Source organism: Hypanus sabinus, chromosome 19 (genome assembly GCF_030144855.1).
Source record: "Hypanus sabinus isolate sHypSab1 chromosome 19, sHypSab1.hap1, whole genome shotgun sequence".
In the NCBI taxonomy this organism is placed as follows: Eukaryota; Metazoa; Chordata; class Chondrichthyes; order Myliobatiformes; family Dasyatidae; genus Hypanus; species Hypanus sabinus.
In genome coordinates this window covers 80,225,155-80,286,102 of record NC_082724.1, presented here as the reverse complement: position 1 = coordinate 80,286,102, position 60,948 = coordinate 80,225,155, and the positions used below count along the sequence as shown (strand labels likewise).

At 38.8% G+C, this 60,948-nt stretch overlaps 1 protein-coding gene across 3 annotated transcripts; it reads left to right on the top strand.

Annotated features, from left to right (window-relative positions):
• The first annotated feature begins 1,190 nt into the window (after positions 1–1,190).
• LOC132378092 (RNA-binding protein 5-like) lies at positions 1,191–47,827 on the top strand. 3 transcript variants are annotated; one of them, XM_059944840.1, is made up of 25 exons: positions 1,191–1,318; positions 5,957–6,032; positions 6,538–6,727; positions 14,828–14,980; positions 15,995–16,067; positions 16,818–16,891; positions 20,706–20,792; positions 21,120–21,180; positions 22,177–22,242; positions 22,544–22,704; positions 27,149–27,246; positions 29,105–29,192; positions 30,803–30,889; positions 37,964–38,054; positions 40,125–40,213; positions 40,758–40,833; positions 40,982–41,073; positions 42,213–42,377; positions 43,152–43,301; positions 43,402–43,485; positions 45,421–45,615; positions 45,720–45,794; positions 45,884–45,981; positions 46,420–46,549; positions 47,328–47,827. In XM_059944840.1, exons 2-25 carry the CDS (start codon positions 6,016–6,018, stop codon positions 47,451–47,453), a joined length of 2,526 nt encoding a protein of 841 aa, XP_059800823.1. In that variant the 5' UTR covers positions 1,191–1,318; positions 5,957–6,015; the 3' UTR covers positions 47,454–47,827. The 3 variants fall into 3 exon arrangements, with proteins under 3 accessions (XP_059800823.1, XP_059800824.1, XP_059800825.1); XM_059944841.1 differs by having other exon boundaries at positions 1,245–1,313; XM_059944842.1 differs by having other exon boundaries at positions 1,245–1,318; positions 6,538–6,721.
• The last annotated feature ends 13,121 nt before the right edge of the window (positions 47,828–60,948 follow it).

Here is a 60,948-nt window from a genome sequence, read left to right as displayed (position 1 = left end):
AAACAACAGGCTGACTGAAAAGCCTCTAAGACAGACTGAGCTTTCCAAATATATTGATAACACTGTTCTGGCTCAGAAGCCATTTAATACCTCCTCTCTCAGTTATTCTGTTTTTGGCAGTTCAGCATTTCTTTTTCCCTGGATGTTTAATAGCACTGCTTCAGTATGTACAACAATTTTTAACTGTTTTGTACTCTTTGCATTGTTATCATGTATGGTCTTTTCTCTCTGAGCTTACTGTGAGCAAGGAATTTCATTGCTTAAGACACAAGAATACAGGTAGGTCATCGGCCCATGGAATTTGCTCCACCAGTTATTTTCCCTCTCAACCCTATTCTCCTGCCTTCTCCCCATTACCTTCATCATGGTGTATGTATATGGCAACAAACCAAACTAAACACAGCAATCAATCCCGACAGTCCTATAAATTATTCTCACTTATGACTATTCAATTTCTTTGTAAAAAGCCCTTCTATCACCCTGAAGACACTGAGTTACAGATAACTACTATTAGCTGTGGAAGTACTTCCTCACATTCCCATATTTCCATTAGCTAAAATCTTATATTTGTCTCCCCTGCTCTCCATTTATTCAAACCTGTTGTAATCTTACTAACTATCTCTCAAACTTTGTTTTTGCTTTAAGGAATTCTTTAAGCAATAAAGCAATACTGTACAGGGGGGAAAGTCTTCCCACCCGGTGAATTTCTCCCAGATTCTTGCATGGTTGCAGCCCGTTAAGATTCTTCTTTTTCCCTGAATTGGTTAGTAATCATAAAATTATTTTAGAAAAGAGAAAACATGTTTGTATATGAAATTTAGAAATGTTTTTTTTACTTAAAACTCTCCGATGACTCATTCTATTGTTTATTACAATAACTGAAAAGCAAGAATATGGATAGTAAGTCCGAAATGTGAAGTCTGTACACGTACATATAAACAACACCTTTTGTATTGTAAAATATCCTCACCTAATTATCAATCTAAATTTTGGAATACCCCAGCTTGGATTTTTGAGCTCCTGTGTGATATTTACCATAATATTCAAAGGCAAAGGTTGAAATGTAGTACTGTGAAGACATCTTTTAGGTGAGATTTACTGCGCACCGCTGACCTGGGAGAAACGGGGAAAGCCAGCACGCTGACGGCTAGAATGTACTTTGAGCCAATCGGAAACGACGGCGCGCGGGCCCCTGGGTACAGTTGAGGTCGGCGCCATCTTGTGTATGTGTGTATGCGCTATCTGTAATGGCGGCAGGCTGCTGACAGTCGAAGAGACGCGGGCCGGACAGCAGGGTATCTGCCCACCTAACGGTAAAGTAAGTGTGCCATTGCGACTGATCTGGTATCCGACTGACGGAGAAAGGGGAGGGGGTAAGGGTTTGATGTTATTTCCAACGGGTCGGGAGTTGGACGATAAGGGAGCGGCGATGGATTAGGGCAGCAGCCGGAGGAGGGTGGGCATCGGCTATTGCTGTCGTCCTTTACGAAGACATAGTCATACATGGAACGGGGAGCATTCGTCGCCTCATTGCGGCATTTTCTCCTCCTAGTTCCCTTCTGATCGACTTTTTGTGGTTAGCCACAAAGTATAGGCTCTTCATTCCCCATGTTCTCGGTATTTATTGCTTGCTTGCTTGTTTGTTTATCTATCTATCTATCTATCTATCTATCTATCTATCTATCTATCTATCTATCTATTTATTTATTTGGGGGCAGTTCAAAGCTTTCCGCATTCCGATAAAGTACTTTTTGAGGTATAGTCACTGGTGTGATAAGACATTATTTATGCGTAGTAAGATACCTCAAACAACCATGCCCGGGGAACATTTACGAAGTAAATTTATGATCAAAGTAAATATGTGTCACCATATAGAAGCCTGAGATTCATTTTCTTGCGGGCATACTCAGTAAATCCAATTACCGTAATATATAATCAATCATAGACTGCACCCAACAGGGTGGACAACCAGTTTGCAAAAGACAACAAACTGAGAAAATACAAATGGGGAATAAATAAGTGGTAAATATCGAGAGCTTGAGATGAAGAGCCCTTCAAAGTGAGTCCATAGGTTGTGGGAACAACTCAGTGATGGGATGAGTGAAATTGAGTGAATTTATCACCGCTGGTTCAAGAGTCTTGATGGTTGAGGGAATAACTGTTCCTGAACCTGATGGTGTGGAACCCGAGGCTCCTGTACCTTCCTGATGGCAGCAACAAGAAGAGAGCATGGCCTGGGTGGTGGGGTCCCTGACAGTGCTCTGTGTAGTTGTGCTTAGAAGTGGGATGGGCCTTGCCCATGATGGTCTGGGTAGTAATCACTACTTTTTTTGTTGAATTTTCTTGGAGGAAATGTTGGTTGATGGATATCCAATATATGATAACTGAAATATTTCTAATAATTTCTTTTAAACTTTCCCTGATGAGAGACCGATGTTGGAATCTGGAGCACCAAACAATTTCTTAGAAACAGGTTTAATATCACTGGCATGTGTTATGAATTTTGTTGCAGCAGTATATTACAATGCATAATAAAACTATAAATTACAATAAGTATATAAAATTAAGTAATACAAAAGCAGGGAAAAAATAGTGAGGTTGTGTTCATGGGTTCATTGCACATTCAGATGATGGAGGTGAGAAAGTTGTTCTTGAAACTTTTTGAGTTTGTGTGTTCAGGCTCCTGTGCCACCTCCTTGGTGGTAACAATGAGAAGAGAGCATGTTCTGATGGGAGATCCTTAATGATGCATGGTGCCTTTTTGAGGCATCACCTTTTGAAGATGTCCTGGATGCCGGGAAGGTTGGTGCCCATGATGGAGCTGGCAGTGTACAACAATTTAGTTTTTTTTCTTATAGGAACTGAGAGGATCGAGCTGATTCTATGGTGGTAGGGGGTTGGGTGGTGGGAAACCTGCATTAGACTTCTTTTCCTTCCACAGATGCAGCTCAGTTTGTGTTCCTCCAGTTCATTTGTTGTATCTCCATACCAGAGTTGGCTGTTCTTTGTAGAACTTCTCTAGTGCTGTCCTTAGTTTTTTTTTTGGAGCATGAGCCTTGATTTTTGTTCTTTTGTGGACTTGACCAAAGTTTTCTTATTGGTAACTGTCAGTTTAGGTACAGGGTAGCGGCATTTGCTTGATCTTTGTGTGCTTGATATAGCAATGCTGTATCAGTTTCATATTTGTATTCACATTTAAACATTACTTGGGCAGTTAAAATGTGTATTCAGAATGTTTCTTAGCTCTCTGAAGTGAGCAACATCAACTGTTTATTCCTCTCCGTAGATGCTGCCAGATTGTCGGGTTCCTCCAGCATTTTGTGTGTGTTGCTTTAAATTTCCATCTATCTCTTGTGTTCGTGTAGAGCTGGTCTGACAAGAGGCCAAGAGACAGCACAGAGACCTGGGTTCACTCCTGCCCTCTGCTGTTGTCTGCAAGTTGTATCCATTCTCTTTAGAGGATTAGATTAAATGAATTTTACACCAAATAATGTGCTTTTAGCTGGGCCTTAAATTTTCTGAAGTGATAGAGGATGGTAGATTTGCAGTGATTTGGCAGTTGCAGGAAGGGATATATGGGGGAAGACACTTGGATGAGTGCAATTATTTAACCTTAAGATATTTAAGCTGTTACATGAATGAGTCCTTTTTCAGATTCAGTTTATTGTTGTTTAGAAACCAGAAATGCAATGCAGTTAAAAAAATGAGACAATGTTCCTCCAGAATGTTATCACAAAAACACATGACAAAACAGACTACACCAGAAAATCTACATAATGTTTGGCAATCCCCAATCCAGAGTCCAGAGAGGCTGCTGCATATTTTAATGTAGAATCACTTGTAGAAGAAGGTAATGTTACAATAAGACTGTGAAATGATTTGAATTTACATGCAAAGTTTGCAAAATATAAATACAGAAATTCTTAATATAGATTCTTATCTGAGGAATGCAACATCTCTTTTGAGTTCATTGTTTTAAATTGGGCCCTTTCCTGGTGGAAACCTATCATAGGTATTGTAGTTTAGGGCCTACCTGATTCTTGTCCAACTTGTGTGGTCTAAGGATTTGTAACAGATTGCACAGCTGAATATTTTTGTTATGTTCACAAACCAGTCTGTCATTTACAGCTATATTAGCAAGATTTGAGAGTTTTTTTTACAGTTCTGTCTTTTAACAGTTCTTTTAGTATTAATGTTAATTAATAAGAAGCACTACAGTGGTCTCTGACCATTCTTTAACCAGAGTGGATAACTTCGCTTGCCCCATCACTGTACTGTTCCTCCAACCTATGGACTCACTTTCTGGGACTTTTTGTCTCATGTTCTTAATATTTATTACGTATTTTAATTTTTTCTTGTTATATTTGCATCTTTTATTGTTTTTTGCACACTAGTTGTCTGCACTGTTGGTGTAGTCATTTATTGAATATGCCTGCAAGCAAATGAATCTCAGGGGTTTTGTACTTGGTGATATACTTACTTTGATAATAAATTTATTTTGAACTTTAATAGTTCAATGGAGCTGAATTTTCCTGCATTATGTAATGTTTTGAGGAATATTACTTCTTGATATCTATTTTAGAATTCCTGCTTCTCAGTCAGAAGGTGGTTTATCAGTGTTTCTCTCTTACAAATTAAGTGCTAAGTTGGGTGCTTTTTGTCTACTTTTTGGTGAGTTTGAAATACTACAAAAGACTTATGACAAAATGTAAGAATTCATCAGTTGCCCTGATCAGTGTTTATCCCTATACTGATTAAAGTAATCATCTTGTTTCTAGGACTGAATTTATCACATGCATTTTTAAAAATTATTACTGAAATGAAGCTTTTTCGATTATCCTGAGATCAAGCTCTTTATAAATGCAAGTTCTTTAATGCTGGTTCTTTGTCTTACAGAAACAAGTTTCTTGAGTGTAGGATGATGGGTGTCAGCTGATTATACTTTTCCTGAAATAAAACCTCGCTAGCAGTTTGATTTTTTTTTTCAGTATTCCTTGTGCATTTATCTCCTTTATTTTCTGAACTCTGGCTTTCAACTCTCCAAACTCTGGTTTATTCTGTAATACTTTTATCCTGAGGGGTGGGGGAGAAACACCTGTGGTCATCAGCAGTTGTGGTGGCAAGGTCCTATATTTTAATTACTTTTTTATGTGGGTGTATCCCTAAATGAATTGTCTATGCAGACAAAATAATATACAACCTATTTTAAAGTTAGAGGAATGCATTCCTCTTGACTTGTATATTACCACATAAGAATCTGGCATAATCAATCGTTTTTTGTGCGACTGAGTATATCATACTTAGAAGGAGAATAAATTTAAGTTGTACAGAAAATTGTTTCAGGAATGTCTAGTGTGTAGTTGTGTGTAGTCATATTTGGCTTCCAAGTTATGTAGCACTACAAGCTTTGAGCTAGTTGTTTTCAATTTATAAGACTGTTTTTTGAACATGGAGGCTTGGAATAGATTTTAATATTCTAATACTTAGTGTCGTGCTACATGAATGAGATTCCCCCCTCTAATTCTAGGCCAAGTTTAATTGGATGTTGGAATTATGGGATATCCAAGGTAATTTAAAATGAAAGGATATTTGGGTAAACTCAAGAAAATGAGAATTAAAAAATTATATTCCCAATAGATTAGGAGTTCTAATTGCCAAAAAAAATGAATAAAATTAAAAGTTGAAGTTTGCACACTGGCATGAATTAGAATAGATTTTTCCAAATGGATAGAATTTAAAAATAGATCAGTAAAAGAACTTTATGAATAGTTTTACCTATGAAATCAGAATAGAAATAAACTTTCTAGGGATATTAAAAAAGCACAACTTCTTTTCAAGTTATTAGAGAAAGGAAGGTGGTTATCGAAGTATGGTTTGTATTGTAAAACAATTTTTTTTCTGTAACTAAACAAAGTTTACCAGGATATAATATTAGAACTGGTCTTGTTTTTACCAGGTGTCATAAATAAAGGTCAGCATTTTGAAATTTTGTTCACAAGTGATTCCTTTTGAAGCATGGGTTCTAATAGAAGGTGAGTCAGATTTTGTACTTTTTGTGACAAATAGGACATTGCGGTAGTGTATTGAATGTTCTAATGTTTGTTAAGAGTATTCAAAGAATATCTCTGTGGATTTCCAGTATTTTAGCCATGTGACTTTTATGTAACTACGTGGAATTGTTATTTTCCCAAAAAAGCATAAGCATGATGAACTACAGTGATTTCCAGGTTTGTTTTCTGTTTCACAAATGTCATCTCAACCGCTTTGCTGTCTTAAACTGAGGCCTCTAAACATCCATTCTGTCAGTTTGGGATTAAACTGTTGAGAGGTCGAAAATAAGCCTTGAATGTCTTGCGTTTGTTTAGCTCAGATGAGTTATACTTTGTCTTCAGTTAATTTAGTTGGCCTATGTGTGTAATTGACTCGTTCTTTTTATGAAAGACATTGTACCATTGCTTCATTGTTACTATTCTGTTATCAGAGCATAGTTAGCAGTGGTTCATCATGCACAAATGTGTTTTTATTCTATTTTTGCAGAGTAAGCAGAACAGAGCGGAATGGCAGATATGGTTCCGATCAGATTAAAGATAGAGTTGATCTGAGAGATCGGAGAGAACGGAGCTCACGAGGCACCGATCAGGACTATGATCACCGAAGTTCCAGGGATGATCGCAGGCGGCGACATCAAGACTACTGGGCTTCAGAAAATTCTGAAATTGGTGTAAGTGTAAGTTTAATGGATTTTGATTTTCAAGCTATATTGAAGATGGTGTTAGCACAATACATGGTCACAATGAGATTTGGTGGTGCTTTTGAAGTTCATCAAATGTACTTTTGATTTTTTAAGCCATGCTTTATTAATGAATCATATAATGCACTGGTGAACTCAAGCTTAAATGTTGCTAGTCCCAAAAATCAGAAATATAAATAAATCTGTTCTGATACAAGGTTGTTGATTTTGAAATATAATGATTTGAGTGCTGTCTAGCCAATTAAACATCTAGTTTTTTTCTGGATGTTTTGTGAAAGTACTCTCAATAAAAGAGTATAATTGGGTAGCAAACTAATTTGTATTGAAAGTGTTCTGATTTAGCTGATGATACACCATGTATTTTCCTTTGATTTTCATGTATGTAATGTTTTTAAAGCATTACCGATTCCTGCCAATATTCAGATTCAGATTCAGTTTTATTGTCATTTAGAAACCACAAATGCAATGCAGTTAAAAAATGAGACAACGTTTCCCCAGAATGATATCACAAAAGCATATGACAAAACAGGCTACACCAGAAAATCCACGTAATGTTTGGCAATCCCCAATCCAGAGTCCGGAGAGGCTGCTGCGTATTAATATCACACTACCATCTAGCACGTTCCCCGGAAAGGAGCTCCAAATCCACCAGACAAAAACAAGACCAAAAGCTAAAGCTACAAGACCGGCACAAAACAACATATAGTTACAACAGTGCAAACAATAGCATAATTGATAAAAAATAGACTATGGGCACAGTAAAAATAGTCCAAAGATGTTAAAGGACTGTAAGTTCAAAAGAACTCACCACAGTTTCCACAAGTCCCCAGGGTCCCGACAGACTCACCATCCCACGTGCCGCCGCCGCAGAAGGGAGTACCCCCGCTATGGACTTCCAAGGCGCCGCCCGACTCAGCCTTGCAGACGCAGCATACGATGGAAGCTCAGTCGAAACTAGCCTCGCAGACGCAGAACACCGAAAGCGACCTGAGTCCGTTGAACCTCTGAGCCGACGACCATCCCCTCTGGCACAGCTTCTCCGAGCACCATCCTCTGCTGAGCGTATAAAGATGGCCCCGCCAACGGCCTTCAGCAATGTGACCCCGAGGACTGGGGGCCTGTTCTTCCCAGCAGAGTCCCGGACCTTACCGCAGCAGCAGCAGCAACGAAGAATTTCCCGATGTTTCTCCGTGCTTCCATGTCCGTTTTCAATCGATTATGATTGCGCACGGCACCTCACTTCACAAATAACAGATAATCAGTTCCGGAGTGGCCGCTGCAAGCTGCGTCGTGTCGCCATATTGGATCTTTTCCAATATTGGCTTCTTTCCCTCAAATGAGCAGAGCATCTAGCTGATCAGAGGTAATGTTAGGTCCTGAAGGTGTACCTGGTAGGATATAGAAAATCAGAATCAGGTTTATTATCACTGGCTGCAGTTCAATGCAATACATAATACAGAAGACGAAAAATAAATGAATGTGATCAATATCAGTATCAGTATATTGAATAGATTAAAAATTGTGCAGAAAACAGAAATAATTATTATATATTCTCTATAATATACTCTCATCACCATCTGAGAGTCTACCAACAATGGATGTATCATCACCAAATCTATGCTGACCAACTGATAAGAATGTTTGTGGAAATCTTCAACCTCTGATTGTCAATCCCAGTCCTTTAGTCTTAAATGTGGCACCCGGCAAGGGTACCCCTTAACTCCCTTACTTTTTGATCTGACCATAGAGCCATGGGCGATTGCATTTTGTACCTGTGCTGAATTGACAGTGATTTGGGGGGGGGGTGTTGAGCATAAAGTTTCTCTTTATGCCGGTGATCTTTTACTTTTTATATCAAATCCGACGACTTACTTAACCCCAATGTTTTTACTCCTCAATAAATTTAGCCAGCTTTCCGGATAGAAACTTATTTTACATAAGAGCAAACTCTTCCCAATTACCAGAGAAGCACAGACTTTAGAATTTCATGACCTCCCTTTTAAAGTTATAAATAATAAATTTACTTACCTTGGCATTACAGTAAGAGTCTTTTTCGAAAAATTTTTACTGATCTTTTAAACTCTACAAAACAGAGTTTGGCACAGTGGTCACCCCTGTCCATGTCTCTGGTAGGTCGAATTAATGTTAAAATATATATCCTTCCTAAATTTTTATATTTAATTCAATCCTTACCTATTTTTATTTCTAAAGCTTTTTTTGATTTGTTAGATTCTATTATTTCGTCCTACGTATGGAAGGGTAAACGTTCCAGACTTAATAAAGTTCACCTTCAAAAAGCTAAAAGGGTAGGTGACATGGCCTTGCCCAATTTTCATTTGTATGACTGGGCAGCCAATATACGTTGTCTTACTTATTGGTCTTTCTCTCTTTAAATCTTTATATTGAATTTCATATATATATATATAAAAAAAACATAATATAATAATGAATAGGTTATAAATGCATAAGACTTGAAATTGAATTAATAGTAGGATAACAATATCCTATTAAAATATCAACAGAAAAACATAGTACATTATCAATCAAGTCTATAATAATTATATGAAGAAAATAAAAATAATCGTCAAAAGAAAAAGAAAAAATTATAAAAATACAAGCAAAAAATATATATTAAGAAAAGAAAAATACTAAACTAAACTAACATGGGCAATAATAACAGTTTATTTGTATATGATAGTGCCAAAAACTCCGGAACTCCATACCAGAACAAGAATAGACAGAGAGAAGGTCTGGGAGAGGTCAGATTAATTCATATGAAAATGTCGAATGAACGGTCCCCAAGTTTCTTCAAATTTAACTGATGAGTCAAAAATAGTGCTTCTAATTTTTTCCAAGCTCGGATAAGAAATAGTTTGAGAGAGCCACTGAAATGTGGTAGGAGGATTTACTTCTTTCCAATTTTGCAATATAGACCTTCTGGCCATTAATGTTGCAAAAGCAATCATTCGTCTAATTGAAGGGGAAAACTGATTACCATCCTCATTTGGTATACCAAAAATTGCAGTAATAAAATGAGGTTGTAAATCGATATTCCAAATTGAGGAAATGGTAGCAAATATGTCCTTCCAATAATTATATAAGGTGGGACATGACCAAAACATATGGGTCAATGAAGCCACATCTGAATGACATCCGTCACATTGAGGGTTAATATGAGAGTAGAATCGAGCAAGTTTATCTTTAGACATATGAGCTCTATGTACAATTTTAAATTGTATTAAAGCATGTTTAGCACATATAGAAGAAGAATTAACCATTTGTAAAATTTTTTCCCATTTTTCTATTGATGTATTATATTGAAGTTCTTTTTCCCATTCTTGTTTAATTCTACCTGATATTTCTGGTTGTATCTTCATAATCATAAATGAAAGCCACTAATCCCTTCTGATAGGGATTTAAGGTAAAAATCATACCTAAAAAGTCCATTGAAGTTGAATTGGGGAAGGATGGTAGAATTTTATGTAAAAAATTTCTAATTTGTAGATATCTAAACAAGTTAGATTTAGGTAACTCAAATTTGTTGGAAAGTTGGTCGAAAGACATCAAACTACCTTCAAAGAAGAGATCACGAAAGCATTTTATACCTTTCCTTTTCCATATGCTAAAAGCTTGATCTGTCAAAGAAGGTTTGAAAAAAAAATTAAGTAAAATAGGGCTGTCAAGAACAAAGTTTTTCAGAGTAAAAAATTTACGAAATTGAAACCAAATTCGTAATGTATGTTTGACAACAGGGTTGGATATCTGTTTATTGAATTTAACTAAATCGGCAGAAAGAGAAGAACCCAGAACGGAGATAGAGAATATCCCTGTCCCTCATTGCATTCTAAATTTACCCACTGTGGGCACAATGGTAAATCCAAATCTGATTTCCAATAAATTAAGTTACGAATATTATTCGCCAATAGTAAAATCTAAAGTTAGGTAGAGCTAAACCACCATCTTTTTTAGATTTTTGTAATTGCCTTTTACTTAACCTAGGATTTTTATTTTGCCACACAAATGAAATTTTTGAGTCAATGTTATCAAAAAAAGATTTAGGAATAAAAATTGGTAAAGCTTGAAATAAATATAAAAATTTCAGTAGAATCATCATTTTAATAGCATTAATCCGACCAACTAATGATAAGGATAAGGGAGACTTATTGGTCTTTCATAATCAGCATGACTGCCCAAATTGGGTGGCAATGGAGTTGAACTCAAGGATTTTTCCATTTCTGCACTTCTTGGATCCACACTTCCTTGTTGTTTGCCTCAACTAATTGTTAATCCTCTTATTAGACATACTTTGAGAAAATGGGCTCAGTTCAGAAGATGATATGGCCTTCACGGTTTCTCTCTTCCTAGTCCTATTTTACATAACCATCTTTTTCGACCTTCTATGCAAGACTTAACATTTTATGACTGGTCCAGAAAAGGCATTAGGCGCTTTGAATATCTTTTCATTGCTAATCGTTTTGGAACTTTTGAACAACTCTCTGCAAAGTTTAACCTGCGTAATACTCAATTCTTCAGATATCTTCAAATTAGACAGTTTATTAACCCTTTAATATCAGACTTTCCTGAGATGCCCAAGAAAAACATTGTGGACTTGTTTCTTTGTATAAACCCATTGGGCAAAGGTTTAATATTTACTATTCATGATAAGTTAAAGACCTTGAGGCGTGCCCCCTTTGATAAAATCAGAACTGCATGGGATTTAAATATTTCTCTGTCCGATGAGGATTGGGATTCAATCCTTAAATCAGTTAGTTCAACCTCTTTATGTGTTTGTCACTGCCTTTTGCAGTTCAAGGTTGTACATAGGGCTCATATGTCTAAAACTAAATTATTGTGGTTCTATCCTGATATTAGTCCTTTTTGTGATAAGTGTAAAGGGGCGAGGCTTCTCTTATTCATATGTATTGAGCCTGTCCTAGTTTGGAGAAATTTTGGAGAGGTGTTTTTTTAACTTTATCCCTTATTCTTAATTGCCATTTAGAACCTAATCCTCTGATTGCTGTTTTTGGCCCCTTGGGTGTTGACATGCATTTGGGTCTGACTAAACGTTGAACATTATCTTTTGCATCTCTTTTGGCTAGACGGTTAGTTCTTCTTGGGTGGAGAGATGTTGTCCCACCCACTCATGCTCAATGGCTTAAAGATACTATGTCCTGTTCAGACCTGGAAAAGATTCATTATTCAGTTCTTAATTCGCACGAAAAGTTTCATAAGATGTGGGAACCTTTTGAATATTTTCATGATTCTTCTAGATTAACAGTTTATCCGTTTTTTTGTACTACAATCCCTTACTTTCAGCTTTTTTATTCTGGTTAAGTTTTACGGTTTTTTTTGTTGTGAAATACGTTATAGTTTAGGTAGTAGGCATTACAGTTGGCCCTCCTTATCCACGGGCGATTGGTTCCAGGACCGCCCGTGGATGCCAAAATTCGTGGATGCTCAAGTCCCTTATTTAACATGTATCAATATGGTGGTCTTTAGGACCCAGCGAAACCCCAGACTTTAATTAATGTGGACATTAGGACCTGGCGACACAGCTCTGAATCCGCAGTGTTTCTGTTCATGAAAATAATCATGATCGCGATTGAAAATAGGGTGGAAGTAATAAAGCGATCGGAAAGAGGTGAAACGCCATCGGTCATTGGAAGAGCGTTAGGCTACAGTTGGTCAACGATCAGAGCAATTTTAATGGAGAATGTGAAAGGCCCTGCCCCAATGAAAGCTACAATTATTACTGAGCAATGCAGTGGTTAAATTATTGAAATATGTACGTTTCTTAAGTGTTTTATATGCATAGAAAGGTAAAATATGTACTATATACTAAGAAAAACATTTGACTAACTGACGCTAAATAATACCAGATGTACCTGTTCCAACTTTAAATCCGACTTAAAGACAGACTCAGGAATGGAACTCATTCATAACCTAGGGACTGACTGTACTCTTAAGTCATTTCTAGATTACTTGTAATACCTGATACAATATAAATGCTATGTAAATAGTTTGTTATACTGTATTGCTGAGGGAATAATGACAAGAAAAAATAGTCTGTATATGCTCAAGCAACGAGTGCTGGAGAGAGAACTTTCGGGTTTTCCCGATCCGCAGTTAGTTGAATCCGCGCATACGGAATCTGCGGATAAGGAGGGCCGACTGTACCCTTTTAAAAATATTTACAGCTCTGTGGTGACAAAAGCTCCGAATAACTTTTCTTTACATTGTAATGGTTGGCTTGGAGTTTTGTAGGGACAGCTAGGGACAGCTCAAATGCCATTTATAAATTTGTCGGTGACATTGCTGTTGTTGGCACAATTGCATATAAAATGAGGTGATGTACAGGAGTGAGTTTGGCTGATTGTTGTCGCAACAGCAACCTCATACTCAGTGTCAGGAAAATCGGGATTTGATTGTGAAATTCAGGAAGTGGAAGTTCAGGAGAATACACACCATTCCTCATTGATGGGTCACCTATGGAAAGGGTGAGCAGCTTCAAATTCCGTCTTAGGATTTATATTGGGACCACACATTGATGTAATCACAAAGAAAGGTGCTCTACTGCATTAGGAGTTTGAGGCAATTTGGCATATCACCAAAGAATCTCAAAGTTCTATACAATGGAGAGTATTCTGACAGGTTGCATCACCATCTGGTGTGAAGGCTGCAGTGCACGGACTGTAGAGGATTATAGACTACACCAGATCTATCATGGGCACAGTCCTTCTTACCAGTGAGGGCATTCTTCAAAAGGTTGTGCCTCGGGAAGGCAGAAGCCATCATTTAAGAACTTTTTTTTGTTACTACCCTCAGAGGGGGAAGATGCAGATTTTAAAGATTAGCTTTTAGTTTCCCTGAATCATTGGGAAAATAATGGAAAGTATTGTTGACAGTAGAACCAAATTCCATTGAACTTGCCAGTAGCCAGTTATCAGTGCCTGTTTCAATTTCTTCAGGAGCATTCTGTTCTAATCTTCTTGTAGCCTTAATAGAATAAACATGGAACAAAGTGCTGAGCTCCAGAGCTGAGTGAGCTTGTTTTCCTTTGGTCTAGAATAGCATTGGGAAAGTATGATAAATTTTTAAAAAAATGAGCAGCATGATCTCGGGCTACAGCTTTAGTGATCAGCACCTGCATATAGCATGCCCCAGATATTATTATGCCAGGGGCTAATATGTGGCAAGTAACGCTGTAGTTACTTGCCATTACTATTATCCATTCCAGATTCTATTCTTGGCAGCTATCCTTTTCCTGTCCATATGGCAACATATCCAAGTCAGTTCCGCTTCCTCTGCATTGTAAAATTGTTGATCTGGCAGCCAGTATGGGATAGGGCAGATAATCTTAAATACATTTGAGGAATGGTGTTGCTGTCGGAAAAAATACTGAAAGCATTCAGCAAATCAGGTAAAGCTATCCCATGAAAATTTCATGTTATTTGTGATACAATTGCCTATGTTTTCTAAATTTATTTGTTCCTTTATCTTCTAGTGATTTGTCATAATTGTTTAGCTCTATACTTATTATATCTAGTTCCTCGTAATAATACTGTGTAGCAACTTGCCACTCTTGAAGTTTAATGATCAGAGCCTTCGTTGTTTCTACATTTGCTGCTTTTAACAGCCTGGGGCGCACCATCTAGGCTTGACAATTTACTTACTTTGTGGTGCTTATACATATTTATCCATTGTTTTAGTGTGGGTCATCATATTTTGTGTTTGCCTAGATTATTAATTTGCCAACAAAGTGAGCAAGTGGCTTGTGTCTGCTTTTTCCTATTGAATTTAAATCTTGTCTTCAGTGATCATGCATTATTATAGCCTTTAGTGTCAAAGGGATGTGAAATTTCTCTCCCATTAAGTGCTTAACTAGGTTGAGGGGTAATAATCTATTTTTTTCTTTATTTGGAAGTTATGATTTGCTTAGCAGGATCAACTGTTCAAACCTGAAAACTGATTCTCCTCCATGGAACATTTTCGTCAGTTTTGTAGCCCATGTTTCATACTTTTAAGATTTCTTTGGTTTTTGAACTATCAAGTAACTAGTATGAATTTTTCCCTTAGAGATATCAGGAAAGGAGAAGTAGTGACAGATCTGATGGTGGTTACCATTCTGATGGCGACTACAGGGATACTGATCGGAATGACCTAAATAATGAGAGAGAAAGTAAAACTATTATGTTACGAGGACTTCCGCTATCTATAACAGAGGATGATGTAAGTCTTTTTATTCTCTTAATGCTTGTGTTGTGGCTGTGATTGATTCTTGCCTAAAAAAATAGAAGCAGAATTTTTTTTAAAAAGGAGTTTGGTAAGTAGATAAAAGCACGGGATTTGCAAAGTTTTAAGTTGTGAATGCTTTGAGCTTTTACAACTAATTTGCTCAAATCAAAAGTATATTAATTCTTTAAACAAACCGCATTGTCTATATTGCACATAGAAACAGAAAACAGCTTCGTAATTAGTGTCAGATACTGAATTTTGAGTGTAGGCCAATCTGAATGTCCTGAAATCCACACAGCAAGTCTTTTCAACAATCAGTGTCGATAAAGTGATCTCTATTTTCCCTTATTGTACTTCTGTTCATTAAAAAAATTCTTATCCAGATTACCTACCAATCATGTGCAGCTTTGTTAGCTAGTTAAGATTAATTCTGTATTGTTCACTTTCTTCATGAAGCTCTTCAGATAATATTTCTTGAGTATTAAACATTGTAAATTTATATTTAGAATTTTGTTGTCTAAAGGGTTCATGACATACTTAGTTTGTATTTGTTACTGTATACTGAAAGATATTTAGTGAAGTGATGATATACGTTAGATGGTTGTAGTTCTATCAATACTGGAAAGTATTTTGCATCTGATTATAAATGGGGAGTGGTGTATGAAAGAGAATTGGGATGATATTTAGCGTTATTGCAGTCTGGTATTTTATTTTCCTGACATTTGCTGAGCATTATGGGGCGAAGTAAGACTAATTGAGGTTTCAAGCTGCTTTACACAACCATTTTTGTCACAGATTTGGTTAATTATTTGTCTTGAGCTACATAATGCATTTTTTATTGACCCCCTAGACCCCATTGCTTTTTCTGCATTTGGTACAGTGTGTTTGGGTGCCTTCGCTTCCCATGTCTTCTATTCCCTGTACAGTCACAGTTCCACACTTAAAAGTGCAATTTGAATTGGTAGCTAGGATTCAGCTTAGAATTGTAATCATCTTTTTCTTGTCTAGATCCGGGCTGCTTTAGAACCTTATGATGGAGTTCAGCCAAGAGATGTGCGACTAATGAGGAGCAAAATGTCAGGTGAGATTTGTGTTTCCTGCTCCAGGTGTCCACCCTGCTTCCCTCGAAACAAAGAACATGCACTTGGCTTACCCAGTAGCTGAACAGTCAGAATTAGAACCCAGGAATTTGCCATGGCTGAGGAATGTGAAAAGCAGGATTGTTAATATAATTGAAAGCAAAATGTAACCCTGGACTCTGCAGTGATAGTAGCAGACACTGCATTTTTTTCCATAGTCAGTGTCATGGATTAAACATAAAAGCCCAGAATTAAAATACAGTCTCATCATTTCATAGCTGATGGAAGCAAAGTTGTATTTGCCAAAACATAATTTCAAAATTTATTTGTTGATTTTTTTTTACTTTACCTTTTAACATTTTAACAAACTTCCACTGCATTTTCTTCATGTGTTACGCACAAGAGTGGTGGTGTTATGTAATTTATAAAAATAAAATATTGTAAACAGGGTTGCAGGTGGGTACTGAAAATTAAATCTGTTTCCAATTTGTCACAGTCTGTATGGAAAATCCCTTTTGTTACAACTTTTGTTATTTTTATAGAGGTACTGTTACTCCTAGGCATTTTGCACTGTTCAGTTCCTTGTCATGGCAAAGAAAAGGACAAAGTAAGGTCGCACAGTCACTGCTTCACAAAATTGTAAATGGAGACGCTTTGAAGCAGGAGGGTGACATGAGAGATTCATCTGAGAATGGCTGCTTTAAAACCCATTGACTAACACAATCCCGTCTATATCTGAATGCTGTCTCTAGGTCAAAGCCGTGGTTTCGCCTTCGTGGAGTTTAATCACTTGCAGGACGCAACAAGATGGATGGAAGCCAATCAGGTTGCTTCATCACAAGTCTAGATTTCTTGGAGAGAGAAAAAAATAAGAAGGATCAAATTGTCTGTATTGAAAACTGATGTAAAGAGACACAACTGCTTTCCCCAAAACATGATTTTTTTTTTGGAGACTTCTGCATAAAATACTAAATGCTAAGGATTGATTACAAGTATAATCCATTTATAAGTAGAAACAACAGCTAGTGCAATGTTTCAAATGGCAGAGCATCAAAGACAGTGATGAAGTTAAGGGAATAGAGCAGTAATTAAATTTAAATGTATTTCCCTTCAGTTGATAGAAAACTTAGTTATTCACAGAGGATTTTAAAATTCAGTTTAATAAGACATTTACTTAATAAGCATAATGTCTTAATGTGTAATATTCTTGGGTGAACGGAGAACAGATTAATTTTTTTCATGACAAAGATTTTTGGATTTTATGGGGGTTACTTTTGGAAAATGTCTCGGATAATATGCTAAGCCATAATTCTGTTTCATCTTAGAAGTTGCTTGTGGGGCCCAAAGGCTTATTCATTTTATGATGTCTTAAATGCAGCAATGTAATTAAACAGTTGCTTTTTGCTCTATAGTGAGGCTTGAGCATTGTAAAAGAAATATGATTCTTGTGAGAGTAGCAATAATTTTTAAATACATAAATTCCCTACCAAGGAACCAGGAAATCAGATGACTTGATCCAAGATGCCTAGTGTCATTTGCTGGATGGTGAGGCCCAAGTGTACTTTTGCCCATGGAGTTTTAAGGACCAAACAGGGAAAATCAAGTTCTTATCCCAATGTTAGTATCACTATCCATACCATTATATTTTCTAACAAAATTGGTACAGTTTCCTGGTAATGGGCAATAGAAGCTTAAACCTTTAGTAATTATTTTAAAACCTAAAGTGATTGTTCATTTCTAAGTTACTACATTTTGTGCTTGTTATCAATTCTATGTATTTGTGCTTTATGCAGATTAAGTGTGTCAAAGGTTTTTTTAAATTAAAATACAAGTTGCTTTTCGGATGCACATGAGCAGCCTAAACAAGTATAATTACCAAGAAAATTACAGTGAGCATCAGAGTGTCAGGAACAAGCTTTGTTGGTAATCCTGAAATTATCTGAGGACTTTCTCAGTTTTGTTTTATTCAACATGCACTTTGTACCACTGCTGGGGGCAACTGAGTGATTCACTCTCTGGCCTCACTTACCTACTTTAAAATTAGTCCTCATTGTGCGTGTGAGAAATTAATACATCTTATTTATTGCCTGAGGTTGTCCTTTGTCTTGGTTGGATGTGTAGTTTTTATTTTAGAACATCTTTTCACATTTATGTATTGGCTTTAAGTTTTTATCTTTTTGAATAGTGTCTCCAAATAGCATTAATAATCAAGTACATTTTGCGTCTTCGAATCCGGCACTAAATGGATATGGATTTGCAGTAGTAAATTTCTCATAATTTTGAGTTGTTTGAAATGATACAAAGAGGGATATTGTTAGAAATTTAAAATTAGCACTTTAATTTTTGGATTTAAGTATATTACAGTGTTTAGGTGTACTCTTTCAGTGTCAAGTGAAGGAGGGCAGAAATGTTGCATTTTAAACAACAATGCACTGAAAGCAGTTTTGGCTCTCAACTCATCACCGTCTTATATCTTCCAGGTGTACTTGCGTGGAGCAATGTAAAGGTGATGAGCTGTGCATTGTAAAAGTTGGCTTATAGGTAGCCTGTTGTCTGTTTCAGTGACACTTCAGGTGGTGATGTACTGCTGTATCCCATTGTTGGGTTTTAATTTGTTGTCGGAATTTAGGTAACTATTGTTCATGCTGGTCAGGTTCTCTTATGCTTGTGTGACAAGTCTGTTGACATTGTTGGATGTATCAGAAGGAATGTTGGTAGTTGGCTAAGGTTAGTCGGTTTTCCGAGAATAACATGTAATCTTGGTGGACTGCAGACCTGCAATTGCAGCCCCAAGATCTTACCATCCTGTAGTATGATTAATAAGATGTCCCTGAGTTGGCTTTTTGAGGGAAGATAAGAGGATGGTGTTTGTGGACACCCGCCCTCTAATTGCAAGAATATTCTTCTATCCACTTTGCTCAGCTTGAATTTGCCACAAATGATTACTTTCTCTCTTTTAATTCATATTTTGTGGCTACTATGAAAAGAATTGACAGTAAGCACTTTGTCTTGCACTGGAACTTATGCCATCTGCAGTAACGGAGAATTAAATATCATCCAGAATAAGCATTAAAAAGTGACATTTACTGTTCTAGAAAACTTCATTTTATTTAACTAAATTTAGCCAACGAAGGCATTTTGTTCAGGATTAAGATCTGCAGTGAAGAAACATTCATCAAAGATGAAAAAATAACATGTTTACCCCATGAGTGTTTGCCTCTCAATCTTTCAAATATTTTAGTTTTTGTTGGTATTTCCAGACCTAATTGAAGGCCAAGGATGGATTGGCGAGGGTATTTGCTCTACATATACATAATTGAAGTAGTTTTTAGGTTTCTTATAAAATTAGTGTTTCATTGGTGCCGTTTGAGGCAGAGATAAATGATAGTTCTGAATTTTTTTAAAAATCAGTTGTCTATACTTGAAGTTTATAATCTGATTCTTGAAATTTGCTGTTGACACTTTGAAATGTTTCAGAAATTACAACTTGGTTTCAGGTGACGTTATGTTGTTAACTAACCAAAACTGTTATATAGCTTTGCAGACACTCATTTTGAAAGTACAGAGAGGTGTACAAGTTTAAGTGGAAATTGGATAGCACAGGATTTTTGATGGTATTAAATTTAATTAGCTCATTTATTTTTGACATTTCAGTTGCTATGATATGTTCGCTTGTGGAAAAACATCTTATCCACTGGGTTCCTGGCATGCATTATCTTATGATAGTCCAGTTTTAAGAATTGTTGAGAGTATTTGCTCTTCCTGACTCTGATTAAAAATAACTAGGACATATTCTGAAAATGCAATGTTATGTACTCTTTAAGTTCACATTTCAAAACTTGTGTTTTAATTAAAATTTGTAAATCCTTTGCACATCTAATTTTTAGCCATATGCTCATGGTGTTTCTGTTCAGTAACATCAGCTTTTCAGTAAAGGCAACAAACTTTTACTAAATCTAGGGCTTGTTTTCCTTCCGTTTTACTGCCAAGAACAAAACATGCAAATACCACTTTTATTGTAGTCCATATATAAGCTTCAAAGTACAGATAAATTCCAAAAACATGGGGGTGCATGATGATTTATAAATACAAAAAACTTGCTAATATAAAGGAAGAAATATCTGGACCAGAAAAACCAGATTTGAGCAGAATCCATCTCCATCACATAATGCTTCCTGACTTAGTTCAACTTCATGAGTTAGAAAATTCTATATCCATTACTGATACCAGATCTAATAGCAGATTCAGTTAAAATCAGTACATTCTAAAAATGGAGAAAGAGGATTTTCCTATTGCTAAACCATTTCTTAAATCTCTTCAATCTTGAAGCCTTAAATTAATTTTTTTCTCTGCAAGTATTAACGCATTAGGGTGTGTCTTACTGAAGACTACTTCTGATAAGTGCTTTTATTGGACAATTTGTGACTTGGCCTGCTTCCATCTTACTGAAGACTAGGATGGACTAAGTGTAGGTAACCTAGTCCCCTGATGTCCCTGTTCCCAATGCGTTATAAATGAATATGCATACTTTCATGCACTAATTCAGGAGAATATGCTCCCTTCCTACTCGTGTGCACTGCCATGGGAATAATTGATATTTTGTCTTGAAATAATACTAAATGATGATTTATTTTTTACAGAAACAACTGACTATACAGGACAAGTATGTCACCATGCATTACAGTAATCCACGTCCAAAGGCTTATGAAGATTGGCTTTGTGGCAAGGTATTTCAAATTCACACTACAAGGATGTAAAAGATATAGTGTGGTGGGGAATTTTATGAACGACATTTGAAAATGTGTTTGTTTATTTGGAGTATATCATTAGATCTACAAATTATGTCTTAATTAGTCTTCAAAAATATATTGTATAAAACCCATCATTAGTGTCAAGTTCTCTCTACTGTTATTTAACTTTTCTTTTAACCCCAGTAAATAATAGTAAATGGAAAGTGAAAGACTGTGTACTTTGACAACTTAGTATCATAATAAAATGTTGACTAAGTTAACTTCTGTTATTTTACTGACTTCATTTTATAAACTCAAACACAGTGTGGCATCTATAACTTCAAGAGGCGAGAAAAATGTTTCAAGTGTGGTGCTTCAAAGTCAGGTAAGGAAATACTATAGGTTGACCTCTTCACTGTTGTTAAGCTCTAATTTTATTTTATTTAAAGAGATGGTGCTTTTTGCAGTGGTCCAAATACGTGTTTGTTATGGCATGGGGCTGAATTTCCTATTATCAATTTTCTCACATGTTGTTAATGTCCCTCTGATTTCACATTTGAAGTGAAATTTACTGTGACTCAGCTTCAAAAATAGTGGATAGATAATACTACTCAGAGAATGCATATTATCTTGGGGGATCTTAGAGAGGCAGTTTTCAATAAGAAGGCTTGGTGTGCAGGAGCCCATGAGGTCACGAAGAGTCGTTCTCGACTTAAAACTTGTGTTTTAATATAAATTTGTAAATCTTTGCGCATCTAATTCTTAGTCATATGAGGACTTAACAACAACAACAAAGCTTCTGACTCCCATTCCTTCTTTGTTGTTGATTTCTCCCGTTACTTCTGGAAGCACATTTGATTTGTCAAAGGGTCTTGACCTGAAACATCCACTTTCTATAGATGCTGAGTTCCTCCAGTATTTGTGTGTGCTACTCTGGATTTCCAGCATCTGCAGAATCTTTTGTGTTTTTGATTTGTCAAGTCTTCTGCCTTTGACACACAATCTCTAGATGGTGTGCCATCTGCAATCCGATTGTCTTAACGTCTCCACTGTCTCCTTTCTCCCATTCCTTGTATTTGTTCATTTTTGATGTTCTGACCTTTTTCTAGTCAATTCATAAGAAGTGTAGACAAAGAACATATTAGTCCAATTAATGTTGACTTTAGCTTACTTCACACGAATGACAGAGCTATATCCAAACGTATTTCCAATGTGAAGACTTCCCTTTTTGTAGTAGTTTAAAAAAAATGATTACCTGAGAGGTTGCATTTGGCCCATGTAGAGTTTACCCCACTGGTATAATTGATTGACACTGCTGAGTTCACAAACTTATGTGCAAATTTTCAATAATGTAAAATACCTTTTATTTTCTTTTGCTCAGAGTCGGAACAGGATCAGCAGTCTGCATCTGTGGAAGTTCAACAGACACCTGATTACTACAGTGATAGTACGTTAAAGTAGTTTTCTGTCCACTTTCTGTGGTTTGTTAAAGAATATTTCCATAAGGCACAATTAGTTTCATGGTAAATGCTGAAGTTTAAGATTTGCAATTTGTTTTTAGAATAGTTTTCCGGTAACATTGTTAAGAGATAAGGTGATATGGTGGAATTACTGAGAGCCAGTTAGAGGGAGAAAAGTCTAGTGTAGTCTGAGCAGCATCATGGGAAATTGTCTTTTTGGAAAAATGTTTTGTTTATGTTGTGTAAATGTCCATCAGATTTACAAAATTGTCATTTCCTTTGAAACAGCTGTCATCTTAAGAAATATCGGCTCCCACACCTCTGTGGAGTCCATCTTAAGTGCTCTATCACCATATGCTACATTGGCTCTCTCCAATATCCGGCTGATTAAGGACAAGCAGACCCAATTAAACAGGGGCTTTGCATTTGTGCAGCTAGCTTCTATTGTGGTGAGTTTTAGTCAGTACTAAATTTTAGTCATATATTTGTTATAAAGAACATCTAGTACTGAATTTAGTTTTTTTGTCATCTTAAATGTGGAATGATTTTTAAACTGGTTGGGTGATAGACTCAAAGAAAGCTATCAAAATGTAATTTATAATGTTTGGTACAAAGTGACCTATTATCTTTGAAGAAATCTTTCTGAATGTAATTATTGAGGAGTATTTGAATGGAGAAGTTAATGCTCAAGTCAGGTAATATAATAATTACACTGCACTCAATTTTCCATTTTGCTTACCAGTTGCAAATTAATAAACTTCCCCTGATATTAAATAAGAGCTTTGGGAATGTGCACAGCAGGAACTGAAGAAACTTTTTTTCTTTCCTGTGAATGTGTAATTTTCATGCCATCATGCAATAATCACAGTTCATAATGATTCCTGCACTTGGTAGGTAAGAGGTGGAGTTACATCTTTAGAAAGAAGTGACGTAGGGTCAGACAATGTCAAATCTTTGTGGGTGGAGTTAAGAAACTGCAAGGAAATCATATATAGGTATCCAAGCAGCAAAGATGTGGGATTGAGATTGCAAAGGGCATGTAATAAGGATACTGTCCTAATTGTAATGGGAGACATGTAAGGTGATATGCAGTTTGGTGTTGGATCGCAAGACAGGGAATTTGTTGAATGCCTACAAGATGGCTTTTTACAGCAGCTTGTGCTTGAGGCTTCTAGTGGAAAGGCTATCTTGGGTGTTGTTTATAGCCCAGATTTTATTAGCTTAAGGAACCCTTAGGAGTCCGTGATCATAATATGATTGAATTCATACTGCAGTTTGAGAGGGAGAAGCACAAGTCACATGTGTTGCAATGGAATCAAAGGAATTGCAGAGACATGAGAGCGGAGCTTGTCCAGGTGGATTGGAGGGGGTGATGGCAAAACAGAGGTAGCTGAACTTACTGGAAATAGTTCACAAGGCTCAGGATAACTATGTCCCACAGAAGAAGTTCTCAAGTGGCAAGGCTGGGCAACCATGGCTAACAAATGAGTTAAGGACTGCATAAAAGCCGAGGAAAGGGCATATAAGGTAACAAAAGTGAGTGGGAAGTTGACAGGCAGACATACTTTATTGATCCCGAGGGAAATTGGGTTTTGTTACAGCTGCACCAACCAAGAATAGTGTAGAAAAATAGCAATGTAAAACCATAAATAATTAAATAATAGTAAGTTAATCATGCCAAGTGGAAATAAGTCCAGGACCAGCCTATTGGCTCGGGGTATCTGACACTCCAAGGGAGGAGTTCTAAAGTTTGATGGCCACAGGCAGGAATGACTTCCTATGGCGCTCAGTGTTGCATCTCGGTGGAATGAGTCTCTGGCTGAATGTACTCCTGTGCCTAACCAGTGCATTATGGAGTGGATGGGAGTCATTGTCCAAGATGGCATTTTCAGAGACCATTGTCAGAGTGTCCAGTTCCACCCCAATAACATCACTGGCCTTACGAATGAGTTTGTTGATTCTGTTGGTGTCTGCTACCCTCAGCCGGCTGCCCCAGCGCATAACAGCAGACATGATAGCGCTGGCCACACAGACTCGTAGAACATCCTCAGCATTGTCCGGCAGATGTTAAAGGACCTCAGTCTCCTCAGGAAATAGAGACGGCTCTGACCCTTCTTGTAGACAGCCTCAGTGTTCTTTGACCAGTCCAGTTTTTTGTGAATTTGTATCCCCAGGTATTTGTAATCCTCCACCATGTCCACACTGACCCCTTGGATGGAAACAGGGGTCACCGGTGCCTTAGCCCTCCTCAGGTCCACTACCAGCTCCTTAGTCTTTTTCACATTAAGCTGCAGATGATTCTGCTTGCACCATCTGACAAAGTTTCCCACCGTAGCCCTGTACTCAGCCTCATCTCCCTTGCTGATGCACTCAACTATGGCCGAGTCATCAGAAAACTTCTGAAGATGGCAAGACTCTGTGCAGTAGTTGAAGTCCGAGGTGTAGATGGTGAAGAGAAAGGGAGACAGGCTCCCTTGGAGTCCCAGTGCTGCTGATCACTCTGTCTGATACACAGTGTTGCAAGTGCACGTACTGTGGTCTGCCAGTCAGGTAATCAATAATCCATGACACTGGGGAAGCATCCACTTGCATCACTGTCAACTTCTCACCCAGCAGAGCAGGGCGAATGGTGTTGAACGCACTGGAGAAGTCAAAAAACATGACTCTCACAGTGCTCGCTGGCTTGTCCAGGTGGGTGTAGACATGGTTCAGCAGGTAGACAATGGCATCCTCAACTCCTAATCAGGGCTGATAGGCGAATTGGAGGGGGTCTAAGTGGATGATTGGGAAGCTTTTAAAATCCAACAAAAGGCAACTAAAAAAGCTGTAAGAACAGAAAAGGTGAAATATGAGGGCTAAAGCAGGATACTAAAAGTTTTTTTCAGTTATATAAAGAAAAAGGGGAATAATGGGGGACCAAGAAATGGCAGATTACCTTAAGTACTTTGCTTCAGTTTTTACTGTGGTAGACACTAGTGTGCCAGAGATTGGTGAATGTCAGGGAGCAGGAGTAAGTGCTGTTGCTATTACAAATGAAAAACTGCAGCACAAACTAATAGATCTTAAGGTGGATAAGTCACCTGGACCAGAATGATTTCTGTAAATGAAAATCTTGCCTAATAAACCTATTAGATTTCTTTGAGGAACTAACAAACAATGTGGACAAAAGAGAGGCTGTGGATGCCATTTACAGGTGGCCCCCGCTTTTCGAATGTTCGATTTAGGACAACTGGCTGTTACAAAAGACTTAGATTAGTACCTGTTTTCACTAACCAAAGAGGATTTTCTCTTTTACGAAAAAAAGACGTCTGCTTTATACGTGTGTTGACCCCGAGAAAGACTACAATGACCATGAAGCCTTGTGCGGGCAGTTGTTTGTGCATGCATGTACATGCGTAGACGTGTACGCACGCACGCATGTGTGTACGTGCTGATTTTTTTTTTCCAAATTGATTTTGGTTCACTGCCTTCCCGAGTTTGATAAGTGAAACTACACCGTACCTACAATAGTTCTACTTTATATAGGGTGCAAATTTATTATATCATTCCTGCTTTTACTATATGTTAGTGTTATTTTAGGTTTTGTGTTATTTGCTTTGATTTGGTAGGTTATTTTTTTTGGGTCTGGGAATGCTCAAAAATTTTTCCCATATAAATTAATGGTAATTGCTTCTTCGCTTTATGACATTTCGGATTACAAACTGCCTTTGGATTGCGGGGGATCCTGTACTTAGATTTGATAAGGTGCCTCACATGAGGCTGCTTATCAAGATAAAATCTTAGCGTGTTACAAGAAAATTACTGGCATGGATAGAGAGATGGCTGACAGGCAGGAGACAGTGAATGGGAATAAGAGTTGGGGCATTTTTGGTTGGCTGCTAGTGGTGTTCCTCAGGGGTCCGTTTTGGGACCACTACTTTTCACATTGTTTGTCAATGAGCTAGATAGTGGAATTGATGGCTTTGTGCAAAGTTTGCTAATGACATGAAGATAGGTGAAGGAGTAGGTAGTGCTAAGGAAGCAATGTGATTGCGGTAAGATGAATTAGAAGAATGGGCAAAAATGTGGCAGGTGGAATACAGTGTTGGGAGATGTATGATAATGCAGTTATGGTGAGAAAATTCAAACATCAGATGCAAAAGGATTTGGGAATCCTTGTGCAAGACTCCCAGAAGGTTAATTCACAGACTGAGTCTGTAGTAAAGAAGTTGAATACAATGTTTGCATTTATTCTAAGGGGAATAGAATATAAGAAAAAAGGAGATAATGTTGAAGCTTTAAAAGACAGTAGTCATGTTGCACTTGGAGTATTGTCAAAAGATGTGCTCTCATTGGAGAGAGTCCAGAGGAGATTCACGAGGGTGATTCTGGGATGAAGGATATGGTGAGAGGGCAGGTATATGGAGTTGAATAGAATTCGGGATTAGCCGTGATAAAATGACGGAGTGGACTTGATGGGTTGAATGGCCTAATTCTGCTCCTATGTTTTATGGTTCTGTAAAGCACTTACAGCTACTAGAAACTATGCAAATGGATGCCACCTTCATTGCATGTGTGAAAATGGACTGGAACTGTTATGAACAGAATGATTTTATAGAAAATATATATTTCTTTGAGCAGATAATATTTTTGACAACTTTTTAGTTTTTTGATTAAATATAGATTAGATTTAATTTGTAAAACAGATTGAAGCTAGCTGATGAAAGTGTTCTTGAATTAGCCCAAAATGGTACTGATAAAGGAAGGGTACTGCATACATACTAAGGGATATTACTTCTTTTGAAACTAAAATGAGCAACATTTTCATTTAATGAGCTGCAGTGGACATCAGGAGAAAGCATTTATACTGGCTACAAGTTGACCACCTGTTGTCTTCCTTTATAACCTTTACAGGAGGCATCTCAGCTTCTTCAGATCTTGCAGTCCTTGCAGCCACCTCTAAGCGTTGATGGCAAAACTATTGGCGTTGATTTTGCAAAGAGTGCCAGGAAGTAAGTAACTGAACTAAAGCTAAACTTGTTTCCTGACTGCCATTGACACCATTGCAGCACACAATTCCTTCAGCTAGAGATTTTGAGTTGAGAAATCTGATCCCAGGTTTCTGCCTGTGCTGCTTTGGATCATTTTGTTTGAAGATTGAGGATTCTGGGGAGGCTTGAAATAATTTTTAAATCCAATCTTGTTTCCACATCTTTGTACCACCAACTGAAATCATTGACTGAGAGCTTAGGTTGGAACTTTTTGCCAAGTTTTAGGGTAGCAGTCCCAGTGACCTTACTTGCCTTCTTAATGGGCTTTACTCCATGCTTTCCTTTAGGACTTCGGTGCATATTGACATTTGAAATCCTAGGAAATTCCCAGCTCAGTTTCTCAGCCTGTCACTATGTGGAGTTACAGTCTGAGATTTGATTTTTAAGGTTCCACACGGTAGGCTTGTTCAGAAGGCATGGGATCCAGGGAAGTTTGGCCAGGTGGATTCAGAATTGGCTTGCAGCAGAAAGCAGAGGGTTGTGGTGGAGGGAGTACATTTGGATTGGAGGGTTGTGACTACTGGTGTCCCACAAGGATCTGTTCTGGGACATCTACTTTCAGTGATTTTTTTTAATGACCTGGATGTGCGGGGTAGAAGGATGGGTTGGCAAGTTTGCAGACAACACAAAGGTTGGTGGTGGTGTGGATAGTGTAGAGGATTTTCGAAGATTGCAGAGAGACATTGGTAGGATGCAGAAGTGGGCTGAGAAGTGGCAGATGGAGTTCAACACGGAGAAGTGTGAGGTGGCACACTTTGGAAGGACAAACTCCAAGGCAGAGTACAAAGTAAATGGCAGGATACTTGGTAGTGTGGAGGAGCAGAGGGATCTGGGGGGTACATGTCCACAGATCCCTGAAAGTTGCCTGACAGGTAGATAGGGTAGTTAAGAAAGCTTATCGGGTGTTAGCTTTCATAAGTTGAGGGGTAGAGTTTAAGAGTCGCGAGGTATTGATGCAGCTCTATAAAACTCTGGTTAGGCCACACTTGGAGTACTGTGTCCAGTTCTGGTCACCTCACTATAGGAAGGATGTGGAAGCATTGGAAAAGGTACAGAGGAGATTTACCAGGATGCTGTCTGGTTTAGAAAGTATGGATTATGATCAGAGATTAAGGGAGCTAGGGCTTTACTCTTTGGAGAAAAGGAGGATGAGAGGAGACATGATAGAGATATACAAGATATTAAGAGGAATAGATAGAATGGAGAGCCAGTACCTCTTCCCCAAGGCACCACTGCTCAATACACGAGGACGTCTTTAAGGTAAGGGGTGGAAAGTTCAAGGGGGATATTAGAGGAAGGTTTTTCACTCAGAGTAGTTGGTGCGTGGAATGCACTGCCTGAATCAGTTTTGGAGGCAGGTATACTAGTGGAATTTCAGGTGGGAGGTTATATAGGAGGCAGGGTATAAGGGTCGGCACAATATTGTGGGCTGAAGGGCCTGTACTGTGCTGTGCTATTCTATGTCAATGTTCTATATGTACCCTTAACCAGCAGTTGGGACAAAAGCACAACAGCAGAACTTGATTTAATTTGTCTTACTTCCTTTTTTTCATTTTTATTGTCAGAACATTTCATGTTGGCCTCATCTAACAATCTACTCAGTTACTGTGTTATTCAGATGAAGCTTTCCGTTCAGTTCCAAGGTCACTTGGTCATTCTGATTTAGCACACTTTGTACGTATAGTATAGAACACTGTCTGAAAGATGGCTAATTAGTTCATGTTCAGTCATTTATGAGCTTGGATTTGATTTGGGTCAAAATTTAATGACAATGTAGTTTAATTTGAATTGGTAATGGTCAGTTTGCTTTTCTATTCAGAGATTTGTTTCTTGGTGATGGAAATCGGATCAATGCTATGACTGTTGCAAGTACAGCTATTGCTGCAGCTCAGTGGTCATCAAGTCAGGTAAAACCATATGGTTTTAGGTAGATGTATACTGTAAACTTAATTCTTTGGGGATTTTCTCCAGTTTATTTACTGAAACTATGGAGAACAATGAAAAAGACAAATTAATAGAGTGAAATGGGAAATGGCAATTCATTTGTGAATAAATTAGCTTTCATATTAAAGTAGTTATGTAATAATGACAAAGTTTGTAAAGTACTCAAGTTCTGACCAAGTATCTGAAATTTAAAAAAAAAGTTTTAAGTGAGAGAGGTTAGTGAATTTTGCATACCCAAGTGAGCTTCAGACTTGCTATCCCTTGAAAGGGAAGTCAGGAATTACATCACACTACAGGTAGTCCCCGAGTTACAAACATCCGACTTACGGACAACTCGTACTTACGAACCGAGGAAGGAGAACGCCGTCTGCCATTTTAAGTCAGATCGTGAAGCTGTCCGCCATTTTAAGTTGTTGCCGTTGACACTGTGTTGAGTGTTTAACTTTGTATTTGGCTTAAATTTTTCTCACTAAGATTCACCCTGACCCCCCCCCCCCCGGTCGGCTGGTGGCGCAGTGAGATCAGTGCTGGGCTGGAGAACGGAGTTTCACGAGTTCCATCCAGTGATAGACCGTTCCTGTGCCGGGTTGATGTCGATCCAGAGACTCTGGTACCATCTGTGCTGGGTTGATGTCGAGCTTGCAACTCGCCCTTGTAAAAAAAATCACTGCCACCTCCAGTTTAAATTCCCACACGGAATATTGTGGATGATCAGACACCGACACCCAAACCCAGCACAGCTCCCACTTGTCCCATTTAGCCTGTCTCAATGCGGTGGTCCTTAGGACCCAGCTGACCTCGGGAGCCGACAAAGCTCGGGAGCTGCCGCCCGCAGTGTTTCTGTTCCATTGACGGGAAATGATCATGATTGAAAATAAAGTGGAAATAATAAAGCGTTTGGCAAGGGGTGAAATGCCATCGGTCATTGGAAAAGCATTAGGCTACAGTCTGTCAACGATCGGAACAATTTTTAAGGATAATGGATAAAGTGAGAGTAATGAAGCCTTTGGAAAGGCGCTCCCCTGATGAAAGCTACAATTATTATTAAGCAACGCAGTGGTTTAATTATTGGAATACATACGTTTAAGTATTTTATATGCATAGAAGGGTAAAATATATACTATATACTAAGACAAACGTTTGACTGACGCTAAATAATACCGGATGTACTTGTTCCGACTTCTGTACAAATCCGACTTAAAGACGGACTCAGGAATGCAACTCGTACGTAACCCGGGGACTGCCTGTAATCTGATTTTGTTCATTCTGGTGGTTAAATTTGGAGCACTTTAGTATATTTATTGCTGATAATATACAGTCTGAAACAGCTTTAAGTAATTCTTTCTCTAGAGGGTTTTTGAGTTTCTTTACGGAATCCTTTCCCCTAGCTATCTGTAGATTGGAGGGAAGCATTCCAAAACGTTTGACCTTTTTATAATACATTTTGGTTTAATTTTCTACTGTTGAACTAGTCATTGCATGGTGGCTTAATGTGGCTGTAAATGTTCATTTGTACTGTAGGTAATTTTTACTTTTTCATTATTTTAAATCTCTTCTGCTTCCCTTCTGTAAGTCTCAACAAAATTCAGATCCAGTGAACCAGGATTACAGCTACCTCCCACAGTCTGGCCCAGACAACTACGGTCAGCATTATGCACAGGTTGGTAATTAATTGAGGGACAATATAAATGCACAGTTTAAAATTTTGTAGCAGCTTTGAGAGTCAAGTATATCAATCACTACAGTATTAAATCAGATGCTAAACTTGTACACTCTGAAGTCAAATGCCAGAAAGTTAATATGTTAAATGCTCTTTCGAGGATCAAGTTGATATGTATGACGGCATATATTAACTATAGTGATAGAATCCATGTAAAGTTGATTATTTCTCTGAAATGTTTAAAGTTTGTTGTAAACCTGGCAATTAATTTTTCTATTAAGTAGCCTTATGAATGATAACACATTTTTAAATACTTTGCATATAGCATTGAATAATCAGTTCTCGCTGTGAAATCATTCCTACTGCCTGCCTCTAATGAATCAATAACGTTAAAGTTGTTATCTGGAAAGGATGCACTATTTATGACAACAAAAATGTTTACTTTCTTAAAAGTAAAGCAGAATCTAATAGCTTATTGTATAATTATATTATTATTACTTTTATTATTAGTATATTATTATTACTGCAGCATGTGGGAAATCAGGGATACTTCCAGTGTCCCTGACGACTATGTGTGCAGGATGTGTGTCCAACTGCAGCTTCTGGCAGACCGCATTGAGCGTCTGGAGCTGCAATTGGATTCATACTGGAGCATCTGCGATGCCGAGAAAGTCGTGAATAGCACGTTCAGTGAGTTGGCCACACCGCAGGTAAAGGCTACACAGGCAGAAAGGGAATGGGTGGCCACTAGACAGCGTAGCAGTAGGCAGGTAGTGCAGGAGTCCCCTGGGGTCATCTCCCTCCTAAACAGATATACTGTTTTGGGTACTGTTGGGGGAGATGTCTCATCAGGGGAAGGCAACAGCAGCCGAGTTCATTGCACCATGGGTGGCTCTGCGGCACAGGAGGGAAGGAAAAGGAGTGGTAGAGCTATAGTGATAGGGGATTCGATTGTAAGGGGAATAGATAGGAGTTTCTGCGGCCGCAAACGAGACTCCAGGACGGTATGTTGCCTCCCTGGTGCAAGGGTCAAGGATGTCTCTGAGCGGCTGCAGGACATTCTGGAATGGGAGGGTGAACAGCCAGTGGTCGTGGTGCACATAGGTACCAACGATATAGGTAAAAAACGGGATGAGGTCCTACAAGGTGAATTTAGGGAGTTGGGAGATAAACTAAGAAGTAGGACCACAAAGGTAATAATCTCTGGATTACTACCAGTGCCACATGCTAGTCAGAGTAGAAAAAGGATATTTCAGATGAATATGTGGCTTGAAAAATGGTGCAAGGGGGAGGGATTCAAATTTCTGGGGCATTGGAACCAGTTCTGGGGGAGGTGGGACCGGTATAAAGAGGACGGTCTGCACCTGGGCTGGACTGGAACCAATGTCCTAGGGGGAACGTTTGCTACTGCTGTTCAGGAGGATTTAAACTAATGTGGCAGGGGGATGGGAACAAGTGCAGAGAGACAGAGATGTGTAAAATGAGGGTAGAAAAAGGTGAAAAGTAAAAGTGGCAGGCAGGCAAATCCAGGGCAAAAAGCAAAAAGGGCCACTTTTCAACATAATTGTATAAGGGCTAAGAGTGTTGTAAAAACAAGCCTGAAGGCTTTGTGTGTCAATGCGAGGAGCATTCGTAACAAGGTGGATGAATTGAATGTGCAGATAGTTATTAATGAATATGATGTAGTTGGGATCACAGAGACATGGCTTCAGGGTGACCAAGGATGGGAGCTCAACATCCAGGGTTATTCAATATTCAGGAAGGATAGACAGGAAAGAAAAGGAGGTGGGGTAGCATTGCTGGTTAGAGAGGAGATTAACATAATAGAAAGGAAGGACATTAGCCTGGAGGATGTGGAATCGATATGGGTAGAGCTGCATAACACTAAGGGGCAGAAAACGCTGGTGGGAGTTGTATACAGGCCACCTAACAGTAGTAGTGAGGTTGGGGATGGGATTAAACGGGAAATTAGAAATGTATACAATAAAAGAACGGTAGTTATAATGGGTGACTTCAATCTACATATAGATTGGGTGAACCTAATTGGTAAGGGTGCTGAGGAAGAGGATTTCTTGGAATGTATGCGGGATGGTTTTCTGAACCAACATGTCAAGGAACCAACTAGAGAGCAGGCCATTCTAGATTGGGTATTGAGCAATGAGGAAGGGTTAGTTAGCAATCTTGTCGTGCGAGGCCCCTTGGGTAAGAGTGACCATAATATGGTGGAACTCTTCATTAAGATGGAGAGTGACATAGTTAATTCAGAAACAAAGGTTCTAAACTTAAAGAAGGGTAACTTTGAAGGTATGAGACGTGAATTAGCTAAGATAGACTGGCAAATGATACTTCAAGGGTTGACGGTGGATATGCAATGGCAAGCATTTAAAGATCGCATGGATGAACTACAACAATTGTTCATCCCAGTTTGGCGAAAGAATATACCCGGGAAGGTAGTGCACCCGTGGCTGACAAGGGAAATTAAGGATAGTATCAAGTCCAAAGAAGAAACATAAATTAGCAAAAAAAAGCGGCACACCTGAGGACTGGGAGAAATTCAGAGACCAGCAGAGGAGGACAAAGGGCTTAATTAGGAAAGGGAAAAAAGATTATGAGAGAAAGCTGGCAGGGAACATAAAAACTGACTGTAAAAGCTTTTATAGATATGTGAAAAGAAAAAGATTGGTCAAGACAAATGTAGGTCCTTTACAGTCAGAAACAGGTGAATTGATCATAGGGAACAAAGACATGGCAGACCAATTGAATAACTACTTTGGTCCTGTCTTCACTAAGGAGGACATAAATAATCTTCCGGAAATAGTAAGGGACTGAGGGTCTAGTGAGATGGAGGAACTGAGGGAAATGCATGTTAGTAGGGAAGTGGTGTTAGGTAAATTGAAGGGATTAAAGGCAGATAAATCCCTAGGGCCAGATGGTCTGCCTCCCAGAGTGCTTAAGGAAGTAGCCCAAGAAATAGTGGATGCATTAGTGATAATTTTTCAAAACTCCTTAGATTCTGGATTAGTTCCTGAGGATTGGAGGGTGGCTAATGTAACCCCACTTTTAAAAAAAGGAGGGAGAGAGAAACCGGGGAATTATAGACCGGTGAGTCTGACATCGGTGGTGGGGAAAATGCTAGAGTTGGTTATCAAAGATGTGATAACAGCACATTTGGAAAGAGGTGAAATCATCGGACAAAGTCAGCATGGATTTGTGAAAGGAAAATCATGTCTGATGAATCTTGCAGAATTTTTTGAAGATGTAACTAGTAGAATGTATGGGGGAGAGCCAGTGGATGTGGTATATTTAGATTTTCAAAAGGCTTTTGACAAGGTCCACACAGGAGATTAGTGTGCAAACTTAAAGCACACGGTATTGGGGGTATGGTATTGATGTGGATAGAGAATTAGTTGGCAGACAGGAAGCAAAGAGTGGGAGTAAACGGGACCTTTTCAGAATGGCGGGCAGTGACTAGTGGGGTACTGCAAGGCTCAGTGCTGGGACCTCAGTTGTTTACAATATATATTAATGATTTAGACGAGGGAATTAAATGCAGCATCTCCAAGTTTGCAGATGACATGAAGCTGGGCGGCGGTGTTAGCTGTGAGGAGGTTGCTAACAGGATGCAGGGTGACTTGGATAGGTTAGGGGTAGTGGGCAAATTCATGGCAGATGCAATTTAATGTGGATAAATGTGAGGTTATCCACTTTGGTTGCAAGAACTGGAAAACAGATTATTATCTGAACGGTGGCCGATTAGGAAAAGGGGAGGTGTAATGAGACCTGGGTGTCATTGTACACCAGTCATTGAAGGTAGGCATGCAGGTACAGCAGGCGGTGAAAAAGGCAAATGGTATGTTGGCATTCATAGCAAAAGGATTTGAGTACAGGAGCAGGGAGGTTCTACTACAGTTGTACAAGGCCTTGGTGAGACCGCACCTGGAGTATTGTGTGCAGTTTTGGTCCCGTAATCTGAGGAAAGACATTCTTGCCACAGAGGGAGTACAGAGAAGGTTCACCAGATTGATTCCTGGGATGGCAGGACTTTCATATGAAGAAAGACTGGATCGATTAGGCTTGTACTCACTAGAATTTAGAAGATTGAGGGGGGGATCTTATTGAAACGTATAAAATTCTAAAGGGATTGGACAGGCTAAATGCAGGAAGATTGTTTCCAATGTTGGGGGGAGTCCAGAATGAGGGGTCACAGTTTAAGGGTAAAGGGGAAGCCTTTTAGGACCAAGATGAGGAAAAACTTCTTCACACAGAGAGAGTGGTGAATCTGTGGAATTCTCTGCCACAGGAAACAGTTGAGGCCGGTTCATTGGCTATATTTAAGAGGAAGTTAGATATGGCCCTTGTGGCTAAAGGGATCAGGGGATTTGGAGAGAAAACAGGTACAGGGTTCTGAGTTGGATGATCAGCCATGATTATACTGAATGGTGGTGCAGGTTCAAAGGGCCGAATGGCCTACTCCACCTATTTTCTATGTTTCTATAGTTTTTTTTTAAGCAATACAGCGCGAAGTAGGTCCTCCGGCTCTTCGAGCCACACTGCCCAACAAACCCCAATTTAACTCTAACTTAATCACAGGACAATTTACATTGACCAGTTAACCTACCTGGTATATCATTGGACTGTGAAAGAAAATCAGAGGACTTGGAGGAGACACACATTCCACGGGGTACAGAGACTTCTTACAGAATGGCACCAGAAATGAACTCCAAACTCCAGAACTCCCCAAGCTGTAATAATTGTGCTGAGACTAGTTTCAGTTGCTACCCACTTAGCTTGTCATCTTCACAGCATACGTTCTTACTTAAGTGAAGCTTCAGGTTAAGGTGTTAGGTGAAGAAATATAAGAGTTGTCTCCAACATACAACTAACTATTTACCAAGAGCATTGCTAAACTTGGGAGTGCCATTTTTTTGGGTAAAATAGCACAGTTGTCTAAGATTTTTTGTACGTTCCATGTCACTGCTTACTCCCAGGAGTCTTTATCAGCCAGCAATGCTCTAAAATATGAACATTATTATAATAGCCACTTTGGAACAGCTTTTTGGAGGTGTTTTGGTTGGAAATGAAAGGTAGTGTTGTAAGAATTGAGGGCTGTTACTGTCCTATCATGTCATGAAAGCAAAAATGGGAAGTGACTATGTGATATGGTATCACCCAAAAGATGTACTTCTAAACATAATTACGTTTTAGCAGAAGTTTCAAAGTTCCTTTCCTGATCACACGTGATCCCAGATTGGTTGTTATGTTGTTTATTTTCATATAATTTCTTAATAATGTTTCAATATGCCCAGAGGCCTATGCCCAACTGCACTATTTCCTATTATAATGTCCATCATCTGTACAGCACCACGATATTTTTGAACAAGGCATTCTTGAACTAGAGCCTTTATGTATAAATTCTGCAGCAGTGATCCCTGACATCGAAATTTTCTTGGAAAACACATTTTCTTTGTTTAGAGTGAGGATAGTGATGTGGAATTGACTTTGGGGTTTTTATTAATATCTAGCCTTCCAGATTATGTTAAATAGTTGTAGAATACAAGATTATTAGACGTAGGAGCAGAATAAGGCCATTCAGCCCATCGAGTCTGCTCCACTATTCCATCATGGCTGATCCTGGATCCACTCAACCCAATACACCTGCCTTCTTGCCATATCCTTTGATGCCCTGACCAATCAGGAAACAAATCAACTTCGGCCTTAATTATACCTACAGACTTGGCTTCCACCATAGTCTGTGGCAGAGCATTCCACAGATTCAGTACTGTCTGGCTAAAAAAGTTACTCCATACCTCTGTTCTAAATTACCTCTGTTCACCCCTCAATTTTGAGGCTGTATGCTCTAGTTCTGGATACCCCACTATAGGAAACAAACTCTCCACCTCCACCCTATCTAATCCTTTCAGCATTCAGTAGGTTTCAATGAGATCACCCTGCATTGTTCTAAATTCCAGTAAGTTTAGGCCCAAAGATGCCAAATGCTCCTCATATGCTAACCTCTTCATCTCTGGAATCATCCTTGTGAAACTTCTCTGGGTTCTCTCCAATGTCAACACATCCATTCTGAGATATGGAGCCCAAAGCTGTTGATAATACTCTTTAGTATGGCTTATGAATCAGATCCCCATGTGATGCCTGATATCTAGGATTTTTGAGCTCCCACCCAACAGGTCTTTGGTTTTCAGGCACAATTTTTTTTCATCCTCTCCCAGTGCCAATTCAGTTGTTTTCCCAAATGAGTCAAAGTTTTAATCGTAACATAATATATAGCTATATCAATTCACCATACAGCTTAATGCTTTTGACTTGAATGTACATAGCTTGTGAAATGTCCAACTTCACTGCATGGCAATTAAAATTCATATTCTGTGAGCCCACATGCATATTAAAAGCAGCTCTTGCTTAATAAATTGATGTACCATAAACATTGCTTGTTCTCCAGAGCTAATGAAAGTCAGCAAATATTAAACCAGTGTGATTAACTATTCTAAGGATCCAAAGTCTTGATTTGCAAATGCAGTACTTGAATAGTTTGTGGATGCTCAAGTCCTCAGTGTGTTATCTTGGATTTTATAGGATATTTGTCATATATGCAGTTTTACCAGATGCATGAATTTTCTAAAGGTACCAACAGGTCAAAACAACTCTGATATTTTGCTAATAGTTCTGGTGGGGAGTGCATTGAAAAGCATTGCCGGGGTGTTGGAGCAATTGCAGAATCAGGGCGATTTCTTGCAATGATAAAAAAATGTAAAATGAAAGTAGAAGTTGCATCACGTCTACCGTTGTGGGCTTCGCTGTCAGCAGCACTGACAAAAACCTGGAAGTAGGTTTTATCTACTTGCCTTGTCTAAGGATTGGCAGGTGGCAAGCATACCTCTGAAAAGGAGAAAGTAAAACTACAAATTCCGATCTGTGCCACAGCATTGAGTTTTACTTCACTGGGAAACCCAGGGTCGTGCCTTGTGTGTATTTTATGTACGGATATTCTAAAGTGCAGTCTTAATTAGTTCTTCTGTGTGCACCACACTAACCATGAAATATGTGCAATCGGCACAGTACTCGCAGGAATACCAGTACTTTCAACAAGGCTCTGTGGACCCCAGTCAACAGCCTCCAGTCACATACCAGGCAGCAGCTACTCTCACAGGTAGGGTGTCAGCGTTCTCTTTCAGAAAGAAAGACTGAATTGAGAGGTTGGTGTAATGTTATTCCTTTACTAAATCAGGTTTAGCTGAAGAAGAAGTTACACATGTCAATACTTTAAATCCTGATAAATGCACAATTTTTTTCTCTTGTATAAATCAGCATAAAACCTGTCAGCTTGTTGATCTTTGTTCACCTACAGCAATTCAGTCTACTTAAATTATGGCTCAAGGATACTTAAACTTTATCTTATTTCTTCCGTTATGCTGACCCCCATGTCACTCAGGGTGTGCTTTCTTAGAAAATAATTTGCATTGCACTTTTATGTAATGCAAGCCCCTTTTCCCCATTGATGATACATTCTTTGGACATGTTTTTCTCTCATTTTAAGCCAGTTTTATCTGTGAGCTCACAATTAGACTGGAGGGATGGACAAGGCATGTATGAAAGTAGCCATAAATTTTGCAACTTTATTTTTCATCTCACTGCTGTGGGATAATAAGATTTGTCATTACCGTGTCAATGTTAATGGCAGTCACAGCTGAGTTCCTCTTCTGTGTCCTCTGGTCTGAGAACGAGAACAGTGCAGTGTTTTGCTCTATTCATCTGCATGGCATTTGCTTTGAGATGTATGTTCACATCCTCAGACTGGAAAGAGTGTGGCAAAAGAGGAACCACTAATCCAATTAATGTGGTAACATCATATCCAAATCTTACTGAACCACTAAAAATAAAACAGTCGACAAATTTTGTGATTAATTTTGCAATTTGTTTACTGTTTCTGACATAATTCCGCAAGAGCAAATTTTATTCCATGTCTCCAGTTCTTGGGTGGTGATTTGTGAATTCAGTATGGACAAATGTTTACAGCCTCAATGGTCATAATGAGGTGATCACCTGCTGATACTAATGGAGCATTTAAATGCATTCCAATGGCACTCTGTGGTCACCACACATTCAAGGTTGTGTGTGTGTGTTTATTTTGTCATATTTGTTTTTCTGTTATAGATACCCGGCAGTAGCATCTGGAGTTCAGGAAGCCTTTGTTTAGGTTTACACTTGTATTTCACAATGTCTACGTGTGCTTTAGAAATATACTCAGAAGGACAAATGGAGGTTTTGTCTGAATAAATAATTTTGAACTGATAACCTTTAGATGAGAACTTGAGTATTCAGTTCAGCTATACTTTGACATATTTTAATCACTGGATTCTTAATTTAGTAATTTTAATTTTGAATCACACTTTTAATTTATTCACTAAATCAAGTTTAGGATTAAAATAATTTTTGTAAAGATTATGTAAAAAGAACAGGCAGTGGCTTGTTTTATCATTTTTAAAAGTTCAGTACAATGCAATGCAGAAACTACAGTACCACTCCCCTGATAATTAAAAATCTCAAGATAGGAAATGGTTGGAATTTCATTTATAGCCAATGTACTAGATTCAATTTAGTGTAAATTGTAAATTCCTTAACTCAATCACGTGTTTGGGTTATATAGTTGAAATTGCACGCTGAACTGTTAGGTTAGCCTCTGTTGTAGAGGGTCATCACTTGTTTCTCAAATGCTTAGGAAAAGGCAGTTTAAAATTCAGTGGTAGTAAACAATGAAATCCTGAAAAAAAAAATTGAGGAATTTTGTAATTTATTCTGTTACTAATACCGAGTTAAAGAATGGGCCAGTCTAGAGTGTTACTGAATTTTTTTCCCATTTATGGAATATGCTTATTGCTAGAAAGGATAGAATTTTACTTTTTGTCCCTGATCATACCAAACAAGGTGCTGGTGAGCTGCCATCTGGAATCATTGCTGTCCTATGTAGGAATTTTGAAGATTTGACTTGCCAATAGGAATCAATCTTACATTATGCTTGCTTTACACGTTCAATTCAGTGAGCAGCAGGTGGAATGCTTGGTGGGATAAAGAATCTTAAGTTATAAAGTGGCATAATGTGAAGTCATGATAGTCTTTTTAAAATATTAAAATATGTTGTTTTAAATAGCAATCTTTTAGACCTGCTGCTTCATCTATATTAATTGGTGTGTTCAAAACCAAAAATTTTGTGTTTTTGCAGGTCCTCCTGTCACCACTTCAACAAATACACCTGTATCACAGGTTCCGATATATTCAAGCCATGCTCAACCCTACCTTCAAAATGCTCAGGTAAGGTTACATTATCAGTAATTGATCTTTCTTTTAAGTTTTTTTCGTTTCTCCGTTTGTCCCATCTTCAGATTTATTTATGCATTAGCATTAAGTACCTTCAGAGCTTTGGTTGTTTCAGATACATACTTGGTGTTTTTCTGGTAATCAGAAAGTTATTCACTCTTCTTGATGTGCTGCTGGAAAACAGTTATCTGCAACACCACTACTATAAGTATAAACCTTTAGCATTTTCTACGTTTTTGTCTTTCTTGGATAGTTACGAAGCAGTAATCTGTCATTCCATTCTTGGATTTTGGCAATGGTATCTAAAGCAATTTACATTTAGGTTTTCAAAATCATTGTTACCTTTTCACCATCTTAAGCCCTTTTGACTAAAATAATTTATTGGCTTTCAAGGGTCACAGGTACCTCCCAATATGCTTGGTTGCTTAGAGCCTGAGGCTATTTCTCTGATTGGTAGTTGTTGAAGTTTTTAGTGCCTATATTTTAGTCTATTAAATTAGGAGCATACTAAAAGTGGTTTTGTTTTTGCATATATCAGGTAGATGCTGGGCAGCAAAGCTCGACTAGTCAACAGAGTACAGTTTCAAATACTGCACCCACGGACTCTAAATTCTGTAAGTGGTTTAGTTTTACATAATATACATACCTTCTTTCTACAAATCTTTTTAGAAGTTATATTTTGAAATCCAACCAGCTGTTTGTTTTGCACAAGTTAATGAGAATGATGGCTCTTTTAAAATACTTTTATTATGCTGTTTATAGCTGTACCTGATGTTTCCAATTACCAGTATGATGAATCTTCTGGTTTTTACTACGATCAGCAGTCTGGACTTTACTATGATCCGAACTCTCAGGTAAAAGTGCTTGAGTTTGCTAGCTTTGCAAATATGTCTCTTTCATTAGAAAAATAACTTAATACTGTATATATTTATCAAACCATTAGGTTATTCAAAAGCAGTTCATAAAAATTACCTCAAAGTAACAACATTTAGTGATGCAAGCACAGAATCCTATCTTAACAGAGCAAGGTCCTGCATATCAGTGAGATAAATGACCATATCATTTCCTCCATTAGTGTTTAATTGCTATGGTTAATGGCTTAGCACTTCATCTCTTTGTAATAATTAGTCTGGCAACATCCGAACAACCAATCTCCAATAATACACCACTCCACTGGTTTGCACTGAAATGCAGCAACGTGTTATATTGCTTCCAGAGTTGAGGTTAGAACCATGTCTGCTTCTCAAAATGTAGTAGTTAAATTATGGTTAGAAGGATTGCCATTTAGTAGGGATACAGTGCCATCCAGCAACCCTCCAATTTGATGAGGCCTCCATCTTTCAGGGTTGACCATGGATGTTCTGTCCTAGCTATTTAGATACGCAAGCCAGAGCAGTACAACATGGAGAGCAAGTTGTTACCTATGTAGAAAGCACTGCCTCTCTACGCATCTGATGAACCCAAAGGAATGGCAGAGACTGGTAGTTGGGCACTAGCAGTGTCACAAGAGTTGCCAGTGTTGAACTCAATGTAGATTGCATTAGGGACTCCAGCTCTGGACTTTTCCCTTGTGTTTACTCCTGAAGCCTTCTCCATGAGTGAGTATAGCCGTGAGACAGTGGAAGTTTGAGATCAAAGTTTTCTTCTGGATGAGCTGCCAACCACAGCTGACAAACCCCATCTGCCCAAAGCAACTGGTTTTAAGGTGCCAGTAGCCCTTTGACCCTTCTCCTGTCAGCAGAAACTGTTCTGCCAGGCTTAGTAGCTAAACCACTTGTGAAGGCCAAGAGTGGCAGTAGGGACAAGCTTCCACTACCAGTTAAATGATCCCAAATGGCATGCTACTCAAATAGCCTCTGACAGCCAAGTCCAGCTCTTGGCCTTCTGTGCTACTGTGGTGTCCCGATGTTCATTCACCTTTTACTGTTATGTTATCTTTTCAGTAGCTTTAAAATCAAAAGTGTATTGAAGACCTTTTTATAACTTCTTTTAGTACTACTACAATGCACAAACTCAACAGTATTTGTACTGGGATGGAGAAAAACAGAAGTACTTACCTGCATCAGAATTTACTGCACTGCAGAATACTACTGCTGGGGGAACTAACAAAGATGGTAAAGAGAAGAAAGAGAAACCAAAGAACAAAACAGCACAGCAGGTAAAAAAAAAATGCCCACCCACAATTTAAAAAGTCTTTAAGTATGTGTAATGGGCTTGGAGGCATATGGGACAAATGCAGAAAATTGGAGCTAGATGGGTGGACACCTTGGCTAGCATGGAATTGTTGGGCTGAAAGGCAATACAGCACAGATACAGAACCTATGGCATTTCCATGCTAGAAATTATGTCTTTAATGGTAACATTACCCCGTCAGTCACGCCTGCATGTCAATGTCAACCTTGTTAGCTGCGTTCGCATGTCACCTTCGACCCCATCTTGTTCACTTGGGAGTTTGTTTCAATATAAACATGTACCTTCTTCTAATCTCCAATATGTATGAAACTGTTTTCTTTTCCTGCTTGTGACAGAACTACACTTTTATCAAGGAATTGACCTCTAATGCCAATATGTCCTTTTAAGTAATTGTGCACAGTATTCCAAACATGGTTTAGCAAATACTTGGTACAATAGACACAGTCTTCTCCATTTCAGAATTTCAACTTCACATGGAGAGTGGATCACATTGACAGGCCCACCATTGGTTTTCTTTAAACTTCCATTGCCTTTCTGTGAAATTAAGAGAACCTTTGAGCAGAAAAGTCTCTAGAAGTTTGAAATATTGCAAAAATTGGATGAAAATTTCCAGAAGTATCAAAATAAATGTACAAGTGTGTTCAATCCATTTTCCTATCACACTCTGGATAGTATATGTTTAAAATTAAGTTGTTGCTTACAGTACTCCCAAATAAATGACACTTTGTTGGCTTTTTAGATTGCCAAAGATATGGAGCGATGGGCCAAGAGTATGAACAAACAGAAGGAAAATAACAAAGCCAGCTTTCAGCCTATCGGTGCACAAAGAGAAGATGAGAAGAGGGAGTCTGCAGCAGCAGATGCAGGTTTTGCTTTGTTTGAGAAAAAGGTGCAAATTTCATTGACTTTCATAATGTGAGCTTATAGTTCTGATGGTGTTGTGCAGGAGCTTATATATCATTTAAAATATTTTTGTGCGACTCTTACAGCAGGGTATGTCAACAGAGAGGTCACCAACCACAGTCGAGCTCCTAAAGAGATCTGCTCCCGACGATGATGAATACATGCTAAAGGTAAATTATGCTTGTGTAAGTTATTGTAGTTTGCTACTTGTGATTGCATTCTAGAACAGATTACTGTAACAAGTTAAAATAAACTGTGTATCAAAGTAACACAAAGTGCTGGAGGAACAGCGGGCCAGGCAGCATCTATGGAAAAAAGTACGTTGACGTTTCGGGCAGAAACCCTTCGGTAGGAATAGAGGGAAAAAAGGTTGAATACATTTGAAGGGTCACCCATTTTAATTCCATTTCCCATTCCCATCCATGGCCTCCTTCACTGTCAGGATAAGGCCACACTTACGTTGGAGGAATAACACCTTGTATTCCGTTTGGGTAGCCTCCAACTTGATGGCGTGAACATCGATTTCTCGAACTTCCAGTAATACCTCTGCCTCCATCCCCCACCCCCCCCATTTCCCATCTCCTTGTCCTTCTCTCATGTTATCTCCTTGCCTGCCCATCGCCTCCCTCTGGTACTCTTACCCCCATTTCTTCTTTATTCTGTGGCCTTCAACTCTTTCACCAATCAACTTCCTAGCCCTTTGCTTCTTCCCTCCCCCTCCAAGTTTCACCAATCACCTGATGGTTCTCTCTCCACTCCCCCCACCTTTCAAATCTACTCCTCAGCTTTTTTTTCCTCCAGTCCCAGCAAAGGGTTTCAGCCAGAAAAGTCGACTGTACTTTTCTCCATAGATGCTGCCTGGTCTGCTGAGTTCCTCCAGCATTTTGTGTATGTTGCTTGGATTTTCGCATCTGCAGACTTTCTCTTGTGTATCAAGGTAATTTTTGAGGATGCAGATATACGAGGGAGCAATATTTTTTGGTTGTTTCATCTGTCTTTGTCACATAGCATATAGTAGTGGTCACCAACTGGTCGATCTTTGAGACTTAACCAGTAGGTCCCAAAATAAAAGATGAACAATGCGCACTGGGTAGAAAAGACTAGAAGCAAAACCCCACAACCCAGAACCAACCTCTCCCCACAAACAGCTCTCCACAGTGTAAGCACCGCTACATCACCATTATCCTAATCAGCGTCAACCTAGCTTTATAATGCTCAAATTTTACAACACTTCTCCCCCTTTAAATTCCAACATTCCCCAAATGTAAAAGAACTGGGAAACAAAAAACAGTGGTGTCATTAGCTTGTGTACCTCTGAAACTTACACTAGTAAATACGAAACACCTGAAAAACATGCCAGGTTCAACATTCAATCTAACAAAGGAAACTGTCCATTCAAATATTCAGTCTGTCAGGTTTGCGAGGGTGCTGTGCTGCAACAGATGAAAATTATTAGATCTAAGTACAGGAGCTGTCTGTCAGACACCTCACAGACCGTCTCAGACTGGCTGGCTGTAGTTGAGCCAAATTTCAGGGAACTAGCAGAAAGTATTCACCCCCACCCCCCATCATCACACTGAGTGCAACAGTCAATTTTTATTCATTTATTTTTTGTGTTGAAATAAAATTAAATAATGAAGCATAGAATTAAAGGTGTTGTAATGTGAACATTATAAAAATAAGTAATACCAATTAAGATAATGGTAACATAGCAACATTCCCACTACAGAAAATCACCTGCAATGAGAGGCTCCTTCCGGTCCCTTCTGCCCGGTCATGCGCGTGTCTAAACGATTTAGTAGGTCAATCTTGCCTTTCACTAAGGCCGAGATAGGGGATCTTGAGCTTAAAAAGGTTGGGGACCACTAGTATACAGCATACTTAGTGCTTTTGTAGATAACGGTTTATCGTCCAGTCTGATACATATGATGTTAGTCTTTATTGCTGAATCGTTGTATCCACTGTAAAAGTAACAACAGATGCAAAACTGCCAGGAGTTATTTGTACACTGAAGTAACAGTTTAAGTGTTCGCATTTACAAAGATCATGCATATACTTTTGTACTCGAGGTGTGTGAACAGACTTCTGTTTAAATGTTAATTCAGAGTAAAGCAAGTCCTCAGCAAGGGCTTGTGGCAGCCTACAGTGGAGAAAGTGACACTGAAGAAGAGCAGGAAAAGGCTGAGGAAGGAGAGGAGAAGCTAACAGATTGGAAGAAATTGGCCTGCCTTTTGTGTAGACGGCAGTTTCCAAGTAAAGAAACACTCATCAGACACCAGCAGCTCTCTGAACTGCACAAGGTACATAGATCTCACAACACACATTTTTAGGTAGGTTTGAAGTACTTTAAAAGAACTCTTAATTTGTACGATTACATGTTTCTTTGTTTCCTTTTGCCACAAAGCAAAATTTAGAGATTTACAGAAGAGCAAAAATGACTGATTTAGAACTTGAAGCTTTAGAGAAAACAGAAAGAGAGGTATGATCACTTATATAATATAGAGCAAATTCTATAGTGCTTCTGTTTCAAAGTAATTTAGTATAACTGTATATTTTCTGTCTTCACAGATGAAGTACAGAGACAGAGCAGCGGAGAGGAGGGAGAAATATGGGATTCCAGAGCCTCCTGAGCCCAAGAGAAAGAAGTTCTTTGCACCACAAGTTGTGTGAGTAATTCTGTTCCTATTTGTGCAAAACCATTTTGGTTCCTTCGTGTGTATCATTCCCAGTTCACTAATAATCCGTTACTTGATTTCTCCAGCCATCCACAATAAACAGTATCAATGCATTTCATGCCTCTGCTATGTCATCTGAAATGGATACTGGATGCTATGTGTATAAAGCCTGTATCTTCACTACTGGGGGTATTTGTTTTATGTATCACCTGCATGCAGCTGGTCTGTTGTCTTTGTTGTCATTCTTACTCTGCACCGAGCAATCTTCCATTTCTTGCACATCATTGATCTTGGCACCTTATTTCCTGAACTGTCCTTGTGTCGTTTAAATGTATTTTGTACTTGAAAAAGCTTTCTCTGTATAAATAGCAGTGTGAAGGGTATAACAAAGTTCTCTTCCATTACAAATTCTTACTTTTCTTTGAGCAGTGATTTTGAACAACCAACCAAAGATGGCATTGGTAGTGATAATATTGGAAGCCGGATGTTGCAAGCTATGGGCTGGAAGGAAGGTTCAGGACTTGGGCGAAACCAACAAGGCATTACTGCACCAATTGAGGTTGGTTTTTTTACTATTAAGGAATATAGCTACGTAGGTAGATACTTCATTTGCAAGAGATTGTATTACTTGGGGATTGGTTGAGTTTGTTATGAAACCACATTTTGATTTCAGAATTCAAAATGGTAGCAGAATTCATTAAATTTTCTTCAATGGGATTATTGTGGAGCTGGTGGGCATTCTCAGGTGGCAGGTAGTATTGAATAGGATTGGAGGGAAAGAAGTGGAGAACTGATGTAAGGGATTACAAGATCATTTATAACCAAGTTACACTTGCATACTTATTTAGAATACTATGCAGCCAGAGGAAAATAAATTTGCTTATTTAGTTTAGAGATGCAGCATGGAATAGGTCCTTTGAGCTGCGCTGACTGCAGCCCACTGATTTAACCCCAGCCTAATCAGACAATTTACAATGGCGAATTAATCTTCTAACTGGTACGGGTTGAACTGTGGGAAGAAACCTGAGCACTTGGAGGAAACCCACAGATTCATGGGGAGGACATACAGACTCCTTACAGATAACATTGGAATTGAACTCCGAACTCTATCATCCCAAGCTGTAACACCCCAGTTTCAGCTGCACTATAAGCTAATCAGCATGGAAGAGCAATTATCCCAATGGCAGGGACAAGAAACAGAATCAATGGCACCATGGATATTATTGAAAATTAAAAGTTAACTTTGTGGCTTAACATATTCCAACGACTTGAGAATATGGTTTTGTTCATTTTGAACTGCATGGTATTAAAAACAGCTTTGAATCTTCTTGGAACAGGCACAGTTGCGAATGAAAGGAGCTGGACTTGGGACGCGTGGAAGTACTTATGGTGTGAACACTGCAGATACCTATAAAGATGCAGTTCGAAAAGCCATGTTTGCCAGATTCTCAGAAATGGAATAACATCTCTTTGTGTGTAAACATGTAAATATTCTAACTGTTCTGTTGTGCCAAGGAAATATATTTGTGTGTCATCTTTTTCACTTCCTGCTTTCATTATATTTTTAAGTTCTAACAAAACAAAATACAATTTAGCCTTTTTAATTATGACCTTGTAAGACTGGAGGTTATAAAATGTTGGTAGACATGACATACTTGAACATTTGTTTCATGTGGATTTTGATATTAAACCAGCATGCTGTACATTCTGTAATATAGTCACAGCGGCCTTTGTACAGATTTGGCGATAGCTGTAAACCTGATTATTTTGAATAATTGTTTCTTTCTACTTCCTTTCTTTTCTCTTGTTCCCTAAATAAATTCCTCGGTGCTAATAAGCTATTTGTTTATTTGGAAGTCAATAAAGAGCGTTAAACTGCAGAACTGATTTTGAAACTGAGGGTATTTAGTAAAGGGATAGCAAAGAAGTGTTGGATTCTGATGTTTTAATCCAATGTTCTTTTGGAAAGTCAGGAAAGAGGCACAAATCTTGTTGCTTTGCGATCGTCATGTTAAGTATTAATAGAACAAAGAAAATTGGAAGTGGGCAGTAACGAGCAGAAGGGAGGGAAGAAACAAATGATGGCAATGTCACATGGTCAGCTTTTTGTATACCCATAGATAAGAAGCATTCCATTCACATTTGTAGATACGGGTTAACCTATCAGATAGCCCATATTTAAATAATGCAATACCTAGAGAACCTTTGTGAGCTTTCCCGGGTGATTGAAAGTATTGTAACCACTGGAAGACACTCTGAACAAACATATACATACAGTGGTTACTTGGAAATGTACATGTATATAAGTAGTTAATAAAAATGCTAGTAGGCATAAATTGAACTACAATGATAATGACAATTAAACAATCTAATCCAACAGATATAAAGAAAGAAGTTAAATTCTTTGTTTATAGATTTTGTCTCTTACATTTCAAATTGATCTTCAAATCAGGAACGAATTAGAGAATTGTCCACTTAATGCACAAAAGCATAAGGAGAATAGAATGGAAGTGTATTGGTGTTGCAAAATAAAAAACCCATTTGGCCTTCTATGTACTGATGAAGGAAACTTTCCTGAACACATTTGACAAGCTATATACCAACTAGCCTTTTTATAGTATGAGATTCCCAGTCAATATGTGGAAAGTTAAAATCACCTACTATTATAACATTTTCTTACAACTGGCTTTGATATCTTTACAAATTTGTTCCTCTAAATCCCTAGGGCAGTTGGGTAGTCTGTAATATAGCCTTACTAACCTTCCTTATTTCTCTGTTCCACCCATAATCCCGCACTAGACAAGTTCTCCGGTCTGTCCTGATGGAGCACTGTTGTTTCATTTTCTCTGACTAGTAACTCCACCCCGCCTCCCGCTCAAACAATGGAACCCTGGAATATTGAGCTGCCAGTCCTCCTCCACCTGCAACCAAATGTCACTAATGGCTACAATATCATAATTCCAGGTGTTGATCTATACCCTGAGCTTATCCACATTTCCTATGATATTTCAAATTTGCACATTGCAGGAACTTTACCTGGTCCATTTCCCTACCACATTACCAAGTCATTCAAGCTGGTAGATAAAATGGCTTCTGTAAATTGTCCCTTGTGTTGTTAGGTGCTAAAAAGGACAGTTTGAGTTTGAATTGTTTTATGGGTGTGTGTATGAAAAAGTTCTGTGAAATGGATGAAGGAGTGGGATTCATGGGATGTTTGAGAGCTGGACTTAGTGGTTCCTGTTTTGTAAGGAAATATGAAAAATTTGCATTTCTGTACTTCGGCATTGATATAACTTGAGCAGTTTTGAGCTGTGTTGAGATGAGGGATACTGGGAACTGAAGAGGGTAAATTGAGTGGGGCATCTGACAAATCTGGAAGGTGATCATTCTGAGGAAAGTTAAACAACATTGGACTTTTAATATAATTTGTTAGAAGAGATGAAAGAGAAAGTAAATTGATTTTGAATTTAAAATGTGCATATAATGTGAAAAAAGGCACTGGAATTGCTAAGTTAATCAGTGCTTGCACTGAGCTTTATGCAGGGTGCACTTGAAAATATTTGCAAAGTCACAACCTAAACATAATATGTATGTAACTCCTTAATATCCAGCAGTTTTGAATGTTGCTGCAGATTTCCAGCATCTAGTCTTGAGATTCCTTGATATCACCTCTGTTTTTCCGCTGGTTTTGCTCTTCACTGTAGTATGACAAAGTCTTGTTACTGATTTGTTTATGGGATACGAATTTTCTGGTGGCAATGCAGAAGGAAGGAGAAACTTATGGACTACTCACATTTCGTGAAGTATAGATTGATGTTAACTGTCTTACTCTGCTGCAGTCCACTTCGCAGAATATAGGGAGTGACCTCTGATTCTATTTTATTAGAAATAAAATAGTGAGGAACAGGCTCTTTCGCCCTTCGAGTTGCATTGCCCTGCAACCTGCTAATTTAATTCTAGCCTAACCATGGATCAATAACAATGACCAATTAACCTACTAAATGGTATGTCTTTGTACTGTGTCAGGAAACACAGACAGACATACTTTATTGATCCCGAGGGAAACTGGGTTTCGTTACAGTCGCACCAACCAAGAATAGTGTAGAAATACAGCAATATAAAACCATAAATAATTAAATAATAATAAGTAAATAATGCCAAGTGGAAATTAGTCCAGGACCAGCCTATTGGCTCAGGGTGTCTGACACTCCAAGGGAGGAGTTGTAAAGTTTGATGGCCACCGGCAGGAATGACTTCCTATGATGTTCAGTGTTGCATCTCGGTGGAATGAGTCTCTGGCTGAATGTACTCCCGTGCCTAACCAGTATATTATGCACACAAGAAAAGGAACATACAAAGTGCTTATAGAGCGCACCGGAATTGAACCCTGAACTCCAATGCCGCAAGCTGTAATATCGTGTTAACTGCTACACTACTGCGGCTCCCCAAATGGCCAATGTGACTGAAAGATCTGTTGATGCAGAATTGTAACACAACTGCATTTTTGGAACACACATGCCTTTTGGAGTTTGCAATTATCTGTTGTTCCGTTCCTAGTTGGCACAAGTGAGCTTTCTTGATCAGAATAGTTTATTATCCAATGCACCAATTTGCAAATAAATTCTTTGATTATTTGAAGCTCACATGGTAATAAATACAGTGAGCTCAATACAACAGAATGATGTAAAGTACAGCATAATAGTGCACAGTTAGTACAATCTGAAGTATTGCAGAAAGGAGCTAAACTGAATAATGGTCATTCTTAAAGAAAATAGAACAGTAAAGCACAGTCTAAGCCCTTTCACTTATAATATTATGCCCATCCATATAAACCTACTCCATGATCAGTCTTAACACCTCCTGCACAGCCCATGAATATCCATTTTTCTTTCATCGATGTGTATCTAAGAGTCTCTTAAATGTCCCTATTGTATTAGCCTCTACCATCATCCCTGGCAGTATGTGACCAGAACTGAATGCAATATTCTAAGAGTCGTTTAAAGTTTTAAAGATCTCCAAAATTGCTTTGCATCTCTTGAACTCAGTCACATGACTAATGAAGGCTATCGCAGTATATTCCTCCTTCACCACCCTTTCAACCTGAGTGGCAACTTTGAGGGATCTAGGGATCACACAGCTAAGAATCCTGCCATTAACCTTGTACTCTATCTTCAAGTTCAATCATCCAAAGTGAATCACTTCACACTGTTTCAGGTTTACTCCATCTGCCACTTCTCAGCCCAGCTCTATATCCTGTCTATGTCCCATTATAACTGATGATAACTTTCTACACTATCCACAACACCTCCAAGCGTCATGTCATCTGCAAACTTTTACTAACCCACCTCTGCACTTCCTCATCTAAATCACTTAACACAAAGAGCAGGTGTCCAAATGGTGCACCACTAATCGCTGACTTTCAGTGAGAATATGCTGCCATCTAACCACACCCTCTGACATCTATGCTAATTTTGAATCCATGCAGCCAAGTTTCCATTAGCTCCATGCTGCCTGACTTTCTAGATGAGCCTACTGAACCTTGTACAATGCCTTACTAAATCCATACACACACCATCCACTGCTCTACCTTTTTGAAAAACTCATTGAGACTCTAGAGGTTTGACTCAACCCTCACAAAACCATGCTGATTATCCTCAACATGCTTTTATAAATGCTTGTATATCCTGTTCCTATGAATCCTTACTACAGGTTCCTCACTAATGTAAAATTTACTTATATATAACTCCAAGGATGTCCATCTATTACTTTTCTTGAACAACAGAACATTTGCCATCTTCCAGTTCTCTGGTACTACTGCAGCCAGAGAGAATACAAAGATCTTCACCAATGCCCCAGCAATCCTTTGTAAATGCAAGAGGTTCTTTGCTGGAAACCCAAAGCAACACCCATAAAACACATCAGGTCAGGCAGCATCTATGAAAATGAATAAACTTGATATTTCAAGTTGAGACCCTTCATCAGTCCTTTGTGAATCTCTTCTCTCGCTTCCTGTAATAACTTTAGATATATCCTGTCCAGTCCTGGGGACTTAGCTATGATCGGGGTAGAACTGGTATAGAATGCACAAGTGAAGTGGAGACGATGTCCATTGAGTATCTGGACAGTATAAAACAAATTAGCTTCAATGAGCCCTTTGTTTAAAGCCTCAATCTCACCATAATTACTTTGATTTGAGATGTATGATTTTAAATGTTCAAGTGTATTGACATTCAACTATACACATGTATATTAAACAAAACAGTGTTCCTCTGGGGCCAAGGTGTAAAACACAGTACATATACCACAACACAGTTACGATCCAGTACATAGTCACAAAATAATATTAACACATATATGCTGTCTTTACTATTCATGTTTTGAGTTCATGCAGGTACCTTAGACTTGAATTCATGAATGGAAGAAATGCTGCAGGATGCCATTATAAAGGTCATGTTTTATGCTGCTCAAATGGAAATTTGCCATTGGACCAAGTTTTTGCTTTGCTAAGATTATGTGATAAGCAATGTGCAATACCCACTTTGATTCATAAGGTTGTCATAACCAGGGTCGGTAGTGGGGATAAGCTCCCACTACCTTTGAGGTGCTCCAAATGGCGTGTGACTCCCAACAGCCTCTGACAACCAAGTCCAACTCTTGGCCTTCACATGTGGCTTAGCTACTAGGCCTGGAGGAACTGTTTCTATTGACGAGAGAAGGGCCAAAGGTGGTTCTTTGGCTCAAACCAGTTGCTTTGGGCAGGTGGGGCTCATCAGTCTTGGACGGAAGCCTGCCTAGGAGAAGAAAAACTCAGATTTTAAACCTCCACTGCCTTGCGGCCATTCCCACCCATCGGAAAGGCTGGGAGTAAACCCCGAGGAAGAAATCCGGAGCTGGGGTCCCTAAGGTCGTTTGATGTTGTTTACAGTTTCATGCGATGACACTGGTGCCAAGCTGCATCGACACTTGCCCTTCCTTTGGAAAGGGGGATCTGACTGCATGGGCAACAGCCGGTTCTTCAATTCTTCCTGCCCACAGTCCACCAGAGGCGCAAGCCCATGATACCCTGGAATCGATGGCTGCCTACTACGACTAATACTCACTTCAGTGGAAGAGTTCCTAATCGCTCAGAACTGGAGTGGGAACAAATTGTCATTGGATGAGCTGTCAAAGAAGGAAGGCTGTGTGCTGCCGGATTTCGTACTGGGTTGTTGGCTGGCCACTCCTGTTAGTGCTGCCTTCCAGTGTTCACTCAGTGGAAGTGTAAGCTGGACTAGGACATACAAGGACTTAGGCTGTATATTGTTTTCTCTTTGTGACTACATTCTTAAAAATCCCAATCATGCTGTATGCGTTATTTGTGGAATGTGCTGTTGGTAATGTGTTTTGCACATTAGCCCTGGAGGAACACTGTTTTGTTTGGCTGTATTAATGTACTGTATGGTTGAATGATAACTGAATATGAAACTTAAACTTGATTAAAGGAAGCCCTTAATATCAACTTCAGTCTTGGAAATGCAACTCAAGACCTTATTAACTTTACAGATGTGGCAAGTGTTTCCAATCAGCACTTGTATCCTTTATTCCTTTTCCCTTTGAGCTCAGGTCAAAGGCATCTGATGCTCTTTTCATTCACATGTTCAACAAATTCTCTTCCCCATGGCTGCTGTGGTCTTTCTTACTTTTCAGTAAATTCAGGTCAATCAGCAGAAGGCTAAAAGGAAGTGTTTTCTGCTAAAAGGTAGAACTTCAATAGACTGACTATTTTAATTTGAAGTTAAATGACTTCAGCTGGGGAATTGCAGAGCATTTGATACACAACCAATTCAAAAATAAAACAACAATTATCAGGTCAAGTAACATCTGTGGAAAGGAAATTGTCAATATTGAAAAATAACCTTTGGATCATTTAATTAAATGGAATAATAATAGAGAAGATTGTATATATGTGTGATATGGATATGATACTAATGAAGATATGGCACAAGTTTGTACCTCTGGCAATGGATATCAGCTGCTGCTTTCATTACCCACAAAACAGCTGGCATTCCATTTAAATCCAGTGTTTGATTTCAAAGGTTGGCGAGCTTAATATAGTGTACTTACAGTAATTTTCACAAAGATCTGACTGCAGCTGCAGCACCATCTGATATTTTGGGAAACCATTGCCACAGAACTCTTCTATTTTATTCTGATAGTGGGAATTAGTATGCACCAAATTCAAATGAGGAAAAAAAGAGGTAGTGAGCTGTTAAGTACTAGACAGAATTCTTTTGGTTGTGGAAACAAGCTTTTTTTTCCAATTCAATTCATAACTTCAATAGAAATGACAAGAATTGGAACCAAAATACCTGACCACCAGGAAGACCCACTTTTTGTGGATGGAGCGGAGGAGTCTCACCTAGGACCTTGCAGGGACATGTGCCCATTCTGTCAGAGAAAGGAATTGTATTTATACAGGAGACAGGGTGGAATGAGGTGTACTCTACCCTATTCCACTCAACTCCTGTAAAAATACTATTCCCCTTTCTCAGTTTCCTTGCCTCCGCAACATCTGTTCCAGGATATTAGAAGTGTCCTCTCCCTCTACTATTGAAGCTGCCCTCCCTGCATCTCTATTTCCTGTACATCCGTGCTCACCTTTTCACCGCTGTAATAGTGATAGAGTCTTTCTTGTCATTACCTACCACCCAATTAGCTTCCACATCCAACACATTATCTAACACAACTTCTGCCATCTCCAAAGGGATTCCACCACTAATCATTCTTTATTTCCACCCACACCCTTCCACTTTCCACGAAGGTTGTTCCCTTTGCTATTCCCTTGTCCATTCATCCCTCCCAACTAATCCCTCTCCTGGCAGTTATCCCTGAAAGTGGCCTAAGTGCTACACCGCATTCACCTCCTCCCTCACCTCCATTCAGGGCCCCAAACAGCCTGATTTCACCTGCGAATCTGCTGTGGTCATCTATTGTGTCTGGTGCTCCCAATGCAGCCTCCTCTACATTGGTGAGACCCCTTGTAAATTGTGGGGACTGCTTCATCAAGCACCTCTAGTCTATCTGCCACAAGCGGGACTTCCGGACGGCCAGGCATTTGGTTGGCAATTCCCATTCCCATTTTAACATGTCAACCAATGGCCTCCTCTTGTCCACCCTCTTCTTCTATCAGTTTCTTCCTTCTCTCGCCCTTGACTTTCTCACCCACCTGATTTCACCTATCACCTTCCAGCTAGCCTCTTTTCCCTCCCTCCACCTAGGCATTCAGGCACCCCCTTCCTTCTCAATCCTGCTGAAGAGTCTCGGCCCAAAACATCAACTACTCTTTTCCACAGATGCTACCTGGCCTGCTGAGTTCCTCAAGCATTTTGTGTGTTCTTTATGTAGCTGTGCCCAGTCTCAGTAATAGCATTTGCAACAGCTAAGAAACTCGTTGATGTGGCTGGGTTGTTGCTTCGAAGGCTAACAGGCTTGCAGCTGAAGTTCTCTAAGGTGGCATTTGGGAATGTGTGGTGTGGGTGGCAGGAGTTAATATGTAAGATCAGAAAGCTGACAGCATGATCAGAATCAGCCAATTGTTCGATAAAATACACATTCTTAGGACAAATATTCTTGAATATCTCTGGGAATAATTCTCAAAGTTTGCTAAGGTTGTTATAGCTGGTGGTAGTAATGAGGACAAGCTCCCACTATCTATTAAATGCTCCCAATAGTGTGTGCTTCAAATAGCCCCTGACAATGAAGTCCAACACCTGGCCTTCATGTGTGGCTTAGTGGCTAAGCTTGTCGGAACTGTTTCTATTGACAGGAGAAAGGGCAAAGGTGGGTTACTGACGCCTTAAAACCAATTGCTTTGGACAGATGGGGCTCATCAGCCGTGGTTGGCAACTCATCTAGGAGAAGGAAATCTTTGATCTGAAACCTCCGCTGCCTTGCGGCTATACCCAATCATGGGGAAGGCTTTGGGTGTAAACCCCGATGGAAAAATCCAGAGCTGGAGTCTAAAAGAGCTAAAAGAAGACATGAGGTTGCATTGTCAGTCAAGGTGAAGGATAATCCTAAGAGCTTCTACAGGTATATTAAGAGCAAAAGGATGGTAAGGGATAAAATTGGTCCTCTTGAAGATTAGAGTGGTTGACTATGTATGGAACAAAAAGAAATGGGGGAGATCTTAAATGGGTTTTTTGCATCTGTATTTACTAAGGAAACTGGCAAGGAGTCTATGGAAATGAAGCAAACAAGTAGTGATGTCATGGAACCTATACAGTTTGAAGAGGAGGAAGTGCTTGTTGTCTTGAGGTAAATCAGAGTAGATAAATCCCCAGGACCTGACAGGGTATTCCCTCAGACCTTGAAGGAGACTAGTGTTGAAATTGCAGGGGTCTTGGCAGGTATATTTAAAATGTTGGTATCCACGGGTGAGGTGCCAGAGGATTGGAGGATAGCTCATGGTGTTCGGTTGATTAAAAAAGACTCTAAAAGTAATCCAGGAAATTATAGGCCAGTAAGTTTGACGTCAGTAGCAGGTAAATTATTGGAAGGAGTACTAAGAGATAGGATCTACAAGTATTTGGATAGATAGGGACTTACTAGGGAGAGTCAAGATAGCTTTGTGCATGGTAAGTCATGTTTAACAAATATATTAGAGTTTTTCAAGGAGGTTACCAGGAAAGTGGATGAAGGGAAGGCAGTGGATATTGTCTACATGGACTTCAGTAAGGCCTTTGACAAGGTCCCACATAGGAGGTTAGTTAGGAAGATTCAGTCGTTAGGTATACATGGTGAGGTAGTAAATTGGATTAGACATTGGCTCAATGGGAGAAGCCAGAGAGTGGTAGTGGAGGATTGCTTCTCTGAGTGGAGACCTGTGACTAGTGGTGTGCCACAGGGATCAGTGCTGGGTCCATTGTTATTTGTCATCTATATCAATGATCTGGATGATAATGTGGTACATTGGATCAGCAAATTTGCTGATGATACAAAGATTGGAGGTGTAGTGAACAGTGAGTAAGATTTTCAAAGCTTGTGGAGGGATCTGGACCAGCTGGAAAAATGGCTGACAAATGGCAGATGGTGCTTAATGCAGACAAGTGTGAGGTATTGCACTTTGGAAGGACAAACCAAGGTAGAACATACAAGGTAAATGGTAGGACACTGAGGAGTGCAGTAGAACAGAGGGATCTGGGAATACAGATACATAATTCCCTAAGAGTGGTGTCACAGGTAGATAGGGTAGTAAAGAGAGCTTTTGGTACATTGGCCTTTATAAATCAAAGTATTGAGTATAGGAGTTGGAATGTTATGGTGAGATTGTATAAGGCATTGGTGAGGCTGAATTTGGAGTATCATGTGCAGTTTTGGTCACCTAGTTACAGGAAGGATATTAATAAGGTTGAAAGAGTGCAGAGAAGGTTTACAAGGAATTTGCCGGGACTTGAGAAACTGAGTTACAGAGAAAGGTTGAATAGGTTAAGATTTTATTCCCTGGAGCATAGAAGAATGAGGGCAGATTTGATAGAGGTGTATAAAATTATGATGGGTATAGATAGAGTGAATGCAAGCAGGCTTTGTCCACTGAGGCTAGGGGAGAAAAAAAACCAGAGGACATGGGTTAAGGGTGAAAAGCGAAAAGTTTAAAGGGAACATTAAAGGGAAAGCTCGTATAATTTTTCCTCAAGAAACCTATATTCGTAAAGATGATATTTCATGTTCTTTTAAAGGATGGAAGGGTATGCATTTTCACTCACCCTCCCAATCTTGATCGAAAGGCGTCTCTATCCTGTTTGATCAGAATGTATCCTTTATTCAACATAATGTAATTTCTGGTACAAATGGGTGCTTTGTTATTATTTCAGGTAGTCTTGAGAATAAACTAACCGTGTTTGCGAATGTATATAGATGACTCCTTGTTCTTTGAACGTCTTTTCTCTTTTCTGCCTGATTTGAATTGGTATTCCTCAGTGATGGGTGGAGATTTTAATTTTTGGCTTGACCCTATATTAGACCACTCTTCAAGTAAAACCCCTGTCACTAATAAATCAGTCCTACTTTTTAAATCTTTTCTATTTCAATGTGGTATTCTTGACATGTGACGTTTTTTACACCCCCAAGAAAAGGAATATTCATATTTCTCTCAGGTTCGTCACATGTACTCTCGGATTAACTACTTTTTTATAGATACAAACTTGCTTCCACTGGTACGATCCTGTGATTATAAGGAGATTGCTTTGTCTGATCATGCCCCTGTGCTTCTGGCTTTAAGATTACCTGTTTATTCTGTATCAAATAGAAGTTGGTGTTTTAACTTATTATTGTTATCTAATAAAAAGTTTCTAAAGTTTTTGGAAAATCATGTTACTTTTTTCTTTAAAGAACATTTTAAAGGAGATACTGCTTCTACTATAGTCTGGGATACTTTTAAAGCTTATATTCATGGAGAAATTATCTCTTACTCTACCTATATAAAGAAAAAAGCTGACAAAGAAAGGTCTGACCTAGCAGCGATATTAAAAGATCTTGATTGAAAGTATTCCCTATCTCCAGATCCAAGTATATATAATAAGTGGATTGAAATCCAACCCAAGTATAATCTTCTGCTGACTTACCCAATTGAATGTCAGCTGTTGAGAGATTAAACTCAATTTTACATTCATGGGGATAGAACAGGTAGTTTATTAGCCAATCGCTTAAAAAGCGAAAAGTTTAAAGGGAGGGGTTTCTTCACACAGAGAGTGGTGGGAGTGTGGAATTAGCTGCCAGTTGAAGTGGTGAATGCAGGCTCACTTTTAACATTTAAGAAAAACATGGGCAGGTACATGGTTGGGAGGGGTATGGAGGGATATGGTCCAGGTGCAGGTCAGTGGGACTAGGCAGAAAAATGGTTTGGCACAGCCAAGAAAGGCCAAAAGGTCTGTTTCTGTGCTGTACTGTTCTATGGTTCTTTGGAGTCCCTAAGGCAGTCCTACGTTGAATTCAATGCTGACTGGCAAGTCCTGCGATGTGGCTGGTACTAAATGTATCAGTCTCTGCCATTCTTTGGGGTTCCAGTTGTGTGGAGAGGCGAGCTTGCTCTCCATATCATACGGCCCAGGCTTGCATTTCTAGTCACCTAGGACGCAATATCCATGGTCATCTCTACCTGATGGAGGCTTCAGCCTCAGCAGTTTTAAAAATATGCAGCTTTTATCATTACACTTCATCTTTGGGATGGTACAGCTTGATGCTATTACAGCTCAGAGTGCTGGAGTTTGGAGTCAATCCCAGGTCCAAAAGATGCACCGATTAGTGGGTTAGTTGGTCATTTTAAGTTCTCCCTTGAATCGGTGAAGGGTTAAATTGGTGGATTGCTTGGTGGCACGGTTCAAATGGCCTATTCTGCACTGTATAAACAACTAATATATAAATAAATATTTGATGAAGAGAATCAAATCCTTAAATACAGCTAAAATAAATTGTTCCTTGTCAGCAGTTAGCTGGAAAAACACATCTTCATAATTTAGTGTGGAATAGTTTGTGTTCTACATATAAAACCCATTCTCTTCAGTATTCTGTTCAAAAATGGATGCACTGGTGGATTCTTTAGGTATGCAACTTTTGTTTCAGGACTGTTAATCGTTGCCAGTTCTAGTTTCTGTAGTTTACAGGGCTATGATATGAATGGTTGAAATTTGTCTCTGGTGTTTATTCATGGCAGGCATCTGAGCCTGCTACTGGTGAGCTGATGTTGATAGAATGATAGTTCAATGTCCTATTAGACTATATCCCATTCCCCTTTTTATTCCTATTTGTACAATTATCAGCATATAATGTTGTGATGTCCTGGTTAATTTTTGGATAAATTGTATCTGTGTTGGGTGTAAAGGCAAATTAAATTATGGACATTGTTCATTTTTAACAGTGATGATATTTTTCTCTGCACCTTATCAAAGTAAAAAAATATTCTTCTTCTTCTTAAGTTCATTATCCCTTCTGGGGCACAAGCCGCCGACAGCAGCTCGTCAGAGCTCTCAGTCTTGGTCCGAAGTTGTTTGGCCCTATGGCTTCTGATTTCACCTCATGACTATATACATCTTCTAAGCAAAGATCCTTCCTCCCTCAGTGACAAGGTCTGTAGAACTGTTTTTTATGGGAAGGGGTGTCAGCCCCATGCTCAACCCTCCTCCATTTGCAGCCAAATTTGGGGCTGTCCATGGCAGAGTATAGAGTTGGTGATTAGAGAATGGTGAATGGGAAATGTGAATGAAAAATTGTGGTACAGGATTGCCAAGTTAAGCAGAGACTTGGCAGGGAAGGTTTGTAGTCCTATGGATACAAAGAGACATGAAGAAGCTGTCACAAATATCTCCTGTCAGTGCTGCTGCCTAATGCTTGCTTGGTAGAAGAACAAGCTGGACTAGGACGTTCAGGGCCTTGGGCTATGTTATTATTTTTCTTTTCTCTTTGTCACTATGTTTTTCTGAAATCATAACTGTATGTGCTATTTGTGCTGTGTTATGTGCAGTGTGCTGTGCACTGTTGGCAATGTGTTTTGCACCTTAGCCTCAGGGGGAAATGCTGTTTCATTCAGCTATATTCATGTTTGGTTGAATTAAGTTTGAACCATCCTTAGAAGTGAGGCATTTCCATACTAGGGAATGGGACACATTTCCATTACTGCCTTTTATTTCAAGTAGATCAAACACAGTTTAAATCCTCTGGATTTTGACAGTGGGTGAATTAACAGAAAATCTAGTCTGCAAGGTAGATTATCGGAATACAGAATTACTAAGTAAAAAACTTCGAAAAATCTGTCACAATGTCTCTCAGTTCACATCAGTAACCTCTGTGCTTTCAAAATGCATAGCAGTAACAGGTTGAAAGCATCTTTAAAGTTTGTCCTCAATGACAAACTTTTTTACTGTTCTATTTCTCAGCACATTATTTCCTAGTTACCCTCTTTATTCACCATTGTACTACATCAGT

What these genes read in the sequence shown, in the direction of transcription:
- LOC132378092 (XM_059944840.1), top strand. An exon ending in TATCTATAACAGAGGATGAT is followed by an intron (nt 14,981 to 15,994) that starts GTAAGTCTTTTT and finishes TTTCTTGTCTAG; the next exon opens with ATCCGGGCTGCTTTAGAACC. An exon ending in GATGGATGGAAGCCAATCAG is followed by an intron (nt 16,892 to 20,705) that starts GTTGCTTCATCA and finishes TATTTTTTACAG; the next exon opens with AAACAACTGACTATACAGGA.